This window comes from Colius striatus, chromosome 22 (assembly GCF_028858725.1).
Source record: "Colius striatus isolate bColStr4 chromosome 22, bColStr4.1.hap1, whole genome shotgun sequence".
NCBI lineage: Eukaryota > Metazoa > Chordata > Aves > Coliiformes > Coliidae > Colius > Colius striatus.
In genome coordinates, this window is record NC_084780.1 from 2,553,639 (window position 1) to 2,614,586 (window position 60,948).

General features: G+C 56.2%; 1 protein-coding gene and 1 pseudogene across 4 annotated transcripts; both read left to right on the top strand.

Moving 5' to 3' along the window:
* Positions 1-4,578: 4,578 nt before the first annotated feature.
* Positions 4,579-5,900, top strand: LOC104558232 (olfactory receptor 14A16-like; annotated as a pseudogene).
* Positions 5,901-32,150: 26,250 nt separating this feature from the next.
* Positions 32,151-60,029, top strand: FKBP5 (FKBP prolyl isomerase 5). 4 transcript variants are annotated; one of them, XM_062013568.1, is made up of 12 exons: positions 32,159-32,175; positions 32,617-32,736; positions 45,098-45,269; positions 46,124-46,268; positions 46,486-46,628; positions 48,099-48,213; positions 53,164-53,320; positions 53,978-54,068; positions 54,861-54,944; positions 56,197-56,382; positions 57,302-57,541; positions 59,620-60,029. In XM_062013568.1, the coding sequence occupies exons 2-12, from the start codon at positions 32,699-32,701 to the stop codon at positions 59,725-59,727; spliced, it is 1,479 nt and encodes a 492-aa protein (XP_061869552.1). In that variant the 5' UTR covers positions 32,159-32,175; positions 32,617-32,698; the 3' UTR covers positions 59,728-60,029. The 4 variants fall into 4 exon arrangements, with proteins under 4 accessions (XP_061869554.1, XP_061869552.1, XP_061869551.1 ...); XM_062013570.1 differs by lacking the exon at positions 32,617-32,736 and having other exon boundaries at positions 32,151-32,175; positions 45,141-45,269; XM_062013567.1 differs by lacking the exon at positions 32,159-32,175 and having other exon boundaries at positions 32,559-32,736.
* Positions 60,030-60,948: the final 919 nt, after the last annotated feature.

Consider the following 60,948-nt stretch of genomic DNA (forward strand, 5'->3'; position numbering starts at 1 on the left):
ACCGGGATCAGGGCTCTGAACCCGGGAAGAGGGGAGGGGTGGCAAGAAGGTGTTCTTAAAAAGGCTGGTTGGACTCTCCATTGATGTATTACTCTGGGTTGTTTCATTTTGGTTATGTTTTGGTTGATTTTGCATTAAATTATTTTCTGTTTTCTTCCCCAAAACCGAGTAGCCTGGTCTGTTTTGTCCTGAACCTTAAGCGGCAATTAAGCCCTCCCTGCCCTCGAGCAATCCTCAGCCTCTTCGGTACTCGAGGCTAATCGTGGCCTTTGTTCCCTGATGGGCCTAAACCACGACACCATGGAGGACAAGTGAGGTGCCTGAGGGCTGGAGAAAGGCCAATGTCACTGCAGGCTGCAACAAGGGCAGAAAGGATGAGCCAGGAAACTCCAGGCCAGTCAGTCTCACCTCCATCCCTGGAAAGGTGATGGAGCAACTCATTCTGAATGTTGTCACTGAACATATGAAGGAAAAGATGGTTGTCACGGGAGTCAGCATGGCTTCACCAAGGGGAAATCCTGCTTGCCCAACCTGATGCCTTCTGTGAGTGCATAACCAGCTGGCTAGATGAGGGGAAAGCAGTGGATGTCATCTACCTTGACTTCAGCAAGGTTTTTGACACTGTCTCCCACAACATCCTCATCAGAAAGCTCAGGCACTGTGGCTTGGATGGGTGGGGTGAGGTGGATGGAGAGCTGCTGAATGACAGAGCCCAGAGGGTGGGATCAATGGCACAGAGTTCAGTGTGAGGCTTGTGACCAGTGGAGTTCCACAGGGATGGGTTCTGAGGCCAGTCTGGTTCAATATCTTAATCAGTGACATGGATGAGGGCACAGAGGGATCCTCAGCAAGTTCCCTGCTGGCACTAAACTGGGAGCACTGGCTGATTTCCCAGAGGCTGTGCTGCCAGTCAGTGGGATATCAACTGGCTGGAGAATTGGGCACAGAGGAACCTGCTGAGGTTCAACAAGGACAAGGGCAGAGTCCTGCAGCTGGGGAGGAACAACCCCCTGCACCAGCACAGGCTGGGGGTGACCTGCTGGAGAGCAGCTCCAGGAGAGAGACCTGGCAGTGCTGGTGAGAATAAACTGCCCATGAGCAGCAACGTGGCCTCGTGGGCAAGGCCAATGGCAGCCTGGGGGCAGCAAGAGAGTGTGAGCAGCAGGGCCAGGGAGGTTCTGCTCCCCCTCTGCTCTGCCACAGCTGCTGAGGCCTCATCTGGAGTCCTGGGGCCAGTTCTGGGCTCCCCAGCTGCAGAGGGACAGGGAACTGCTGGAGAGAGGCCAGTGCAGGGCCAGCAAGATGCTGAGGGGATGGAGCATCTTCCTTGTGAGGAAAGGCTGTGGGACCTGGGGCTGTTCAGCCTGGAGAAGAGACTGAGGGGGGAGCTCAGCAATAGTTACAAACATCTAAGTGATGGGTGTCAGGAGGTTGGGGCAGCACTTGTTTGTGTTGTAGCCAGTGCCAGGACAAGGGGTGATGGGATGAAGCTGCAACACAAACAGTTCCATTGAAACATAAGGAAAAACTGTGTCAGTGTTGGAGTGAGGGAGCCCTGGCCCAAGCTGCCCAGGGAGGGTGTGGAGGCTCCTTCTTGGAGCTTTTCAGGACCCACCTGGACACGTTCCTGTGTGACCTGATCTAGGTGGGAGCTGCTTCTGCAGGGGGTTCGACTAGAGGATTTCTGAAGATCCCTTCCAACCCCCCCATGCTGTGATTCTATGTGTTCACATTCTCACTCCCTGCTGCTGGTGAGTTTAGGAACTGCCCAGCAACTTCTTCCCCTTCTCAATGACCTTAATCCTAGAGGCATTACCTCCATCACCAACCGGCCAGGCCTTGGTCAGCTATGGGTCCATCTTTGGAACTGACTGTCATTATCCCTGTCAGCTACAGGGACAGCTTCTGGCAACTCTTTTTTCACAGAAGCCAGCCCTGTAGCTCTCCCCAGCTACCAAAAACCTGGCCCAGGCAAAACCACGACAGGAGGAAGGCCGTCCATATGGTGCCACACCACAAGGGACTATTTTTCCTGCCTGTGCAGACCTTCTTAGGAGACATCCTGCACTAATATCAACTGGAGACTGATTGAACTCACAATGAAATGGCTCCAGTTGCCTACCTGGGTCTGGGAAAGTTTAAGTAAACTAAAGGTAGAGAAAGAGCTCATCAGAACTTTCTGTCCTTTAATGAGCCCCACAGTGTACATGGGGCTGAGTCCCTGAACCTCCAAGGATGAAGGAGGCTTGAAGAAAGTGCTCAAGAAGTCCAAGTCATAAGCAAAACTGCAAGAACCTGAAGCTTTAATGGGTCCCACTGAGAGCTGCTCCTGACAAAGCCTCCCCAGGGCCTCGTTAGAGCAAGGAGCTGGAGGCCATGACTGCTGGAGCCAAGGCCCTGTGCAGGTGGCTCTGATGCTGAGAATAGCTGGGGTGATTTTCTGAAGCAGAAAGGCCAAGGTCTGACCCCCAGGCCATGGGAGGGCAGGTCCTGTCCCTCCTGTGTGTCTCAGGGCCCTTCCTGGGTGCACAGGGATGTGAGGGTGACCAATGCTGAGTGTATAAAAGGGTGCAACAACTCCCAGCTCCACAAGCAGCAGTGGAGAAGAAACTAAGTTCACAAAATACAGATTCTCGTGTTTGGCTTCAGTGGCCAAAGCAAGAGCCATGGCCAAGCCGACAAAGACTTGGTTCCTTTGGATCTTTCAGCTTTGCTTGTCCTGTCTAATGAGAAGTAGAGAGAAGTGTCTGTCTCTGTGGGGAGAAATGTGGGTGCTGGAAAAAAAGAGTCTGAACAGCTAAAGGTGGGGACATCAGGGATGACTTCAGCCTCTTTCAAAGTTGGAGCCCCAGGGACACCTGGAGACAGCCCAGAGAGGACAGAGGGGGGAGAGTGAAGCACTGAACTGGGAGAGAGAGGTTAAAAGCATCTCCTGGCAGGGGAGGGTCTTTCTGCTGTCAAGAGAGTGCTGCATGGCTCAGGGCTGCTCCCAGCTCCAGATCACTCCCAGGACATTGCTGAGGGTATTTTTTTCAGAGGAAGCTCGAGGCAGGGACCAGTAGAAAGAGAAGGAGCTTTCCTAAATCTCTCATTTCACTTTCTTACTCCTGAGGATTTGCAAGGACAAATGGAAAAGGAGTTTGAACAAGCCACTGAGACTCCTGAACTGTAATATGGAGTGATTGTTATGTTTGCCAGGAACCTCCTGGAGAGCTTCAGCCACTCCTCTGCCTATGGACAGCAGCAGCATCCCCTGTGCTGGACACATCCAGGTTCTTCTGAGCTGCTCTTTGCCACTGCACACAGCAGTGTGTGCCCAGGCAGTGCCCCCACAACAGGCAGCTTTCTGTAGGGCCAAGGTGGGGATGGGCTCTGGGAGTGCTGACAGGGACAGACAGGGGACAGGGGAAAACTTGCCAGGAGGAATAGCTGCAGGCAGCAGAGAGACGATGAGGGAATGAGGAGAAAGCAAACCAAGAAGATTGGTGGCAGGGGGAATTTGGAAAGCTCCATCTGCTCTTGTCTCTCTCCTTGTCTTTGTTCTTTTTCTCCTGGTCTTGCTGTCAGGTTCCACCCCCCACCCCCAGCTCCCAGAGCCACACACTGAGCTTGTGTCTCCTCCTGTGCAGCTGTGTCCATGGGAACACGTGTCCCAGCTTTGGTCTGATCTGTGGGTCTGTTGGCAATGCAGCCTGTGGGGCTGGAGAAGAATTTGGGTCTCCCTCAATCAGATACTATTGCTAGAGACCTGGCCATCCCCTGGAGGTGTCTTTCCAAGCTGTGAGCTGCTCTCCAGGATGAAAATCCTGTCCCATGGCATCTTTCTCTTATCTCAGTGCTCTACAATGACACACAGAGATGTTCCAACAGAGACAGTGCTGTTGGGTTGGTGAAATGAACCGTGAGTGTCCTTGGCTGGAAGTGGGGTGCTGAGACCTTGAGGAAGGACGTGACATTGCCTGGTGTGAGGTGGATCCCTCTGGTCTCGGAAGGGACTTGTGTTTTTTAGGGTCATATGTGAGTATGATCACACTACATCTCAGAAAGGTGCAGAAACAGAGACCTGGGATCTAGACAGGACAGTCCAGCTCCCCTCAATCTGCACTACCTCTCAGAGCAGCAGAGATGCTGGGGGTTCTGACATCCAGGAACACTCCCTGTTGTGGTGAGGGGAAGAAGATGCAATAAATCCCAGAAGTTTCAAACTGCCTCCTGTTATCCCCTCCCCTTATCTCTGGGAGTGCAGATGCCAACAGGCCCTTCTGCATAACGAGCAGTTTCATCTGACAAAGTCAAACCCCAGGTCAGGCCATTGCCCTCACCATTCCCACAGCCCCACTGCTGCAGAGCAGGGCTGACTCGGTAACCAGCAGAGGCCCTGCTCCTCACTGCACACTGAGCAGGCAACCAGAGCTGCAGGCACAGAGCTGAAGGAAGCTCCTCTGGAAATGGAAAATCAGGGAGTGTGTTTAGCAGGGGGAGAGGTCTTGAGAAAGCTTTGTTTAGCTCGGAGAAGTCTGTCCTAGCTGGTCACTGTCTTTTCCTTCTATGAGAGTGCTCTGTGCTCAGAGGCAGCAGATGTCCAACAGCAGCTCCATCAGCCAGTTCCTGCTCCTGCCCTTTGCAGACAGGGGGGAGCTGCAGCTGCTGCCCTTTGGGCTCTGCCTGGGCATCTCCCTGGCTGCTCTCCTGGCCAACGGCCTCGGCATCAGCGCCGTAGCCTGTGACCACCCCCTGCACACCCCCATGGACTTCTTCCTCCTCAATCTCTCTGTCATGGACATGGGCTGCATCTCCGCCACTGTCCCTAAAGCCATGGCCAGTTCCCTCTGGGACACCTTTGTAGGATGTGCTTTCAGTTAGTCCTTTTGATGGCAGCAGAGTATTTTCTCCTCACCATCATGTGCTACGACCGCTACGTTGCCATCTGCAAGCCCCTGCACTACGGGTCCCTCCTGGGCAGCAGAGCCTGTGTGCACACGGCAGCAGCTGCCTGGGGCTCTGGCTTTCTCTACTCTCTCCTGCACACAGCCAATACATTTTCCCTGCCCCTGTGCCACGGCAATGCTGTGGGACAGTTCTTCTGTGAAATCCCACAGATCCTCAAGCTCTCCTGCTCAGACTCTTACCTCAGGGAGGTTGGGCTGATTGTGGTTGGTGCTTATTTATTTTTGGTGTGTTTTGTGTTCATTGTGGTGTCGTATGTGCAGATCTTCAGGGCTGTGCTGAGGATCCCCTCTGAGCAGGGATGGCACAAAGCCTTTTCCACGTGCCTCCCTCACCTGGCTGTGGTCTCCCTGTTTCTCAGCACTGCCATGTTTGATCACCTAAAGCCCCCCTCCATCTCCTCCCCATCCCTGGATCTGTATGTGGCCATCATGTACATTGTGGTTCCTCCAGCAGTGAACCCCCTCATCTACAGCCTGAGGAACAAGGAAATCATGGATTGCCTAAGGAAAATGATGACTGGAACTCTTCAGAATAAATGTTTACTTCTTCTGCAGATTGCTCACAAGGTGACTCTCCATAGGCCCAGCCTGGGGTTCTTCAGTTTGTCCTCATTTTCTTTGTTTGTGTATTTTTTTCCCTTTATCTACTTGGGGTGATATTTTCCACCAGTAAATGTCACCAATCACATTGTTACTACATCAGTATGTACCAGTCTCGTGTGACCCAGAGAGTGCCAGGAGACACCATCACTGTTCATTTAAGCAGAGCAAAGTACCCTGCACTGCCTTGTTTGTCCAAGATCCTTCCTCAGACCTTCTCTGGTCCTGCAGGTGCACCACATGTGTGCAGAGGTGGAGGGGAAAAGAGTCCCAGCACAGAGCTCTGGCCAGGGAAAACTGGGGCTTACTCTTTCCAAATCCGCTCTTCCCAACTCTGTGCTCTCATCCTGAGCCCTTCTGTTACTTTAAGGCCTGACTGCTCCTGCAACTTGGTCACAGTCCCGCTTTTAGGAGGCCTGTGAGCACAGCAGGGACAGGCAATAGTCATTTTCATGACAGAGGTGGCCTCAGCAACGTTTCTATAATGAAAGGAATCTCCTAACAGCACCTGAGGATCTTCTTTCAAAGTTGCTGTCAAGAATATGTCCAGGGAAGAGGCTCTGAAGAGGCTCATTGCTCTGCTTGTTTCTCCCTGGGCTCAGTGTGAGGAGAAGCAGGTCCCTGTGTGGTGTTTTAGGGACTGAGGGCTGGTTCAGGTGCTGCCTGTTGGTCACCAGCACCCACAGTCTCCCATTACCTTGTGTGGGGCTCTACAGTGAGAGGGCTGGTGGTTCTAAGTCTGTTATTGACATGAATTAGGAGTTTCTGGAATCTGGTGATGGCAGTAACAGCTACACAGCCTCGTGGAGTTCTCCCAAGGCAATCTCTCTTCCTTGAGCACCTGCTGTAACTCCAATGCTTGCAAGTGCTGAGAGACTTTAACAGCCCTGAGCAAATTCATATGGGACCTCCATCACCTCCCTCTGCTCACCTTACTCAAGCGTTGAGGGATGGATGGAGCACAGGCTGAGGAGACCCTGCCCTGCTCACTGAACCCCTCTGTTCCTGACTCCCCATCCCTGAGGGAGCAGCCACCCTCACTGCATCCTGGCATGGGACTTGTTGGCCTGGACTGAATGGCAGCTGGCAAGAGATGGAGGAATGAGGTTCCTGCAAGGAGACCCAAAGCAGCAGATGCCAAGGGCAGAGAGAAGCAGGCCTGGGCTGTGTAGCCCTGGAAGGAAAGGGCTTTGCTGTCACAAGTGACTGCAGCCATGAGAGCAGCCTGTGAGAGAGGTGAAGTCTGTCTCCCAGAAGGACAAATTGCAGCTGAGAATGGCTCTGGAGGAGGACAGCCTGAGATCAGACCACACTATAGACCTAATACTGGGGGCCAGGGGGCTGGAGAGCAACTTTCAGGGTCCAAGGGGACAAGCAGAGCATGAGCCAGGAATGCATCCCCACCAACAGCCCCCTGGGCTGCATCAGGAAAAGATTCACTGGCAGATGTGGCCAGGTGACCCCTCTCATCCTCTCAGACCTGCTGAGGTCACATGTGCAGTGCTACAGCACAGAACAGTCATTGACCTAGTAAAGCAAGTTCAGCCAAGGGCCACAAAGTTACTTTAATGGGCTGGAGAATCATCCACAGAGGAGGAGAGCTGAGAGAGCTGCTCAGTCTGGAGAAGAAAGTCTTGGAGGGATGTGATCAGTGTGTATAAATGCCCAATGGAGGGTATCAAGAGAGGAAGCCAAACTCAGCACTTCTGAGTGACAAAACCAGGGTGATGGACACAAATAAAAACTCATTAAATTCCACCTGAAATCCAGGAAACTCTTTTGGACTGTGGAGCAGGTTCCCCCCAGTGATTGTGGAGTCTTCCCCCATGGAGATGACTGAAACACACCCATGAGAAGCCCACAGCCTTGACAGCAAGTGTGTTCTGACCCCATGGAGAGAACCCACACTGGAGAAGGGAAAAAGCACGAGGAAGGAGTGGCTGAGGTGTTCTGGAGTGACTGAAACCCTCCTTCACCATCGTCTTCTTGCCTAGGGATGGGGTTGGTGAAGAACTGAGTGTGAAGGAGCAATTTGAGCGTGGCAAAAAGCTGCAGGGAGGCAGGATGCTCTCCACTATCTTCATTATCACTTCTAACAATCATAACCTTTATTTAATTGGTAACAAATTGAGTTGATCATTCCAACCTAAACAAGTCTTTGTTTGTGACAGTTTGACAGGTGATCTCCTTTTCTTTCTCTCAACATATGAGCATTTCTGGTCGATTTTCTCCCCTGTCCCACTGACTCAGGTGATGGGGGAGCAGCTGGGTGGCTCCAAGGTTCGCTCACCACAGGAGCACATCAGGAGCACTGCATCCTGGGGCTCCCAACACAAGAAAGAGCCTGACAGATGGGAGCAAGTCCTGCAGAGGCCAGAAAGACAACTGGGGCCTAGAAAACATTAGGGACAAGGAGAACTGGAGAGCTGGGCTTTGGAAAAATGCCTCAGCGCCCATAAGTGGAGCCAGGAGCCAGGTCAGCTGGTGGCATCTCAGGCAATGCAGATCTTCAGTATTGGTGAAGACAAGGCCATGAGAACCTCATGTTGCTGGAGCTGTCTGAGAAGGGGTTTGGCTGAGAGACCACTCATGGCAAGAGCTGGGGGACTTGGTGTGTAACAACTGTCAGTAGGAAACTGGTTTCCTTTTTTGTCAATAATAGCAGGAAAGTTGGGTTTTACTGGGCTCTGAAGGAGAATGGAGGTGACTGTGCAGCAAAGGTCCCTCCTCAGCTCTGGGCTTTGCTGCTGGTTGGCACGTCTCTGGAGGCTTGGTCAGTGTTTCAGGAGCTGCAGTTCAGGCACTTGGCTGCAGAGGGCTCAGGAACATGCAAAACACCCTCAAAAGCGCAGCTCTGGGCACAGGAGGTTTGTCAGAGAGGTGTCAGAAGTTCAAGTGGTGCTGTAAGAGACCATTTCTTTCGAATTTCCCATCTTTTTGTTCTTGCACATTAAGTGACATCAACAATCTGCAGTCAATATCCACCCTGAACACCTCTGGTATCTCCTGAATATGTAAGCCAAGACACTGCCAGGCACACCTTGGGCAGCCTTTCATCGGTACATCAGTCTGGTACGTCCCTCCAAGGAGGGCAGTGAGGGGACTGGGAGAGAAGATGCTCACAGGTTCCATCTGCTGCCTTTGTTCTTTCAGCTGGTGGCTTCCAAGACAGATGTTTGCCATAATGACTCCGTTTGGGTCTCACTGGTGCACACTGGCAGTTCTACACCAAGTTCCTGCTTGTGCACTGGGAAGGGCTCAGGAGCTGGGACATCAGCATGAGCTCCACTTCCAACGTTCCTTTCAGAGCTGAAGCACCTTTGCTGGTTCTGGGGACACCAGAAGTCCTTACACCAGCCAGGTGGCTCTTCCTTCCAAAACACCTACTCACCCCCCACTGACATCAGAGGTGGCCCTAGAAGCCGAGTTCCTGCTCCTGCTCTGACAACTGCTCAGGCTTTTGTGATCTCACCATGAATGTTGAATGTTCCTCCTCCAGCCCAAGTACCTGTGCTGGTGTTGTGTTACAGGTTCAAGGAATTTGGCAAGACATATTCTCCCTTGCACTCCAGCCTGTCCTCGGGTATCAGAGAGGCTGGAGGAGGCTGGGCTTGGATTCTGAGTGGTGCCCAATTCAGTGCCGTAAGTCCAGTCATGTTCAGTGCTGAACTGGAATGACTGCAGATGCACTAAGAGCACGGTGCACCTTCAGTCCAAGTATGTTCATGAACCAGCTGAAGGAGCTGGATCCTGTCCCATGAGAGCTCTCACAGCTGGATTAACAGTGCAGTTTATGGAAGGACAGAAGTGCAGCTCCTTTGGGATTGCTGGGGATAAATGCACTGCCTGCAAAAGCAAGAGTAAATGTGCAGAATACGAGTAAAACGCCAGAGATAAGCACATTGAAAAGTCAGACTGGGTCTCTGGAGATTTCTGAGTTTCCCAGGACAGCACTTGGTCCAGCTGAGAGTTTGAATCTCACCCAATGGCCATCCCTATGGCAGGGGAGAGAGGTTCAGCCCTGAGGCCCCTGGAATTCTTCTTCCCCTTCCCTCCCCTTTTAAGCCATGTTTATACATTTGTTTTACTTCTAGGTGGAGTCTGAGTGGCTCTGGTCATACAGACCCTTGCTGCAATTGGTGCAAAATCTCCTCACTTTGCTTTTAAAGGCAGAGACTCAAAGAAACTCTGAGCGTGTGTTCAGCGAGGGGTGGTGGCACCTTGCAGGCAGGAAGCCTTTGGGATGGAGCTGTATTTTGGTGGCTTTGGAGCTGTGTTTTGTGTTTTTCCTGCCTGTGCAGACCTTCTTAGGAGACATCCTGCACTAATATCAACTGGAGACTGATTGAACTCACAATGAAATGGCTCCAGTTGCCTACCTGGGTCTGGGAAAGTTTAAGTAAACTAAAGGTAGAGAAAGAGCTCATCAGAACTTTCTGTCCTTTAATGAGCCCCACAGTGTACATGGGGCTGAGTCCCTGAACCTCCAAGGATGAAGGAGGCTTGAAGAAAGTGCTCAAGAAGTCCAAGTCATGAGCAAAACTGCAAGAACCTGAAGCTTTAATGGGTCCCACTGAGATCTGCTCCTGACAAAGCCTCCCCAGGGCCTCGTTAGAGCAAGGAGCTGGAGGCCATGACTGTTGGAGCCAAGGCCCTGTGCAGGTGGCTCTGATGCTGAGAATAGCTGGGGTGATTTTCTGAAGCAGAAAGGCCAAGGTCTGACCCCCAGGCCATGGGAGGGCAGGTCCTGTCCCTCGTGGCATTGATGGCTGGAGCAGCTGCCATAGCCAGGGCAACAAAGGCTTCTTTGCCTCTGGGCTGTTCAGCTTCACCTGAACTCTTGGCCATCTCTCCTGCAGGCTGTCCTACACTGGCCAATGCCTGCACTTCTTTCCCTTCCAGCTGCAGACACCTATCTTCCTTCCCCATCTAGCTCTCACCCTGTCATTTCTGTTCCTTCACTGATGTCTCTCTGCCCTCGTGGGTTGCTCCTTCAAACACAAAGGCAAGGCTGATTCAGGGACCCTCTGAGTGACCTCTTCCACCACAATGCTGCTTCTTGTTTGGCATCTCTCATTCTTCACAGACAGCTTTCCCAGCTGCACTTTGTTGAGGTTTCCTTCTGTAGTGGGCTTGCTTGGCCAGGTTTTGGTGGCACAGTGGCCTCGGGGATGGCTTCTATGAGAAGCTGCTACAGGTTCCCCCTTTAGCTGACAGCACCATTGTCAGTTGGTTGGCAGATGGGTGCAGTGATGGCCAAGGGATTGGCAATTAGTAATGGTGATAACCCCTTAGTGATTATCATAGTTGAGAAGAGGAGGAAAGTTATGGCAGGACTGCAAAACTGCAGCAGAATTGGGGAGTGAGAATGTGAGAAGAGCAGCTTTGCAGACAGCAAGGTCAGTGCAGAAGGAGGGGAGGAGGTTCAGCAGGCACTGGGGCAGAGATTGCCCCACAGCTTGTGGTGCAGCCCATGGTGAGGCAGGACCTGCCCCTGCAGACATGGAGGCCACAGTGGAGCAGAGATCTACCTGCAGCCCAAGGAATACCCCACACCAGAGCCTGGATGAGGCTGTGACCCTGTGGGAAATCCCTGCTGGAGCAGGATCCTGCAGGACCTGTGGGCCAATGGAAAGAGAAGTGCCCATGCTGGGGCAAGTTTGCTGTCAGGACTTGTGACCCCATGGGGAACCCATTCTGAGACAGTCTGTTCCTGAAGGACTGCAGCGCGTGCAAGGGACCCACTCTGGAGGAGCTGGTGGAGAATTGTAGCCCATTGGAAGGACCTACTTTGGAGAAGTTTGAGGAGGACTGTGTCCCATGGGAGGGATGTCATATTGGAGGAGGAAAGGGTGAGGTGTCCCCTCTCTGAGAGACAGGAGCAGCAGAAACAATCATTGATGAACTGACCGTACCCCCATTCACCATCCTCCTGTGCCACAGGGACCCTGGGGTAGGGGAAGGAGGGGAATGTGATTTATTTCTTTATGCCCCACTCCACTTTGGTTGTCAATAAGTTAAACTAGTTTATTAAAGTAATTCTCCCAAGCTGAGTCTGTTTTGCCCATGATGGTAGTTGCTGAGTGCTCTCCCTGTCCAGCTGAGGAGAAGGAGTGACAGAGTGGCTTTGGTGGGCACCTGGCACCCAGGCAGGGTCAAACCACCACACCTTATGTTCTCACAAGCAAGAAAAGCTCCATCATCTCTGAAATGACTCCTCAAGGAGCTGGCATGATTCATGTGGAGAGCTCGGGTGCCCCTTTCCCAGGTGCCAAAGCTGTGGGCCAGGGCTCCCTGGCAGTCCTGACAGAGAAAGAGCTTTGCTTCTGCTCTGGTTCTTTGGTTTGGGTTTTTTTGGTGAATTGCTTTTTTGTGTGTGTGGAATCAAAGGGAATGAGGGAATGGAAAGCCATGGCTCCATGGAATTCATAGAATCACAGGCTCACAGCATGGTGGGGGTTGGAAGGGACCTTTTGAGCTCATCCAGCCCAATCCCCTGCAGAAGCAGCTCCCACCTACATCAGGTCACACAGGAACGTGTCCAGGTGGGTCTTGAAGAGCTCCAGGGAAGGAGCCTCCATCCATTTTCTTTCTTTTAACTGGAGCACTGAGCTTCCTCCTAATCTTGGTTGTCTTTTTTGGGGAGGTCTTGTTTCACAGGACAAAGCAAGCAGTGCCCTGTTGTGTGAACAGGGCAATCACACGAAATCTTTGTCACGAATTATGTCAAAATGCACAAATACATGATCAGCTATTTCCGTAAATAAACGTTGAGACCAGAAACTAATGAAGGCTGAGGGAGGCTGACATTCAGTATCTGTGTCAGTAACACATTATCCTTTGATCCCATTGCAGCCCCCTCAGAGAATGGCCTTGCACAGCGCTGTTTCACCTCAGACAGCAACTCAGCCTCACGCAGCCGCTCACTCGCTCCCCTCCCTCCCTCAGGATGGGACAAGATCGGAAAAGAAAACAAACCTCAACTCATGGGTTGAGGGAAGAACAATTTAATAGCTACAATGAAATAAAATGAGAATAAAATATCACAGAATCAGAGAATGTTAAAGCAGTTCCCACCTAGATCAGGGAGCACAGGGACAGGTCCAGGTGGGTTTGGAAACCTCCCAGGAAAGAGCCTCCACACCCTCCCTGGGCAGCCTGGGCCAGGGCTCCCTCACCTCACAGTAAAGTAGCTTTTCCTTATGTTTAAGGGGAACATTTGTGTTGCAGCGTTTGTTCATCACCCCTTGTCCTGTCACTGGACACTACAGAAAAAAGAGTGGGCCATGCCCTTAGCATACACCTTACAAATACTTGTATTAATGAGCTTCCCCCTCAGTCTCTTCTCCAGGCTGAACAGCCCCAGGTCCCACAGCCTTTCCTCACAAGGAAGATGCTCCATCCCCTCAGCATCTTGCTGGCCCTGCACTGGCCTCTCTCCAGCAGTTCCCTGTCCCTCTGCAGCTGGGGAGCCCAGAACTGGCCCCAGGACTCCAGATGAGGCCTCAGCAGATGTGGCAAAGCAGAGGGGGAGCAGAACCTCCCTGGCCCTGCTGCCCACACTCTCTTGCTGCCCCCAGGCTGCCATTGGCCTTGCCCACGAGGCCACGTTGCTGCTCATGGGCAGTTTATTCTCACCAGCACTGCCAGGTCTCTCTCCTGGAGCTGCTCTCCAGCAGGTCACCCCCAGCCTGTGCTGGTGCAGGGGGTTGTTCCTCCCCAGCTGCAGGACTCTGCCCTTGTCCTTGTTGAACCTCAGCAGGTTCCTCTGTGCCCAACTCTCCAGCCAGTTGATATCCCACTGACTGGCAGCACAGCCTGTGGGGAATCAGCCAGTGCTCCCAGTTTAGTGCCAGCAGGGAACTCACTGAGGGTACATCCAGGTGGTTGATGAAGATGTTGAACCAGACTGGCCCCAGAGCTGACCCCTGTGTAGCTCCACTGGCCACAGGCCTCACACTTGTCTCGGCTCCACTGATCACCACAATCGTCCTCGGCAATCTTCCGTTCCATTCCCACAGACACTCACAGAGGTCAGAAGCTCAGATCCCCAGAAGTCATGGCTATTTCACAGGGTTCCAAGGCAAGCTCTCAGCCAGCTAAGGCTTGCCTTCCTAGGTTCTGTAGTTTGGGACAAATCTTCAGACATTTGTACTCTGCTGGGTGAGCCAAGGCTGAAAAACCAGAAGGCTCAGCCTTCTCAGAGTCATGGAACATGTTGGACACTCACAGAGGTCAGAAAGCTCAGATCCCCAGAAGTCCTGGCCTTTGCAGAGGATCCTAAGGCAACCTTTCAGCCAGAAAAGGTTTGCTTGCCTCCTCTCTTTAGTTTGGGAGAAATCTTCAAATGTTTGCACTTTGCTGGGTGAGCCAAGGCTGAAAAATCAGAGGGCTCAGCCAACAGAGAGATGGAGCACGTTGGACACTCCTGGAGGCGAGAAAGCTCAGATCCCTAGAAGTCCTGGCCCTTTCATAAGGTCCTAAGGCAAGCTCTCATTCAGCAACAGCATGTCTTTTTAGCATCTTATATAAGTACCCTCTCTTGGCAATGCTCAATCTTGTTGCCTTCTCCCAGGGAAGATATGCTTAGCTCTGACTCACCAGCCCAGATGACAGTCTCAACCTTTTCAGTCTGCTTCTGAGTGTGCAGCTTGGCCCCTCCAACACTGCTTGCAGGACCTGGAGAAAAGGCACAAGACATACTGAGATGCAGCCAAAAACCACAATCTGCCCACCCCCACACCCATCTTGCCATCCTTTACCTTGACTGCTCACCCTCTGGGCTTGTCGTTGTGTCCTGATGGGTTGAGGCTCAGGCACCACCTGTGACACAAACAAGGGAAGCTTGTAACAACTTCCTCAACAACACACGGCCTGAAGTGTGTGCTACTTCAGCCCTCTACTCACAGCTCGCCTGGCCAAATGCCCTCTGGTGCTGACATCTCACTTTGCTCATCTCTTCTCATGTTCAGATTACTCAAGAGATAGTCATGGGAATACAGACAGCAGCCACTCCTTCCCTCCAGCCTCACAAAATGACCCATCTTCACCTCCTCAGTCACTTCTTGCACATCTGGTACCTCTGCATCTGAAAAGCAAACATTGAGCAAGTCACCTAGTGGCTAATCAACAGAGACTCCAGAGCTTCAGTTTCTCCTTTGGAATGCCACCTTTAGTTCAAATACAGACAAGATTAAGCCTCACACTTAGCATCCTTGCCACCTTGGAGATTCTATCTGCTTCACCACCATGGTAGAGCCACTCCCATGTAACTCATCTCCATGAAACACGCTGTAAATGACTGTCCACAGAGCCTCCTGCTCAATCTGAGATGACTAAAATGATTGGCTAAATGATCTAGGCATAGCAAGAGATTCACCACAGACTCATATTGCTGTTCCACCTGCCCCAGACCCTACTCCACCAGGCAGAGTAGCTCCAAGTCAAACACATACAGAGACTGACACCACAAGAACACAACCAATGATGTGATGCAAAGGCAAGAAGAAATCTCTGGGGGAGACTGCCATCCAGATCAGAGATGCCAGCCTGCAAGAAGAGCTACAGAGCAATGGCAGTGAGACAAGAAGTCTGTATGGGGGCCCTGGACAAGAGGTAAACATAACAACCCGTTACAATAAGCTACTGTCCATATCAAGACAGTGTATGTGTGAGAAGCCCAGCTTCAAGACTTAAGAACATAAGGATGCAGGGAAGATGACCCAGTCCATGAAAAAGGATGGCTGGAGAGCAGAGCTGCTGTCACACACCTGGAATGATGCCACAGAGAAGAACCAACTCAGAATGTAAAAAAAACCCAGAGTTTCAGCTTCTCAGGCAAGAAAAGCAGCACTGGACTGGCACCATGCTGAGGAGTGCTGGCATCTGGACGTGCTGTGTGCCATGGCCCTTGAGCACAAAAACAATTGCAGGACTTGGGGAAGGTCAGAGACAAAGAAGACAGACTACACCACACCACAGAGAAGCTGGAGCTGCCTTGCCCAGCAGCCCTTGCCACTGGTTTGAGGCACAACATCGGACTTGGACTGAGTAATCTGGAAAGGCCATGAATCATTCCATACCCTGAAAGACCTTGTGTCCTGGTGACTTTCCTGAGGAATGCTAAAACTCCAGAGACAGGTGCATACAAGATGCTCACCCAAACCCCTTTGAGTTTATCTTACCTTCAGTCCCATTAAAGGGACTTGCAACTGACACAACACACAGCAAAACTGGTGAAACACACAAGGTTCAGTAAAGTCAGAAATTCCAGAGAAAAAAAAACCCCACAGTTCACCTGGAATAAAAGGAAAAGGCTGCACACTGTTAGAGCATCTCATCATCTCTAAACACAGCACAGAAAATTGCTGGCCTGAAAAGAACACAAGTACAAAAGAATAGAAGTACACAAGTTCACGTTGTGCTATAGGTAGGGCTTAACCTTGAGCAGCCCAGAATCTCTGACCTCAGACACACACCAAAGCTTCTCTCAAGGTCAAGATGCATCTGCCCCAACAGTTCAGACAGCTCCGTGCTGCTCTTAGCTGAAAGCTCAGGGGAGCTCTGACTCCAGAGGAGCCCAGGGTAGAATGAGCTCTGTGAGCAGAGGCTGTGGCTCATCCACCCCAGATCCTCAGCAAGTTCCCTGCTGGCACTAAACTGATTCCCCAGAGGCTGTGCTGCCAGTCAGTGGGATATCAACTAGCTGGAGAGTTGGGCACAGAGGAACCTGCTGAGGTTCAACAAGGGCAAGGGCAGAGTCCTGCAGCTGGGGAGGAACAACCCCCTGCACCAGCACAGGCTGGGGGTGACCTGCTGGAGAGCAGCTCCAGGAGAGAGACCTGGCAGTGCTGGTGAGAATAAACTGCCCATGAGCAGCAACGTGGCCTCGTGGGCAAGGCCAATGGCAGCCTGGGGGCAGCAGGGAGGTTCTGCTCCCCCTCTGCTCTGCCATAGCTGCTGAGGCCTCATCTGGAGTCCTGGGGCCAGCTCTGGGCTCCCCAGCTGCAGAGGGACAGGGAACTGCTGGAGAGAGGCCAGTGCAGGGCCAGCAAGATGCTGAGGGGATGGAGCATCTTCCTTGTGAGGAAAGGCTGTGGGACCTGGGGCTGTTCAGCCTGGAGAAGAGACTGAGGGGGGAGCTCAGTAATAGTTACAAACATCTAAGTGATGGGTGTCAAGGTGATGGGGCAGCAGTTTTTTCTGTAGTGTCCAGGGATAATGGACAAAAGCTGGAACACAAGAAGTTCCACTTAAGGAAAACTTCTTTACTGTGAGCTGAGGGAGCCCTGGCCCAGGCTGCCCAGGGAGAGTGTGGAGGCTCCTTCCTTGGAGCTCTTCAAGACCCCCCTGGACACGTTCCTGTGTGACCTGATCTAGGTGGGAGCTGCTTTAGCGGGGGGTTGGGCTGGATGAGCTCTAAAGGTCCCTTCCAGCCACCCCCGTGCCGTGACTGTGATTCCATGATCCAGGAATGCCCAAGAGCAGGCCGAGCCGCTGCCCTCCGCTCGGGCACGGGGGGGAGCTCGCGGCTTAGCGTTTCTCGTGTGTTCTTGTTAAACTTGCAGCTTGCTTTGCACATTTTTCCGCACTTGCGGAGGACAGAGCGTGAGTCGGGAGGACTGAGAGGCACTGCCCGGCGGCCGCGGGGCTTGCGGCGACTCAGGGCCCGGACGGGCCGCTCCGGAGGCCGCTGCCGGGGCCGCCTCACCGCGGAGCCCCTCAGGCTGGGGACGAGCCCGCCCGAGCTCCGGCGGCGCCGCTTCGCCCTGCGGCCGCGGCTCGGGCCTTGCTCACGGGGCCGGGGCCGGGGCCGCCTCACCGCGCCGGGGCCCGGAGCGAACCGCTGCGTCCCGCCAGGTAACGGCACGGTGTTGCCCGTTCCCCCCGAGCGGAGCAGCCGCCGCCGGGCAGGACGGCGGAGGCGAGGGGCCGGGAGCAGGAGGGGACGCCGATGGGGGCCGCGGCCGGGCCGCGGTAGCCGCCGTGCGCTGGGGGGTGCTCGGCGCTGCGCCCGCTCCTTGCGCCGGTCGTGCGGCCGTCAGTGACAGACATTAGCGGTGCTTCGGGTGGCTTTTGACTGCTTTTAACGCGCCGTTTCTCTCTGCACCGGTCAAACCTACACAGCCCCGGTTTCCCTTGAGTTCTGCCCGGGAGTTGCTAACACCAGGGTGTGGGTTTTTCCCCCAAAGCAGCGGTTTGACGGCGGGCGGTCGCGGTGCTGTCTGAGCTTGCTCATTTTACGTTAAATGCCAGTCTTTTCATGCCCCTGGTTCTGGTCGAGAACCCTCCCTGCCCATGGGTTTTCACAGCCCACATTTCACGGGGCCGGCAGTTCTTGGCCCAGATGGGTTTGTCTTCGCTCCGAACTGCTCAGCTCGCCTCATGGCTCGGGCCCTGCGCCGGGGCTGCTGCCTCAGGACTTTGCTCCGTGCTCGTTTCAGTACCAAACAGCTTCCAGATCCCCCTTAATTCCTCCTCAACTGCAGGAGTGTGTTGTTTGCTCCCCGTGGGCCATGGTGAACACGGGCTGTGCGGCCGTGGCAGTGTTCAGCCAGCCCGTAACCACTCTGCTGCAGGGGGTTCTGATGGAGCTTCTCCGCTGGCCCTGAGGTTTGGACTAAGCCCCTTTGCTTTCTAAACTCCTTCCATAGAGGAGTGTGGCTGGATCTAGCCTTGGCCCCTGACTGTGAAGAAGACTTGGGGCTCTGTTCTGGCACAGCTTGAGCTGGATCCCTCACAGTCCCCGTGCTGTTAAACCCCCCAGCCCCTGGTGGTAGCTACTCCCAGTTCCCCTCCCAGTGACGGCTCCAGTTCCTTCACTCTGGTGCCTCCTCCTTCTTTTTCACTGTCTTCTTGGTTTCTGTTGTCACTTCTAATGTAGAATTAAAATCCATCATCTCTTCACCTGGATGCTTTCAGTGCTGCCAGTCTTTTGTTAACTTCAGCCAGGACCCTCTTCTAGTTCATTGTGTTACTGTGGCTACTCCCAGTGCTTTGTCACCCTGAAGTCCTTTGAACTGGATCCAGCCACCCCCAACTGGTGCCCCCTTCCCCAGCCCCTTCCTGTGACAGCTACTGGCCTGGAGGTCCTGGGGTGTCCCTGCTCTCATGGATGGGGCTGTGACCCTCAGCAGGTCAGGGTGGGCAGGGACAGAGAGTGGAACAGAGAGTGATGGAGTGTGACACAGACCCCCCACACTCCCTGAAGTGTAACCCCACCTCCTGAAGTTTGTGGTCTCGCCACTCATACAGTTGTTCACCTTCTGCAAGCCTCAGCTCCTCCTGATTCTGCACAATTCTCATATTTTGCAGTCAAGTCACTGTGATTCCCAGCAAGTGAGACGGAGGAGAGGACTAAAAGAGTGCTCTGAGGAAGAGGGATGATCTGAGGAGACGTTGTGACAAACCAAAAGAAGTACAAATTACTCTCCAGAGGTAAAAAAACCTACTGAGGAGACCCCCTGAAGCCTTGGGATGAGCTGAGAGCCAGAAACAAACCAGAAAGAAAGTGTAAAAATCAACAGGTGACTTGACAAGCAAGAAATAAACATCAGGGATGTGCATCTGGATAAAAGCAAACATTTAAAGTGTTCTAAGAGCAAAAAGAGTACAAGGCTGAGGAGGAAAAAAAACCAATATGGACAGAAAATCAGGCACAGGAGAAGATCTTATAATCAAGGTGTTAAAACAGGCACCAAAAAATGGGCAGAACAAAGTGAATAAACAGAAACACTGAAAATGTGCAGAGAGAGAAGCCAGCAGACAAGAGGGGATTTAAAAACTAGGAGCCAGATAAAAGCAGATTTGGGGGGGGGGGAGACAACAAGATGAAAGAAATCATTGAAAAATGAATCAAAACGATGGGACAGCAAATGAAATAGAGAAATGGGAACAAAACTCTCAGAGCTACTGAGCCCAGCACAGACTGCAAGGAAATAAAACAGCAAAGACACTGATCTGGGTGCCAGCAGATTGAGCAAAGAAATGAAAAGCAACCTGACAGGGCAACATGAAATAAGGAAAAAATAGGCCAGAGAAAAAGTGGAGGCTGGAAAGGGGCTGAGTGGCCAAAAAGGAGTGGGAGTCCCTGCTGCCTTCCCCAGGGCTTCTGCTGGGCTTTGCCAAAGCCTCCTAAGGGCCCTGCTGCCCCCCAGAAACGCCTCCAGAGCCTCCCAAGGACCCTGCTGCCCCCCAGAAATACCTCCAGAGCCTCCCAAGGACCCTCCTGCCCCCCAGAAACCCCCCCAGAGCCTCCCAAGGGCCCTGCTGCCCCCCAGAAACCCCTCCAGAGGTTCCCAAGGGCCCTGCTGCCCCCCAGAAACCCCCCCAGAGCCTCCCAAGGGCCCGGCTGCCCCCCAGAAACACCTCCAGAGCCTCCCAAGGGCCCTGCTGCCCCCCAGAAACGCCTCCAGAGCCTCCCAAGGGCCCTGCTGCCCCCCAGAAACGCCTCCAGAGCCTCCCAAGGACCCTCCTGCCCCCCAGAAACGCCTCCAGAGCCTCCCAAGGGCCCTGCTGTCCCCCAGAAACGCCTCCAGAGCCTCCCAAGGGCCCTGCTGCCCCCCAGAAACGCCTCCAGAGCCTCCCAAGGACCCTCCTGCCCCCCAGAAACGCCTCCAGAGCCTCCCAAGGGCCCTGCTGCCCCCCAGAAACCCCTCCAGAGCCTCCCAAGGGCCCTGCTGCCCCCCAGAAACCCCCCCAGAGCCTCCCAAGGGCCCTGCTGCCCCCCAGAAACGCCTCCAGAGCCTCCCAAGGGCCCTGCTGCCCCCCAGAAACGCCTCCAGAGCCTCCCAAGGGCCCTGCTGCCCCCCAGAAACCCCCCCAGAGCCTCCCAAGGGCCCTGCTGCCCCCCAGAAACCCCCCCAGAGCCTCCCAAGGGCCCTGCTGTCCCCCAGAAACACCTCCAGAGCCTCCCAAGGGCCCTGCTGCCCCCTATAAACCCCCCCAGAGCCTCCCAAGTGCCCGGCTGCCCCCCAGAAACACCTCCAGAGCCTCCCAAGGGCCCTGCTGCCCCCCAGAAACGCCTCCAGAGCCTCCCAAGGGCCCTGCTGCCCCCCAGAAACCCCCCCAGAGCCTCCCAAGGGCCCTGCTGCCCCCCAGAAACACCTCCAGAGCCTCCCAAGGGCCCTGCTGTCCCCCAGAAACGCCTCCAGAGCCTCCCAAGGGCCCTGCTGTCCCCCAGAAACCCCTCCAGAGCCTCCCAAGGGCCCTGCTGCCCCCTATAAACCCCCCCAGAGCCTCCCAAGGGCCCTGCTGCCCCCCAGAAACCCCCCCAGAGCCTCCCAAGGGCCCTGCTGCCCCCTATAAACCCCCCCAGAGCCTCCCAAGGGCCCTGCTGCCCCCCAGAAACCCCCCCAGAGCCTCCCAAGGGCCCGGCTGCCCCCCAGAAACACCTCCAGAGCCTCCCAAGGGCCCTGCTGCCCCCCAGAAACGCCTCCAGAGCCTCCCAAGGGCCCTGCTGCCCCCCAGAAACCCCCCCAGAGCCTCCCAAGGGCCCTGCTGCCCCCCAGAAACCCCCCCAGAGCCTCCCAAGGGCCCTGCTGCCCCCCAGAAACCCCCCCAGAGCCTCCCAAGGGCCCTGCTGCCCCCTATAAACCCCCCCAGAGCCTCCCAAGGGCCCTGCTGCCCCCCAGAAACCCCCCCAGAGCCTCCCAAGGGCCCTGCTGCCCCCTATAAACCCCCCCAGAGCCTCCCAAGGGCCCTGCTGCCCCCCAGAAACCCCCCCAGAGCCTCCCAAGGGCCCGGCTGCCCCCCAGAAACACCTCCAGAGCCTCCCAAGGGCCCTGCTGCCCCCCAGAAACGCCTCCAGAGCCTCCCAAGGGCCCCGCTGTCCCCCAGAAACGCCTCCAGAGCCTCCCAAGGGCCCTGCTGCCCCCCAGAAACGCCTCCAGAGCCTCCCAAGGACCCTCCTGCCCCCCAGAAACGCCTCCAGAGCCTCCCAAGGGCCCTGCTGCCCCCCAGAAACCCCTCCAGAGCCTCCCAAGGGCCCTGCTGCCCCCCAGAAACCCCCCCAGAGCCTCCCAAGGGCCCTGCTGCCCCCCAGAAACGCCTCCAGAGCCTCCCAAGGACCCTCCTGCCCCCCAGAAACGCCTCCAGAGCCTCCCAAGGGCCCTGCTGCCCCCTATAAACCCCCCCAGAGCCTCCCAAGGGCCCTGCTGCCCCCCAGAAACCCCCCCAGAGCCTCCCAAGGGCCCTGCTGTCCCCCAGAAACACCTCCAGAGCCTCCCAAGGGCCCTGCTGCCCCCTATAAACCCCCCCAGAGCCTCCCAAGTGCCCGGCTGCCCCCCAGAAACACCTCCAGAGCCTCCCAAGGGCCCTGCTGCCCCCCAGAAACGCCTCCAGAGCCTCCCAAGGGCCCTGCTGCCCCCCAGAAACCCCCCCAGAGCCTCCCAAGGGCCCTGCTGCCCCCCAGAAACGCCTCCAGAGCCTCCCAAGGGCCCTGCTGCCCCCCAGAAACCCCTCCAGAGCCTCCCAAGGGCCCTGCTGCCCCCCAGAAACCCCCCCAGAGCCTCCCAAGGGCCCTGCTGCCCTCCAGAAACCCCCCCAGAGCCTCCCAAGTGCCCTGCTGCCCCCCAGAAACCCCCCAGAGCCTCCCAAGGGCCCTGCTGCCCCCCAGAAACCCCCCCAGAGCCTCCCAAGTGCCCTGCTGCCCCCCAGAAACCCCCCCAGAGCCTCCCAAGTGCCCTGCTGCCCCCCAGAAACCCCCCAGAGCCTCCCAAGGGCCCTGCTGCCCCCCAGAAACCCCCAGAGCCTCCCAAGGGCCCTGCTGCCTGTCTGGGCTTCTCTGGTGCTGTCTGCACCCCCTGCATTCCTGTGCCTGGAGACAGGATGGGAATGGGGTGGCCCCAGGGCTGCTCCCCACTGCCCCCAGCAGCTCTGCACTGGGCATCTGACAGTGAAACTTGTTTTACAGGACAAGGTGACCAGCCCCTGAGGATCTGCAGCTGCAGAAGCAGCGAGGACAAGGCTGGGACTGTGGCACAGTCACTGGGGTCCCTGTTAGCAGGGGAAATGGGCTGCAGTGTTGGGACAGGGCAGGAGATGCCCCAGGGACCTGCTGCCCCTGCAAACCTGGCTTGGCAGAGCTGCAGGAGGAGGAAAAGCTGACCCAGATCTTAGTTTTGAACTTGTGGTGGGTGGTGAAAGCCTTGAGGGTCTTGGCCTCATCGTGGTGGTCCTGGCAGGAGGCCACCACATCCTCATGGGTGCAGGATGAGGCCTGGAGGAAGGCTGAGATGGGGATGGGGACAGCAGCCCCTCTGCTGTGGCATACAGGCACTCTGGGCACAGTGAGGGGACACGGGGTCTGTCCTTCACTTTGCCACCTGTGTGGGGTCCTCATCTCCATGCACCATCCCATCCCACCCTGGCATCACCCAGGACACATACTGGGGTGCTGGCAGCCCAGCCTGCCGAGGGCCCAGCCCCCAGGGGCTCTGCATCCTTGGCACAAGCCCAGCTCTGGCCATGCCCAGGACAGCCACAGCCAGGGACCCCCCAGCCTAGCAGAGGCAGCTCAGCTTGGGGGGCCCTAAAACGCCCTTGAGCCCTGCACTGGGGGTCACCCCCCTCACTGAGGCAGGGGAAGGTCTGGACCAAGTCTTGGTGAAGATGGTGGGGATTTGGGGGTGTCCCCAATTTTGGGGTGTCACCAGGAGGCCAGTGAGGGCACTGGAGAGCTGGAAGGGGGTGACTGTGGTGAGGGACACACACAGAGGACCAGCCCCCCCCCCCCATGGCAGCCGTGTATTTACTGGTGAAGCAGCGGCTTTATTTTGGCAGATCCGGGCTGGTAAATATTGGCTTAAACCAAAACCCAGACGCCTGACTCACGGTATCTTCACAAACACAGGAAGGGGCCCCCTGCGAGTGTGGGGTGCTGCCAGCCCCAGGGAGGGGGGGCCCTGCACCAGGGTGGGGGGCACCCAGGGCTGGGAGGAGGAGTGTGAGCTGGGCATCCTCGTCAGGCTGATTCCCTCCCTGCGGGCTCCGGGGGGCCGGGGGTGGGAATGCATCCCCCTGGATCTCACCGGGGACCTCACCCCAGCCTGGGCAGCGGGGGTCCCTTCCTCCCGCCCTGCTCGGCGCTGGCTCCCCCTCGGTTGAAAAGCGGCGAGGAAGAGGAGGGTGAGGCTGGCAGGGCACGGGGGGGATGCGCCCGAGCCCCGCCTGACCCCGCCGCCGCGCCCCGCTCCGCAGCCCCCCGCTCGCCCGTGGGGTGCCCCCGGTGTCCCCCCGCACAGGGCGCTCCGCACACGCCCCCCCGCGCCGGCCCGCGCTGCTTTTACCGGGAGGGTACAGGATGTTCTCGGAGCTCCCTCTCCCCAACCTCCCTCTGTCTTCCCCCGCCCCCTCCCCCCTTTCCGACAGCCCTCAGCCTTCACCTCTCCGTGCTGCGTTAACCCTTGCTTTGCAGGCGCTGCCGTTCCTAACGCCCTTCTGTCCTTCTGCACATGCACACAAGCTCCTTCTGTCCCCCCGCGGGGTGTCCCTGCACCCCACATTCACCCCTCCCGCAGCACCACGAGCCGGGGCTGCGCTGGGGGTCCCCAGGGGGGTGCCCACCCACTGCCCATCCTCACAGACATCCTCAGCACAGGCACCGACCTGCCAAAACCCCTGATAAAAACGGGGTGCAGGTGTTTGCTGCTTCACTCCATGGGCAGTGGGGCGGCCAGCCCCGGGGGGGAGAGGGTAAATGCTTCTTGGGGTGTGGGGGGCTGAACTGGGAGGGCTCCAGGCAGGCAGCGGCCTCACAGCACCAAGCTTGGGGCAGTGATGGGGGGCACAGGCTGGTGTCATGCAGGGGCCTGATCCTGCAGCAGGGGCTCGGGTTGGAGGGTGCTGGGGATGCCCCCGTGTTGTGGGAGGCTCCTGCTGCCAGAACACACCTGCAAGGCTGCCTGGAGGCTCTGGGGCTGCCTGCTTGCCTTTAGGGCTGGCCTTGCTCTTTCTCCCGTCCCTGAATGACTTTTTTCCCCGGGGTTTCAGCTGAGGCAGGAGCAGGGTGATGGCTGGGGCAGCAGAGTGTGTGGTGGCTGGGGCAGCAGAGTGTGTGATGGCTGGGGCAGCAGGGTGAGTGGTGGCTGGGGCAGCAGAGTGTGTGATGGCTGGGGCAGCAGGGTGTGTGATGGCTGGGGCAGCAGGGTGTGTGGTGGCTGAAGCAGCAGGCTGAGTGATGGCTGGAGCAGCAGAGTGTGTGATGGCTGGGGCTGCAGAGTGTGTGATGGCTGGGGCAGCAGGGTGTGTGATGGCTGGGGCAGCAGGGTGTGTGATGGCTGGGGCAGCAGGGTGAGTGGTGGCTGGGGCTGCAGGGTGAGTGGTGGCTGGGGCTGCAGGGTGTGTGATGGCTGGGGCTGCAGGGTGTGTGATGGCTGGGGCAGCAGGGTGAGTGGTGGCTGGGGCAGCAGAGTGTGTGATGGCTGGGGCTGCAGAGTGTGTGATGGCTGGGGCAGCAGAGTGTGTGATGGCTGGGGCTGCAGAGTGTGTGATGGCTGGGGCAGCAGGGTGTGTGGTGGCTGAAGCAGCAGGCTGAGTGATGGCTGGAGCAGCAGAGTGTGTGATGGCTGGGGCTGCAGAGTGTGTGATGGCTGGGGCAGCAGGGTGTGTGATGGCTGGGGCAGCAGGGTGTGTGATGGCTGGGGCAGCAGGGTGAGTGGTGGCTGGGGCTGCAGGGTGAGTGGTGGCTGGGGCTGCAGGGTGTGTGATGGCTGGGGCTGCAGAGTGTGTGATGGCTGGGGCAGCAGAGTGTGTGATGGCTGGGGCAGCAGAGTGTGTGATGGCTGGGGCTGCAGAGTGTGTGATGGCTGGGGCAGCAGGGTGTGTGGTGGCTGAAGCAGCAGGCTGAGTGATGGCTGGAGCAGCAGAGTGTGTGATGGCTGGGGCTGCAGAGTGTGTGATGGCTGGGGCAGCAGGGTGTGTGATGGCTGGGGCAGCAGGGTGTGTGATGGCTGGGGCAGCAGGGTGAGTGGTGGCTGGGGCTGCAGGGTGAGTGGTGGCTGGGGCTGCAGGGTGTGTGATGGCTGGGGCTGCAGGGTGTGTGATGGCTGGGGCAGCAGGGTGAGTGGTGGCTGGGGCAGCAGAGTGTGTGATGGCTGGGGCAGCAGAGTGTGTGATGGCTGGGGCAGCAGGGTGAGTGGTGGCTGGGGCTGCAGAGTGTGTGATGGCTGGGGCAGCAGGGTGTGTGATGGCTGGGGCTGCAGGGTGTGTGATGGCTGGGGCTGCAGAGTGTGTGATGGCTGGGGCAGCAGGGTGTGTGATGGCTGGGGCAGCAGGGTGTGTGATGGCTGGGGCAGCAGGGTGAGTGGTGGCTGGGGCAGCAGGGTGTGTGATGGCTGGGGCAGCAGGGTGAGTGGTGGCTGGGGCAGCAGGGTGTGTGATGGCTGGGGCAGCAGGGTGTGTGATGGCTGGGGCAGCAGAGTGTGTGATGGCTGGGGCAGCAGAGTGTGTGATGGCTGGGGCAGCAGGGTGTGTGATGGCTGGGGCTGCAGGGTGTGTGATGGCTGGGGCAGCAGGGTGAGTGGTGGCTGGGGCAGCAGAGTGTGTGATGGCTGGGGCTGCAGAGTGTGTGATGGCTGGGGCAGCAGGGTGTGTGATGGCTGGGGCAGCAGAGTGTGTGATGGCTGGGGCAGCAGGGTGTGTGATGGCTGGGGCAGCAGGGTGAGTGGTGGCTGGGGCAGCAGAGTGTGTGATGGCTGGGGCTGCAGAGTGTGTGATGGCTGGGGCAGCAGGGTGTGTGATGGCTGGGGCTGCAGAGTGTGTGATGGCTGGGGCAGCAGGGTGTGTGATGGCTGGGGCAGCAGGGTGAGTGGTGGCTGGGGCAGCAGAGTGTGTGATGGCTGGGGCAGCAGGGTGTGTGATGGCTGGGGCAGCAGGGTGTGTGATGGCTGGGGCAGCAGGGTGTGTGATGGCTGGGGCAGCAGAGTGTGTGATGGCTGGGGCAGCAGGGTGTGTGATGGCTGGGGCAGCAGGGTGTGTGATGGCTGGGGCAGCAGGGTGAGTGGTGGCTGGGGCAGCAGGGTGTGTGATGGCTGGAGCAGCAGGGTGTGTGATGGCTGGGGCAGCAGAGTGTGTGATGGCTGGGGCAGCAGGGTGAGTGGTGGCTGGGGCAGCAGGGTGTGTGATGGCTGGGGCAGCAGGGTGTGTGATGGCTGGGGCAGCAGGGTGTGTGGTGGCCCCTCTCAGGGTTGCTCATGTTTGGGGGTGGCTTTCAGCTGGAGGTGGCCAGTGCCTTTGCAGAGCATGAGCTGTGGGGATGAAGCACATCCCTGTGAGGTGCAGGATACCCCAGTCCCTGGGGAGATGCCCCAGGCTGCCCCACTGTGCCCTACAGCCGTGGGACAGCTCTGTCCTGCACTCAGCAGCAAAGACCCCACAGCAGGTCCAAGCTGTGGGGCACAGTGGGGTGCAGCCCCCTCCCCTCCACACACCCATCTGCAGCCCCAGGGATGTGGGGGCCTTATCCTGTGACTCCCTGATGGCTTTTCTTCAATGTGGGCCAGGTTTGCACAGGCCTGGGGAGATGGTTTCGGGCTGGAGCTGGCAGGAAGCCATTCTTCAAGCTCTCTCTGGAGGAGCAGCAGCCTTTCTAGCAACAGCTCAGAAAAACATATTCATGAAAAGCTCTGGTTTGCCTCTTCTTGCCAAAACCAATTGCTGAAGATTTTTCCTGGCCTCCCCAGCTTTGCCTGCACATGTGACAGGAGAAACAATGTCAGACACTCTCCTGGTTTTCCCATCTGATGTTCCCCCCCCCTCCCCCCGGGGTTGGAAGAGGGGACAGACCCGGCAGGAGGGCAGGGACTGGCTCCAGGCAAACCACAGCCCCAGGGGTCCCAAAACTTGGTGCAGGGGTCTCTGTCCATCCTCAGGGTGAGCCCTGGGGTGGGGTTTGGAGCATGGCCAGGTGTGGGGGGCTCTTGAGATGCTCCCCCAGCCCAGAACTGGGGCCCAGGATTGCCCAGCAGTAGAGCAGGTTGTGAGTGGGACATGAGGACACAGAGGTGGTCCTGGGGGATATCCAGGCACCTCCAGGAACCCTCCCTGATAATTTCCAGTAGGAAAATCCTCAGGCTGAATTACTTGAGCTGCTGGAGGAATTAATTAGCACCATATGGGGAGGTGGGGAAGGTGAGGAGGGGGCTGTCAGCCCAGGGAGAGCTAGAGGCTGGGTGCCTTGTGCTGGCTGGATTTGGGCAGGGGATGGTTCCCCCTGCCTGGGATCCCCCTCTGGTAGTCTCTGAACTGCTGGTGAGCCGGGCAGGGGAGCAGGGCAGCCCTGGGGCGGGACACAGGGTACTGGGGAGGATGCTGGGGGATGGGGTGTTGGGTGTGATCCTGGAAGGGTGACAGTGGGATTGCCAGGGGTGATGCTGGGGAGATGCCAGGGGGATGGGGGGCATTGGAGGTGATACTGGTGGTCACTCCATTTCCCTCCAGCCATCGGGGACCGGGCAGAGGGCAGCGTGTGTCACGGGTATGGGCACAGCAGGGAGGGGGTTTCCTGCCGGCCCGCCCGGCGCAGGGGCAGCTCCCCCGCCCCCCCGCGCTGGGCTGCGGCTGCCGGGGCCCCGGCTGCTGAGTCAGGCTGTTCCCGAGCCCGGTACATCGCGTCCCCAGCCCGGCGCCTGGCAGCGAGCCCGCCCGGTGCTGCCGCGGGCAGGGGCAAGGCAGGGGCAGGGGCAGGGGAAGGGGAAGGGACAGGGGCAAGGACAAGAGCAGGGCAGGGGCAACGCCTGGCCCCGACGGGCTCCCCGGGCAGGCTCACAGAGCTGCGGCAGTGGCCAGGCAAAGCCGTGTGAGCTAGAGGCTGGGGTTTGGGGCAATGCAGCAGTTGCAGGGGGATGCAGCAGTTGCAGGGAGATGCAGCAGTTGTAGGGGGGGTACAGCGGTTGCAGGGGGATGCAGCGGTTGCAGGGGGGATGAAGTGGCTGGAGGGGGGATGCAGCAGTTGCAGGGGGGATGCAGTGGTTGCAGGGGGGTGCAGTGGCTGCAGGGGGGATGCAGTGGCTGCAGGGGGGATGCAGCAGCTGCAGGGGGATGCAGTGGTTGCAGGGGGTTGCAGGGGGTTGCAGTGGTTGCAGGGGGGATGCAGCAGCTGCAGGGGGGATGCAGCAGCCTTGAGCTCATGCATGTCCTTGATGTCTGTCCCTCACTCTGGGGCTCCCCAGTCACCCAACAAGCATCAGGGCATGCAGGGAGGATATGCCCGAGGTGGTTTTGGGGTGTAAATCCCTCTGGTAGGGACATTCCCATGGCACAGCCTCAATGTTGAGCATCCTTGGGGGTGCAGCCTCCTCTGCCACCCCTGCACCCAACACAGAAGTGCCAGCTTGCGTCTTGGACATCCCCCACCCCTCCACCCTGTCAGAGGCTGGTACAGTTCGTTACGTCCAGACCGGAATGTACTTTGTGTTAGAAGTGGCTGCTGGCCAGGACAGCAAAGCTGGACTTTATTTATCCTCCCTGCTCTGGCCTCGCTGCATCCTGCCCTCGCTGCTCTGCAGCCGGTCCTCTGGCCGTGCTGGGGGAGTGAGCCCTGCACCCTGCCCACGCCCCCTCTGTGCATCTCTAGCCCCGGGGAGAGGGATTTTCACTCTTTCTCCCTAGGGGGAAATAAGGTGGGAATATATTTGTGTTCTTTCAGCTGGTAAAAGATGTGTCTAATGTCTGTGAGGAAGCATCATGGGGGTGATGTGGAACTGGGGACAGATCCAGCCCCAGCAAAGCCTCCAGCTGGAGGTGCCTCTGCCTGCTTGCATGAGGGTTTTTTGCAAGGGGGGTGGTCAGTGTTTGGATCACAACCTGGGGGTTTATGGGTTGGAAGTACGTGGGAAAAGGACCAGCCATGGCCATGCTGGGGGACATGGCAGGATCAGGCCCCAAGGGCCCTGCCAGGGGTCTCCCTGAGTGCTGTGAGACTGAGCAAAGGGTCACAGCCCCTGCCTGGATCTGGCCACTCGCTGCCAGCCAGGCTCCAGCTGACACCCAGTATCCCTGCAGCAGCCCCTTCACTAGGAAGGTTCGGGGGGGAACTTCATGCAGAAAGGAGTTTGCTGGCTGCTTTGCATCCCCTGTGTTGAGCATCCCCACAGCAAGTGGGGGCTCTTGCCCAGCTGTCCCAGCCACGTCCCCCCGTGTCCCCGTGTCCCATCTGTCCCTGCTGACAGCACGGCTGCACCTACAGCCGGCAGCAAGGACACGGTGTCCTGGACTCTGCAGCCTGTTGTGCAACACCCAGCTGCACCTCCAGTAAACACCAAACCCCACCACCAAATCATTGGGCTCCCACCACTCTGCACCCCCAGCCTGGGGACAAATGGAGCCCCTGGAGGGGTGCACATAACAGGGGGTGTGCAGGGGAGTGAGGCCACAGCGTCACTGGGCTACAAGAAGCTGCTTTACTCCCCAGAAAGGGCAGTGAGTGGGGATCTGGGTGCTGGGGAAAAGGATGGATTCAGGCCCCATGGGAGGGGGAGCATTCTGCCCAGGCCCATGGATTTGTGCCATCACACACAGACAGAAACTGGGCAAAACCCCATTTCCTCCTCTCCTCAGGACACGTGAGAGAGTCACTGACACGGCTTTTAGAGTGAGGCCGAGGTGCAGGGGCTGCCTCTCCTCCCCACACACCCGAGGCAGATTAACACCAGGTATTTTTAGCAGAAGACAAGGATGAATAAAAATATCTCATTTTTTTTCCTTGTTTTTTTCCTTTTTCAGGAGCTGCTGCCCTGACACCACACAAGGGGTGTGGGGGTGGCACGAGGAAGGACAGCACCAGTGAAAGGGGGGCTCCTGGCTTTGCTCCCTGGTTCCAGTGAGGGACAAAGCTTTCCCCCAGAGCCCTCGGAGCCAGGGGACAGCTGTGTGGTGGGCACAGGGCTGGGGCAGGGTGTGAACAGCCGGCTGGATGGTGAGGAGGGACAAGCAGTGCCCCAGCAGCCACCCTGAAGCCAGCTGGGATTATTTATGGAGCAGGTTTCCAGTCAGGGGATGGAGTCTTCTCCCCTGGCTGTAGGGAGAGGGTTCAGGCATCCCACCACCTTAGAAAGCAGAGCGAGCTGGGGGGTCCAGCCCTGCCATCACAGTGATTTGCATGGTGTCTTTTGAAGAGCCCACTCCTGTGCTTTGTTCCCACGTCTTTCACCTTTAATTGCACTTTTTACACAAACAAATTTGCCATTTTTGTGGTGCCACACAGAGGTCCAGCCCCAGAGCTGCTGCCATCAGGCCCAGAGCATTTTACAGGGCCCATGTGTTACCTCAGGGACCTGCACCAAATTGGGCTGTGAGGTTTCCTGAGTGTTTCTTTGCTAAATGGAAATGTAAAGCTCTTGGGGCCTAGGTGGGAGATGTTTAAAACCAAAAGGCAAGATTCACCTGGGTTATTTTAGAGAGGGGAAAACGAAATGTCATGAAAATAAATCCCTCTTTTTTTCCTTTTCTGGAGCTGGCTTTAATTTGAGCTCTGGATTTGCAATTAATGCCAGCAGTGTTTAAACCACAGATGGGAAAATCAAAGAGCAAACCTGGGAGCAAGGACCCATCAACGCAGCGCTGCCTTGAGCCTGGCCATGAGGGCTTTAGTGGATCACCACGTGGCGCAGGCTGGGAGCTGTGGGCAGCAGCTCCAGCACAAGCCTGGGGAAAACAAACACCCAGAGATGCCTCATTTTAATCTGCCATGATCCACACCCCACTTTTTGTGCCCCTCTTGGCTCAGGCACTGCAATTAGCTGAACGTTCACGAGCAGCAACAGGATGTCTAATAGTGAATGCACGTTGTTTCTGATCTTGGGGGGTATTTTGAGGCAGCTCTTAACAAAATTCGTTCCCTGTTGAGGTGAGGGAGCGCTGGCAGGGGCTGCCCAGGGCGGCTGTGGAGGCTCCTTCTCTGGAGACATGCCCTGCTCTAGGTGGTCCTGCTCTGGTAGGGGGGTTGCACTGGGTGGGCTTTGGAGGTCCCTTCCAGTCCTCGAGGCTGTGATTCCGTGCTGAATGGGAACATTTCCCAGTCTCCAGCAGCCACGGTGTTCTCCACACCTGCACCTCTCAGTTCCCAGCTCGGCGAGATTCCCGTTTGCTTTCCAGTCCAGCACGTCCCTTAACAACCCCCCACGGGGTCACACGGGGTCAGGGCACCCCCGGAGGGCTGCAGGGAACGGGGCACCTCCGAGGCACCGCGTGCGGCTGGTTGCGGCTGGGTGCCCTTGGGGACAGGCGCTGGACGGAGGCGTCCTCCCGCTGCCCAGCGTCACCGCTCAGGGCTGGGGGCGCAGCGCAAGGAGCCGGGCTGTCCTCGGAGCACGGCGCGGGGCTGACGGTGCCCCGGGCGCTGCACGGTGCCCCGGGCGTTGCACGGTACCGGGTCACACGCCCAGCCGCCGCTCCCCGGGGCCGGATCCCCCCGCGCCGGACACTGCGCGCCGGCCGCTCCTCAGCCGCGGGGCGGGCGGGACGCTTCATTTGCATACCGCCGCGCCGCCGGCCAATGAGAGGCCCCGTCGGCCAGACGGGCAGGCGGCCGGGCCAATGGGGCTCGGGCTCGGGGGCGGGGCGAGGCGCGCGGGGAGGCTCGGGCGGCGCGCGCGCGGGGCCAGTCGGAGGCGGGCGGCGGCGGGGCCAGGTGGGTGCCGCGGGGCGCCGGCGTGAGGGGCCCTCGGCGCGGGGCCGGGCCGGGCGCGGCGGTGCCAGGGCGGAGTGGCACCGGGTGTGGTGGGGAGGCGTGCGTGGGGCCGAGGGGCCCTCCCTGAGGCTGTGTGGGGGGGATCGCGGTGTTGCGTGGAGCTGGAGAGGCGTGAGGGGATGGTGCCCCCCCAGCAGGTGCTGTGGGGTGAAGGTGGGATGGGGGTCCCCGCCCCCCAAGGCCTTCCCAGCCCAGCTCCCAGCGCAGGGGACGCCCGGGGCGGTTGTCGCGGAGGTGCCCGAGCGCTTGTGGGGCCACGGGACAGCGCTGGGGCCGAGGCGAGGGGTCGCGGCGGGTGGGACTCGGCGTCCTGCGGCTTGTTCCAGCGGGACGGTGCTCCAGGGACGGGGCTTTTCTTGTTCCCACTTTCTCTCCCCGAAGGACGCTCCTGTGCTCGGCTGTAGAACGTTTCCTCTGATGCCACCGAGCAGAAACACGCTCTGGGGTGTGTGTGTGTCAGTGCATGGTTTCATTGGCAGGAGGTGTAAGTGATTGCACAAGGTAAACAGCAATATTTTTTCAAGCTTCCCCCCCCGCTGTTTTTCCCTTCTCTCTGAGCACAAAAACTCTTTGAAAGCTCCTTTTTTTATTATTAAATAAAAAGCACATTCCCGTGTGCTTGCTGTGATCAGGAAAGAATATTTCATGTGATGGGCTTGTGGGGTCACGTCTGTCACCGGGGTGCCCCTGGCTGGCAGCTTCCAGCTTGCAGCTGTGTTTCCATCCTCATTGTGTCGAGCAAATGGGACTCTTGAGGGGAAGAAAGAAAGCCAGGGATCCATAGTTCAGTGTTTTAAAGGTGTGTAAGGTTAAACGATGTCTCTCCATAATGAGCTGTTAAGTCGTCGAGGTGGATTCGGGACATGGACGTTTCCAGCCTGGAAACTGGCATTTGCAAGCTAAAAAAACTCAAAAGCACAGATTGCTCATTCCTGTAAAGTGTGGGGAAGCTGCTTCCCTCCTGCGTCCCTCCGGCCTCCTGCTCTGCCATGGGGAGGGCTGGGGAAGAGAAAACCATTCAATCCATCTGTCAGAGCCTGTATCTGGCCTTTATGGGCAGTTTTCCCAGAGGTGTGGTGGGGCTGGATGCTGTGACTCAGATGCTCAGGTTTTTATTTCCTAGAGACAAGACAAAAGTGCTGTGGGAGGGGATGGTAATGCCACTGAAGCACAGGGAAGGATGGCTGGTAAAGGGTTAATGGGAGTGGGGCTGAGCAGGAATAACTCTGCAGTGAAAGTTTTGCTAGTCCTGGGCCTTTGCAGTATGGTGAGTGCTGACAGCAAGGGGGGTGACCCAGCAGGAGGAAGGTGAGGGTGTGAAGGAGCTGGCTGCTCACAGGAGGTAGAGGTGCTGGGATGCTGGTGCAGGACAGAGTGGCTGAGCACACCTGGGGGTTTGGGCTGATGAAGCAGGTGGGGCTTGTGCTGGAGGAGATATGCAGTGTTGTGAGAATAAAAGCAGGTTTCTGGGGAGCTGGAGGAGTGAGTTATGGCTTCTGCAGGCCCTTGCTGGGAGGGACAATGACACGTGGCCTCTCTTGTGGCTTTGGGCTGTGCGGCCGGAGCGGGAGCGATGCTGGAGGGGGTTTGGGGAGGGAGGCTGGCACGGTGCAGGCTGCTTGTGATGCCCACCCAGCGTGGAGCAGAGCTGCTGCCACAGGGCAGCTTGTGCAGCAAGTTTTTTCTTCCTTTTTTTCTATAAGAAAGCTTCCCAGGGCTCTGTTTGCCCAGCTTGTGCTTCAGTGACGCTGAAGTCCTTTCCCAGCGCTCTCAGAGCATCTGCCTGCTGAGAGGAGACAGAGAGTAAGGACAATTCCTGAGTAAAAACCAAACTTGCATCCTTCAGGACCATCACTGTTGTGTAATTAGTGTGATTTAATTGTCAGCTTGCAGAAGGAGAAAGTTTGCAGTAAGGCTTAAGATGCTCAGCACCAGGACTCTGTCTGGCTATGGATCCCCAGGCTGGCTGCAGGGGAGGGCTGCAGGGGAGGGGGAAATAATCTGTGAGATATTTGGAGACTAAGATGTTCTCAGCTATTTACACTTTTAAGCTGTTGGATATTTCGTGTTTGCTCCCATCTATTGACATAAAGCCATCACAGCCCCTGGAGGAAGCTGTGCAGCTCGTGGTGCCGAGCAGAGGGAAGTAACACGTTACTGACCGAGTCCTGTTGTTTTCATTTGAATGCTGAATGTTTGTGGGCATAAAGAAAGGCCACAAGTGCTCTAATGGACGAGCTGTTCACAGAACTTGCTTGTCCTGGAGCTGACGAGGTTTTTCCATTATAGGTAGCTGGGACTGGGATAAGGATGTTTGATTTTGCAAGTGAGTGTGTTGGGAAACGAGGAAAATGCTAAAACCAGCGTCAGAGGTGAAGGGAGGGTATGATGAGAAACTGCAATGAAATCACCTGCTGCCTGAGATGGCCCCTGTTTGTAAATAGTGGTGGAAGAATGTAGCATCCACCTGTCTCTCAAACACCTCAGCCTCATTAGAAGTGTTCTCATCCCAAGTATTTTTCATTTTCCATTGAATCACTTTATTCAATGAAAGGAGCTGTGGGAGGCACCAGCTGACAAACAGCATCACCTCTGGGATGTGGAGCACCTAGAGTAGGGCACACAGGGACTCACCCAGCTGATGTCTCCAGAGAAGGAGCCTCCACAGCCCCTCTGGGCAGCCCCTGCCAGTGCTCCCTCACCTCAGCAGGGAACAAATTCCTCCTGCTGTGTCTCTGGAACCTCTTCTGTTGCAGCTTGTGCCCGTTGCCCCTTGTCCTGTCATTGGCCATCCCTGAGCACAGCCTGGCTCCAGCCTCCTCACACCCACCCTTGATGCATTTGTAACATGACTGAGCTCACCCCTCAGGCTCCTCTTCTCCAAGCTGCAGAGCCCCAGCTCCCTCAGCCTTTCAGCACAAGGCAGATGCTCCACTCCCTCCAGCATCTCTGTGCCCTGTGCTGAGCTCTCTGCAGCAGCTCCCTGTCCTTCTGGAGCTGAGGGGCCCAGAACTGGACACACTATTCCAGATGTGATCTCACAAGGGCAGAGCAGAGGGGCAGCAGAACCTCTCTGACCTGCTGCCCACAGCCCTTCTGACCCAGCCCAGGGGCTGGACTAGATGATCTTTTGAGGTCCCTTCCAACCCTTAAGACTCTGTGATTGTGTGACCCCTGTCCCAGGCAGGAGCCCTGGCAAGATGTGGGCTCCCTCTGCACCCCCAGGCCATGCACACGTGGCTGTGTATCTGTCTGTGCACTGCTGTTACCTACATGTTTCAGCTCCTCTGGGCTGGTGGGGCTGAGGGTCAGTGCAGCATCATTCCAGAACTGCAGCATCCTCACAAGCCTCCCAACCCCTCCCCTACCACACTGAGACCGAGCCCCCTGCACCCCACAGCACCTCCCAGCACTGGCAGCAGTGATCCCCATCCCCTGCCATCCCTTTGGCTTCTCAGGGCGTTTCCTTGTCCTCTGCAAGGGACATGGGAGCTCCATTTGGTGTGGGAACAGGCTGGTGTTTCCCAGCATGCCAGGAACTGCCTGGTATAATGTGGCATTTGTAGAGCATCGATGCACATGTGGCTTCAAACCTGCTGGTGGTTCCTTGGCAATGCCAGGTGCTGAGCTGGGAACCTCCCCCTGGAGCCTGGTTTGTTGGAGAAACCCCTCAATCTGTTGCAAGCAATGAGATGCTTTTAGAAGTTAAAAAAACCCCTCCAAGTGTAATTGTCAGATGATATTTTCTGGAGAAGAGGCTGAATTCAAGGGGAATTGGCCAACATTTGGTGTTTATTTTCCCTCTCCCAGTCTGCTGGGTGGGAGGACGCTGTGAGCCACCCGTGGAGCGTTACCAGCCTGTGCTGCACAGGGAGAGGAGCTTCACATTTCAGAGCCAGAGGTGGAATGTTTCTTTCCAGTGTCCTGAAAAAGGAAAAAGCCTGTCTGGGTCTGTTCTCCCTGGTTGTTGTGAGCGGCAGAGAAGACACCTCTGAAAGGAGCCTGCTCGTTTGCCATGGCAAAGAAAGCCCAGTGAGAGGGTGCCAGGGAGTGGGTAGTGGGATGTCAAGTGCTTTCTCTCTTTTCAGAGATGGTTTATATAACCTGCTTGGCTATATTCTCTTCTTTTCCCCCCTTTGGTTACGTAATCCAGGCTTATGAATGCGTTGGGAAATTGCATTCCCCACTGTTCCATGAGGGTCAGAACATCATGGCCTCAGCTTGTTAGGATGTTGTGCTCAGCCCCTTTGGCTGGCTGTTTCCCAAGCAGCTCAGGCAGGTGTACAACAGCCATTTACAGTTATTGTTAATGGCTTTGAAATGTTGTTCTTTTTTTCCTGTGTCAGCCCCTCCCAGGGCAGGATGGGTGCAAGCTGGTGCCTCTCCCTGCTGATGGAGAGCACAGGCTTTGCTGCTGGCTCTGGCATTCCTGATTTCCCAGTGTTTTCAGGATGTGCTGCTTGTGGCAGAGGCTTGGCATGATTTTAGTGGCAGGAGCAGCTGAAATCCTCGCTGGGGCTGGTGCAGACTTTTGGGTCAGAGCTGCAGAGCACCAGTGTGTAAAACCCACAACCACATCCCCTCCCTGGAACCTTGGAAGAGCAACAGCCTGTGAACATTTGTGGGGTTTGTTTTCCCCAGTATATATATGTGAGTATTGGAATAAAGGAAGAGGGGAAAAACAGGCTGGAGGGGTGGGCAGAGAGAAATCTAATGAGGTGCAGAGTGTTGCATCTTGGGAGAGAACAACCCCATGGACCAGCACAGGCTGGGGAATGAACTGTGAGAGAGGAGCACAGGGGAAAGGGAGCTGGGGCTGCTGGTGGGCAGCAGGATGAGCCTGAGCCAGCAACGTGCCCTCGTGGCCAAGAGGCCAATGGCAGCCTGGGCTGGGGCAGAAGGGCTGTGGGCAGCAGGTCAGAGAGGTTCTGCTGCCCCTCTGCTCTGCCCTGTGAGACCACAGCTGGGATGTTGTGTCCAGCTCTGGGCACCTCAGCTCCAGAAGGACAGGGAGCTGCTGCAGAGAGCTCAGCACAGGGCACAGAGATGCTGGAGGGAGTGGAGCATCTGCCTTGTGCTGAAAGGCTGAGGGAGCTGGGGCTCTGCAGCTTGGAGAAGAGGAGCCTGAGGGGTGAGCTCAGTCATGTTACAAACCCATCAAGGGTGGGTGTGAGGAGGCTGGAGCCAGGCTGTGCTCAGGGATGGCCAGTGACAGGACAAGGGGCAACGGGCACAAGCTGCAACAGAAGAGGTTCCAGAGACACAGCAGGAGGAATTTGTTCCCTGTTGAGGTGAGGGAGCACTGGCAGGGGCTGCCCAGAGGGGCTGTGGAGGCTCCTTCTCTGGAGACATCCCAACCCCAGCTGGATGAGTCCCTGTGTGCCCTGCTCTGGGTGCTGCTGTGGCAGGGGGGTTGCACTGGATGAGCTTTGGAGCTCCCTTCCAGCCCTGTGACTCTGTGATACATTGGGGTTTTGTTTTCCTTTCCCCAGTGAAGTGCAGGATGTTGCACCTCTGGGTACCTGCACTGGAGGGGATGGACCATGGGCTGCTGCTGAGATGCTCACAAGAGGGTTGTGTCCACAGGAGTTTTATCCCTGTAATTTCTCCTTTTCAAACAGCCTGCAGAAACCAGCAAGCAAGCATTTCCTCACTGGTGCCTTCCTAAAAGAACCAGATTGCTTTTAATGGGTTTGTGTTGTCAACTTGCTGTGAGGGGGAACCCTTTCTACAAGTGTTGAGCCTGTTGCTGATGGGGGTGTACTTGCCTGACTCCCAGGGGATGCAGACAGGCTGAACCTCTCTTGCTTTCTGGTGAGATGTTCTGGCAGGGAGCAGTGAGCTCTCCTGCTCATTTGTTTCTTCTTACTGCAGCTGAAAACCTCAGGGCAGCCTCTTATTTAACTTGTTCAACAAAAAAAGGTAGTTATAACTTGGATCTCAACTAAAACCACTTCAGAAGGTTAAAAGTATTAGCTGGGCAAAATGATTAAGCAAGTGTGATGGGAACAGTGTTGGATTTCAGTTACCTGCATGTAGCAGTGGCCTTTTCTCCCTTTGTTATTCTCTTAATTGCTTAGAAGCCTCCATTTGTTGCTGTAGCATCGATACCCTCTGGTCCTCAGGTCAGGGTAGAGGTGCCCACGTCCCTCTCCAGAGTGTCCTGTGCCAGGAGAGGATGCAAGACCACGGCCATGGTGGCACAGGGATGCTCAGGAGGATGCTCAGGGTGTACTGAGGTCTCTGTGGACAGGAGTGAATTGTGGAGCAGTGAGTGGCTGTGAGTAAAGGAAACCAGGGAGTCTGTTGTGGTCCCCAGTGAGTCAGGATTCACCTTGGGCATCATGGGGGTTTATCAGGGTGCTGGGTAATTGAAGCAGCTCTGTTTGTGGTTTGTGTTTTTTGTTTGAGTCAAAGTTGCCCTGTCTGAGCTGCTGGGGTGTGAGCACAAAGAGCACCCTAGGAAGTAAATCAGTCCATGTGAATTGGGTTCAGCAAGTGATAACTGAAGTTCTATGGCTTCACCATTGTATTTTAAAGGAGGGGAGAATGTCAAGGGGCCAGGATTAAAAAAAAAAACCCAACAAAACACCTGAAGCTGTGATGGATGGGTGTGAGAAATGGCTCTGAGTGGCTGGGGCATCCCTGTGTGTTGGCCTTATGTGGAGCTGCCTTGTTGGGCTCAAGAGGGTCGAGTTCCTGTGTGCCCTGCTCTAGGTGGTGCTGCTCTGGCAGGGGGGTTGGACTGGATGATCTTTCAGGGTACCTTCCAACCCTTCCTTCAATTTCTGTGATTCTGTGATGTTATTTTAGCAATCCCAGTTTCAATGTATGACCAGCTCAAGCACCGTCTCCCTGGCTCTGTGCTCCACAAGCTGGCACTGCAGGCACCTTAAAACACCCTTGTCTGTGGAAAAACACTGCTCTGGTCTGCCCTCTCCTGCTGCACAGGGCCAGTTTGCTCAGTAAGGAGGTGTTCTGTTAGAAAAGCATAGTTTCCTGGATCAAGGGAGAAGTGAAGGTCTGGGGAGAGCCGGGTGCTGTTCATGGGGTCAGGTGAAGTACAGAGGTGCATCCCCATGCTGCTGCCCACCTCCAGGGGCCAGGATTTGGGATCCCACATCTACCCCCCCCCCATGCATTCAGATTTGCTGGTTTTTAGCCTGTCCTTTGCATTTTTGATCAAATCCCTGCTGTGTGGCAGCCCAGAGCTCACAGAGCCCTTGTGGGGCCATGGGAGTGACAGCGCTTTGTGCTGAGCCTTAGAAAACAAACCCCAGGGCAGGCAGCTCTTTATTTTTCCATCCTGTTAATTGTCACCCTGACTTTCAGGAATGGTCCATAAAAAAGTTGCACAGAACTTTTTCTGGGGAAGGTCCTTTTCCTGGGGTTTTTCTCCAGGCTGATGGTAAGATGTTGTATGGAAACAGCGAGTCGAAGCGGCTTCCTGTGGCTGCCACGGGAGGTTTTGTCCATGGTCTCACGGCTCCTTTCTGACCATGGTGCAGCATGATCTGTGGCTGAAAACCACCCTCTCAGTTCTCCTTTCCTATGAAATCCTGGTTTAGAACAAAGCATATGTGGAGGGGGTTTATTTGGTTTGGTTTAGGGGTTTTTTTCCCTTCATCTCACCAGCTCTTTGTGTGAAGCCCCCACCGTGGGCACCTCCTTCCACTCCCTTTGCACTTTCAAACCTTCTCCAACAGTTGCATGGTGGCAAGATAAGACCCCTCAAACCCCCTCCCCAGCTTTTCTCTTCCCCCCTCCCTGCCTCCCTTTCCCCTCCAGTGAGCCTCTGCAACGTGAAGTTTCCATCTGGAGCTGGCAGATTCCCGGTATGCCGGTTTCTAGGAATCGTGGCTGAGGATGGTGTGCTGGGTGAAACCTGAGCATGTGTGATACCTGTCTGTCCTCAGCCTGGGGTCACACATCTGCATCCCATTCTCTGCTCTGCCTTCTCTCCCGTGTCTCCAGGCTGGAAGAGAAGCAATAGCCACTTGGAGAGGGGGTTGTAAAAAGAAATGGCTTGTTTTATGTGGTGTAGATGTCTCTGCAGCGTGTGCTGGGGTTGGCTGGAGTCCTGCATCCTCCTGGAGCTGAGCTGCTGTTGTTTGAAAGGTGTGTGCAAAGGGGAAAGGCCTTGGAGAGATGCCTGTTGCATTGCTGCCTGTGCCCATGCTGTGCCCTGGCATCGCTGGCACACAGCCTGACAAACCTGCAACACTGAGGATGATGAAAGTGGGGAAGGCACCAGCCCCTGCCCAGCTTAACAGGGGGAAGAACAAGGTGCAGAATGTCATTCACTGGGGCAGAGCTGGATTGCTGTCTGTTTGTCTGGCAGTGCTAAGATCAGGGATGAGTGCGGCAGCACTGCTTGGCTGTGTCAGGGTGCACAGGAGGATGCCCTGCCTGGGCAGCCTGTGCCTGCTGACAGGGCCTTAATTGCTCATGGGCATCCATCAGAGCCCGGGGGCATCGTTTGCTCATGAGCATCTGTTGCAGTGATGCTGCTCTCTGGCTGTAGGAGGGGGAAGGTAATGTTTACAGCCCCTTGTGCCATTGTGTGGGATGGTGTCTGAGGAAACAGCAGGTTTGCAAGGGGGAAGGATGGAGCTGGTGTTGTTTTTGAGCACTTCAAGGAGTTTCTGTTCATTCAGTGGGGCTGAGGAGGGTGCTGGGCCCATGGGTCGGGGTGTGCTGGGCTGAGCGAAGCACCCGGCTGCGTGTAGGAGCCCCCTGAACTCCTGAGCCCCTTTGTTTGCTCAGCCAGAGGGTCTTCATCATATTTCCTATTAATCAACACTGAAATAGTTACACTTGGAGGAGAGATTGTGTCCAGATGTTGAAAGCTCAGGATTTTAAAGCTTGTTTATTATAGCTCCTCAATTACAGATTCAGCAGCTCTGCTGAGTTTCAGATCATCCAGTGGAACAGGGACTGATTAAAAGCAAACAAGTGAAAACCCCAGACACTTTCCTTCAGCAGTGAGGAATAGCTTTGCCCTTTGGCAGGGCCTGGGGAGGGTGGAGGTGGCAGCTCTGTGTCTTGCAGCCCCATGCCCAGATGCCTGGATGTTGGCTGGAGGTCCAGCCCAGACCCCGGTGTTGGGCTCCAAGCTCGAGCAGGGACAGTTCTTACTGTCTTACAGGCTCCTGCAAAGGACTTTGCTTCAGAATGGGAAGAAGCAAGCTGTGCAAAACTGCCCCAAACTGGGCAGAACTGCCCCAAACATGCAAAACCACCCTGTCATTCACTCCATGTGCATCCTGGGCCATGCCCTGGGTGCCTCTGATCACCTCCCCATTGTTTTTATTCTCCAGTGGAAATCCCTTCCCCTTAGGAGTTTGCTGCATCTTGTGGTGGAAGGGGACCACCCCCCAGCCCCAGCCCCTGGGTTTTGAAGGGTTTAACCCTTCCTCACCCTCTCCTGCTCCCACCCACCTGTATTGACATCCCAGGGCAACAGGGAGGATGCTTTAGTCTGGCTCCATTTACAGACACAATGAGAGTGCAGGGTGTCAGAAACACCTACAGGCTTTGGCAGGAGGGGATTAATTAAGTCCCCTCCTTGTATCCAGAACATGCTTGGTCCCACAGTGAGAAGACTGAGGCTCTGCCACCTCCAGCAAGCTTGCAGGGCTGCCAGTGACAGTCCCCAGCTCTCTGCTATTTACATCTCAGGGAGCAGCACACGACTGTTTCCAATTAATTGGTGTTTTGGACCTCAGCCAGCTTCCTTCTGTCCCTCCAAGCTGGAGATAAGCAGGGGTGCCACCAGCCTTTTTCTCTTAACCTAGTTGGAGCCATTTTTCTGTTGCTGGATGGAGGAGCCTGGAGCTCTTCCCCAACGTGGGCCACGTCTGAATAGCCGGTCTGTGGGCTGCATCCCTCCCACTGCTCGTGACGCACGGCGTGTCCCCTCCTGCTCGCCTTGGCCGGCTGCCCTGGATGACTCCACTAATTGCTTACGTAGAAAAATAATGAGAAGGATGCATATGATGTATTTTTAGATGTCTCTTGGTGGGATTTAGCAACAGGCAAAGCTGGAGCCAGCACCTCCCTGTCCGTCTGCTGTGTCCCAGTGGCGGCTGCTCGCTGCAGGTTCTGCCCCAGGAAGCAACGCTTCTTTTGGAAGCTGCTTCTGGATTTTGGGGCTCCTCCTGGTCCTTAATAAATGGGTTATGAATGCTGCATCCCTGGAGCTGCACAGGATCAGTGCCACGAAGCCACGAGCTGGTGCATGATGCCAGTGATGTGCCCGTGCCATGATGGGCACCCAGCTCCTCGCCAAGAGCATGGGCACAGTGGTGGCAGGGCAGGGTGGACTGTGGTGGCTTGGAGACCATCTCAGTGCCTGAATCAGAGTCAGAACAGTTTGGGTTGGCAGAGACCTTTAAAGGTCATCTAGTCCAACCCCTTGCAAGAGGCAGGGATGTCTTCAACAAGATCAGATTGCTCAAAGCCCTGGCCTGCCTGACCTTGAATGGTTCCAGGGATGGGGCATCCACCACCTCTCAGGGCATAGAATCACGGGGGGGGGTTTGAAGGGACCTTTAGAGCTCATCCAGTCCAACTCTCCTGCTCCAGCAGGTTCCCCTGGCTCAGGGGGCACAGGAACGTGTCCAGGTGGGGTTGGAAACCTCCTGAGCAGGAGCCTCCACAGTCTCCCTGGGCAGCCTGGGCCAGGGCTCCCTCACTCCGACACTGAAACAGTTTTTCTTATGTTTCAATGGAACTTTTTATGTTCCAGCTTCATCCCATCACTCCCTGTCCTGCAGCAGTGTTCCACCACCCTCACAGCATCTGAAGGGCTGGAAGGGGCCTCCAAAGCTCATCCAGTGCAACCCCCCTGCCAGAGCAGCACCACCTAGAGCAGGGCATCATAAAAGCTGTCATCATAAAAGCTGCCTTCCAAAGTACCTGGTGGCAGATTTTCTGTTGTCTCTCACCTGTGAGGTGACAGGTCCCACCAGCACACTTGCCTTGTTGCAGTGGTTTTGTTCAGTGTTGTGCTCTGAAGCCCAAGCAGAACAGGGAAAGGGAGCAGATGCACATCTCATGGAATATCACCACAGACACTGTGAGAATTGTGCTCTGCAGCAAGTACTTCCCTTCTTTTTCTGTTTGCCTCTCCCATTGCAGGGCTCTTTGTGTCTCAGTGGTTTCCTGTGCTGGGGGGGCCAGGCTCCAGCTCTTCCCTTTCCACGCAGGGGTGAGGAGCTCAGTTCTTCTCTCAGCACAACTTTATCTGCCCTTGGAGCTGAAAACATCCTTTCTTTGCTCTTTGATGAATCCCCTGAATAAATGATCTCTCCTGCTGGTTAACATCAGCTTCCACACCAACAACTGTGGGAAAGTCTTGCAATTAGAGTGACTTTTCATAGGTCTGGTTTATGTCTTAATCCCCCCACCCCCCAATCTATTGCTTTCTAGTTCTCTGTCACATGTTTCCCTGATTCCATGTCGTGAGCAGCGTGGCTACCAAAATAGCCTCTGGTCTGAAGGAAACCATCAGGAAATGTAGTTCTTTAAACCACAGGCAAGTCTCATTCCACAAAGCACTGCTGGAAAAAGCCTGTGTTTGATGGAAAATGGGGCTCTTCTGGCACCTGGGCTGCTCGTCGCGACGTTGGGAGCGTGGTGCTCGAAGGAAACCCCCCAGTTTCTGAGGGTCTTGCTTCTCTCTATGCACACAGAGAGCTGGGATTGCTCTGGTGCTGGGTTTGCTTCAGTTTTTGGAGAAGATGCTGAGATGGGATCTCATTAATAGTTACAAATATCTCAGTGGTGGGTGTCAGGAGGTTGGGGCAGCACTGGTTTGTGTTGTAGCCAGTGACAGGACAAGGGTTGATGGGATGAAGCTGCAACACAAACAGTTCCATTGAAACACAAGGAAAAATTCAGTGTTGGAGTGAGGGAGCCCTGGCCCAGGCTGCCCAGGGAGGGTGTGGAGGCTCCTTCTCAGGAGGTTTCCAAACCCACCTGGACACGTTCCTGTGTGACCTGAGCAAGGGGAACCTGCTGTAGCAGGGGCTGGAGCAGCTCTGCAGGGCCCTTCCCACCCCACCATGCTGGGATCTGTGATTCTGTGCTTGCTGTCCATTCAAGATCTTGCCATGCAGGGTGATGCTTTGCTTGCCTGACACTTGGAGCCTGCTCTGTCTTTTTGGAGTGTTCTTGGTAGAGAAGAGAAAGCAAGGTTCCATGGGGTTGAGGTGCTTCTTTCCAAGCAATAATGTCTCTGACAGAGGGATAATTCTTTGTGGGAAATGATCTTGAACTGTATAAAGTAACTCAAAAGGCAAATGCCTGGTGCAAGTATTTCTAGCACCCACCTGTACAGGAGCCAGAAGGGATGGGTGAAAATTGGTGGCCATCAGCCCTTTACTTCTCAGCTGCAATCTCTTTTGTCTCTCCTGGCTTTGCCAGTGCCCTCGATGTCTGCCAGAGGAGGTGTTGCAGTGCTGGGTCCCACTGGTTTGGGTGCAGCACCCTGAGACGAGTGTCTGTGTTTTGGCTGCTGTCAGGGCTTGCTGGGCTGGCCTGTGCCTTACCTACTGGTGTGTTTTGGGGAAGAATTGTTGCTGGGACTGCAGTGTTGAGCCAGGGAGGCTGAGGGTGGAGGTTGGGGACCTCTGAGCATCCCTGCTGCTGCAGCTGCGGGGCTGTGTCTGGCTGCAGGTGCTGACCACGGCCAGCATCACACGGCGGGTTTCCTGTGCCCCGTGGCTCAGCAGAGCCTGGGTGGCCCCTGGGAAGGGATTTTCCTCTCTGCACACTTGAGATGTTCTCAAAGCTTCCTGCTCCAGCCCCGCAGCACAGTGAGCTGCTGCTTTCCTTTAACCCTTTCCTCCGCCCCCAGCTGCCGGGGTCCTGCTGACGCTGCGCCTGCCGTGTCTCCCCAGGCCCAGGGCGTATGCAGGGACACCATGACCACTGATGAGGCCACCAAGAGCGAAGGGGACGTGCAGGTGGTGGCTCTGGCTGAGCGTGGGGAGGACATCTCACCGGCTCGAGACCGAGGTGTCCTGAAGGTGAGGGGGCTGCGGGGAGGGTCCTGCCTGCCTGGCTGCGTGTTGGGGTCACGTGGATGGGCTGCACCCCAAGCCATGGGGTCACATACTGCTTCCAGGGCAGCAGGGCTCTGAAAGGCAGAGGGGATGGGCTTCACTTGGAGTAAAGAAGGATGAAGTGGCGCTTGAGACTGATGGATTCAGGCTGCTCGATGAATTTCACTGCCATTGTGTTCCTAATCAGATGATTAGCTGTAAATCCGCAAAGCATTGTTGTGTGTGACTCACAGACGTTAGAAAGACGTCCCTGAGGTCACCCAGTCTGCTCACAACCCCTGCTTCGTATTTAGGGCCGTTTCTGGAGAGTTGCACTCCCCAGTGTTAGCGCTCCTCCAGTTGAATAGGACCTTTCCTCTAAGAATAGCATCCTCCCCTGCTCCTCCTCAGCTCAAGAACTGCTTGTTCCAGGCCGTAGCATGCAAAAGAGAGACGTGTTGACAAGAAGCAAGTCGTGAGCTGACACACCCCTGCGAGAGCACAGAGGCAGCGACTCGCCTTCGCTTCGGGTCTGGAACCACAGCGTTCCCTCACCCCTGTGCAAAGGACAGGCAGGTCTCTGCTCCCAGCCCTGGCCTGTCCCCTCACCCCAGCTCTGCTTTGGGGGTTATTTTTAGGGGTTGATGAGAAGACAAATGCAATGGCTCCCCCTCAAGCCTTCCTTTGGTTTAGAGCAGCCCTGAAGCGCGTGTGCCTGCGTGGTGCTGTGTTCTCATACCTACACACACGTGTGTGGGCACAGAAACGCATCTGTGTGTGTGTCTGCATCCCTCTCCTGTCCTGTGGCCTCTTCCTCACGGCTGGCTTCTCTCCCTCAGATCATTAAACGCCCTGGCAGTGAGGATGAGGGTCCCATGATCGGGGACAAGGTTTACGTCCACTACAAAGGCAAATTGGCCAATGGCAAGAAGTTCGACTCCAGCCGTGATCGGAACGAGCCCTTTGTCTTCAGCCTGGGCAAGGGTGAGCTGCTCCAGGGGGCTGCTCGAGGCTGGGATGACCCCAGGGAGTTTGGGATGGTCCTGGAGGGGATGGGATGCTGCTGCAGACAGGTGGATGGTGTCAGCCCTGCCTTGACTCATGAGGTGGGGTTTTTGGGGTGCCATCCTTGCAGCACCCCAGCTGGGTGTTTTTCTGGGCTGTTGATTGCTCTCTCACCTCACATCTGCCTCTCTCCTAGGTCAGGTAATCAAGGCATGGGACATTGGGGTGGCTACCATGAAGAAGGGAGAGATCTGCTACCTGCTCTGCAAACCTGATTACGCCTATGGCTCTGCTGGCAGTGCCCCCAAAATCCCCTCCAATGCCACCCTCTTTTTCGAGGCAAGTAACACTGGTGAGCTGGTGTGTGCCTGAGCTGGTGTGTGCCTGAGCTTGCTCAGTCCCTGCCTGAGCTGGTGTGTGCCTGAGCTCCCTCAGTCCCTGCCTGAGCTGGTGTGTGCCTGAGCTTGCTCAGTCCCTGCCTGAGCTGGTGTGTGCCTGAGCTCCCTCAGTCCCTGCCTAAGCTGGTGTGTGCCCGAGCTCCCTCAGTCCCTGCCTGAGCTGGTGTGTGCCTGAGCTCCCTCTAGTCCCTGCCTGAGCTGGTGTGTGCCCGAGCTCCCTCAGTCCCTGCCTGAGCTGGTGTGTGCCTGAGCTCCCTCTAGTCCCTGCCTGAGCTGGTGTGTGCCTGAGCTCCCTCTAGTCCCTGCCTGAGCTGGTGTGTGCCTGAGCTCCCTCAGTCTCTCAGTCCCTCACTCTCAGTCCCTTAGTCCCTCACTCTCTCACTCTCAGTCTCTCACTCATTCTCAGTCCCTCACTCACTCTCAGTCCCTCACTCAGTCCCTCACTCAGTCCCTCACTCACTCTCAGACCCTCACTCAGTCCCTCACTCACTCTCAGTCGCTCACTCAGTCCCTCACTCAGTCCCTCACTCACTCTCAGTCCCTCACTCAGTCCCTCACTCACTCTCAGTCCCTCACTCACTCTCAGTCCCTCACTCAGTTCCTCACTCAGTCCCTCACTCAGTCCCTCACTCACTCTCACTCCTCTCTCTGCTCTGCCAGCCAGCTCAGAAATGAAAAAAAAAAAACCCACCCATAAAAACAAGCCAACGAGAAGAACAGCTTGGATTCCTGAAACGTGTCCCTGTGCTCCAGGAACTTGTGCCAGGGTTTTCTCAGAACTGTGTGGAGGAGCTGGGAGTGCAGCTCTGGCTGGGGAGAGCCCAGTGCTGGGGGTGGAGCTGGAGCGGGCAAATTCCCGGCTGGAAATGCACATGGGACAGAGGAAGCATCTGGGAAATGCCTCCAAGTGCTCAGATCCAATCAGTGCCACAGGGCAGCTGGAAAGCTGGGCTTTTGGCAGGGTGTGCTTGCTGGGCTGGGCTCCTCAGGACAAGATGGTGCAGCAGGATTTAGGATCTGTCCTAAATGAAAGCTTCGTTCTTCCAAGCCCAGGGGGGACTGAGCTGTGGGTTGGAGTGGAGGGGAAGCTCCTGCCAGCACCTGCTCAGCTTGCCCAGCACCACCCAGCACCAGCCATATTGTACCCTTACAGGCTGAAACTCACTTGCACTGTCACTTCATGCTGTGCCCCAGGTACTGGATGTGTCCCAGCTCCTGACACATTGGGTGTTGTGTGCTGTGGCTTGGAGGTGGCTTTTATGAGCAACTGCTGCGTGGCAGCTGGCTGCAGAGTGAGCTGGCTTGGCTCTGCAGCCAGAGGATGAGCTGCTGCTTTGGGGCTCTTCTCTTGCTTCTTATTTTCCTTCTCCTTCCTCCCCTCCCACCTTTTCCTTCTTGTTTTATTCTTCAGGTCGAGCTGCTTGACTTCAAAGGGGAGGATTTGTTTGAGGATGGGGGGATAATCCGGAGGATCAAGAAGAAGGGAGAAGGTTACTCCAACCCTAATGAAGGTGCTACAGTGGAAAGTGAGTGCTGGTCCCTCTGAGGTGGGGGCTGGGAAGGTGACCCTGCTCTGGCACAGCCCCACCTGCTTCTCCCTGCAAGGAGCTGCTGCCAGTGTAGGTGGCTGCGTGTCAGTGTGGGAAGCAGTTCCACCCACCCAGATGGGATGGAGAGGGGATGGGAGAGCAGTGGTTGGCTGCCTGCCCAGGGGCACTCCTGAGCAGTGGCACTGCCAGAGCTGCTGGCCAGGAGGCTGCTTGGGGAGCCTCGTGCCACGGGAGCTGCACGCTGAAGCCACGCTCTGAGGTGTGTGTGACAATCCACAACAGCAGCATGGAGCTGCTGGGGCTGTGCCTGGGGGAGGATGGAGGAAGCAAACCCTGCTGGGGTTCTGGAGCTCTGCCATTCCACCCCCCCTCCCTTTAGCACCCGTGGCAGTGTCTGGGATGTGCTGGGTGAAAACCCCAGCTCTGCTGTGCCTCGAAAGCATGAGGTGCTCCCTCCATGGCATCCCTTGCAGAGCGTTCCAGGCAGTGATGCAGGCACTCAGCAACTCCTTTGGCCTCCCTGTTCCAGCTCGTGATTGTACATTTGGTGGGTTTTATTCCATCTCTTACAGAATGGAGCCTTTTCCTTCTCCTGCAGCCAGAGGGCTTATGGTGATGGAGGGGAGGAAATTACTCCAAGGGGTTTGCTGAGCTGATGTGGTCTCAGCTGACATGGGAGGATGAGGAGTTGGGTCCCATCAGGCTCTCCCTATCCTGATCATGTTTTTGGAGCAGATGTTTTGTGGGGCTGAACAAGGGAAGCCAAGTTCTTTAGTGGTTATTTTGCCTTCCCCAGAACCACTGGTCCACAGCCACGGAGCTCACTCTGAACAGGAGGCATTTACTTTCTTTCCTGTCTTTCAGAGCTCCCATACACAAAGATGAACTCTTTAGTGAGGGAGAAATTGGATCTGAGCTGTAACAGCTCATAGAGCTCCCTGCCTTAAAGGGCTTTCTTTTAAGGAAAAATTGAGTTTCTGACTCAGGTTTGCCTGTCTGCCTCTGCTGCCCTGAGCATCCGAGCTGGGCACAGCTGCTGGCCAGGCTACCTCAAAGATGAAACTAAAAGGCTAAATATCATTGAAGCCATCACTGATGCAACATTCCCCTTTGTCCTGGTGAGGTCTGAGCTATTCCCAGGCAGCACCATGCCCAGTGTGCAGCACAGGGACAGCCCTGCTCCCTCCATGGCTCTTCCTTTTGCAGCTCGAGGTTTTCTGGGGCGTGCTGCTGCTTCAGTGGCTCAGGAGGGCACTGAGGCAGGGGGAAGGAGGTGGCAGCAGCCAGGAATCCTCTCTTTGAAAGGACTGATGAAGCCATAAGGCTTCTCACACACTTGGTGCCCCACAGCCTGTTGCCCCTGATCTACCTGTTTCAAATGCACATGTCCCATCAGAGCAAATGCTGTGAGCAGGAGCCTGTGTGAGGTCAGAGCTGTGGAGATTCCTGCCTTACCAGCCCATGCCATGGAGCCAGTGCTGCCCACCCAGAGCAGGGGCTGGGCACACTGCAGTGGTGCTGCCCACTGCCACGGCAACCCCTCCACTCCCTGCTCCTGTGGCCCTTAATTCATTTGCACCTCTCCATCCAGGGGCCAGAGACCCTTCAGCACGTGTCTGTGAGAGAGGACAAGGAGGAGCAGCCCCAGGCAGCCTTGCAGGGAGTATTTTGGATGCAAATAGGCTTTTTAAGAAATGCAGCAGTCTTTCTGGTGGACACTGTGCCAAGGCCATGGCCCAGGCTGCACTGATGCTTTATCTCAGCTGTGTCTGGGAGGTACATTGCCACTGGGGTTAGGCTGCAAGACACTGTGCTTCCAGGAGCACCCATCTCAGAGCTGGAGTTTTGAAAGTGGGGTTTTTTTAATAGGTTTTAATTTGTCCAGACCCTAATTCACAAACCTGCTCCCTGCACCCCAGGCTGTAGTTGAAATCTGGCATTCTGGCTTTCCTTTACAACCTTTCCCCCCCCTACACACACCCCCCTCCTCCTTCGCCTTTTTTAATCTGAGTACAAATTGCTGTCAGCACATCAAGTTCATGTGCCAGCCACACTCAGTACACTCTGTTCTGAGCTCTTCAAAAACAAAATAAATGGCTGCAGGCACTGAGAGAACAATAAGTCAGGGCTGCAACCAGAGGGATGTTCCTTCAGCAGCCTTTTTCCTCCCCCCCCCCTCATGTAATCCAAGAGCAACAGCAGACAGATGACCTGCTCCTGGAAACCCAAGCACAGGTTTTCCCTCTCTTTGCCTGGTGTATTTTCATAGAATCACAGAATCACAGCATGGGGGGTGGCTGGAAGGGACCTGCAGAGCTCATCCAGCCCAACCCCCTGCTAAAGCAGCTCCCACTTAGATCAGGTCACACAGGAACGTGTCCAGGTGGGTCTTGAAGCCCTCCAAGGAAGGAGCCTCCACACCCTCCCTGGGCAGCCTGGGCCAGGGCTCCCTCACCCTCACAGTAAAGAAGTTTTCCTTAAGTGGAACTTCTTGTGTTCCAGCTTTTGCCCATTATCCCTGGACACTACAGAAAAAAATGCTGCCCCATCACCTTGACACCCATCACTTAGATGTTTGATTAGATATTAATGAGCTCCCCCCTCAGTCTCTTCTCCAGGCTGAACAGCCCCAGGGCCTTTCCTCACAAGGAAGATGCTCCATCCCCTCAGCATCTTGCTGTCCCTGCACTGGCCTCTCTCCAGCAGTTCCCTGTCCCTCTGCAGCTGGGGAGCCCAGAGCTGGCCCCAGGACTCCAGCTGAGGCCTCAGCAGCTATGGCAGAGCAGAGGGGGAGCAGAACCTCCCTGGCCCTGTGCCCACACTCTCTTGCTGCCCCCAGGCTGCCATTGGCCTTGCCCACGAGGCCACGTTGCTGCTCATGGGCAGTTTATTCTCAGCCAGCACTGCCAGGTCTCTCTCCTGGAGCTGCTCTCCAGCAGGTCACCCCCAGCCTGTGCTGGTGCAGGGGGTTGTTCCTCCCCAGCTGCAGGACTCTGCCCTTGCCCTTGTTGAACCTCAGCAGGTTCCTCTGTGCCCAACCAGTTGAAATCCTGCTGAATGGCAGCTCAGCCCCTGGTGTGTGCAATTAAAAGAGAGTGAACCTATCCTTGAAGAGAAGGATCACAGCATCCTCCCATGAGAGGTCTTAGAGCAGGGTCTTCCTGTGGCTGCTGCCCTGCTGGGGACAGGGGACCTGGGAGAGCTGCAGTGCTGCTTTTCAGGGTTAGGGATTATTAGCAACATGCAGGGAGGTGGGGAGGTGGTGTGAGGTTGCAGGGTTACCTGTATTTTAGGCTGAATTTCCCACTGTTCTGTGCCTAAAAGAACAGACAGCTTGCTTTGAGGTGTGCAAAGGCAAAGGTCGGCCCTGGAGGAGGTGGATTTGCCTCTTGTCCACATCCTGAGCCAGGTGAGCTCGTGCCAGCCTGAGCCTCGTGGTCACTGCACTCCAGTGATGGGTGCAGGATGCATCCCAGGGTGCTGGCAGGCATGTGAGCATCCTCCACCCTGCTGCACTGGAGCCTCAACGTGGCTTTGGTGGCAGGAGGGAGGTGACAAGGCAGAGTTTGTCTCCCACGGTGGGAAGAGCAGCCTCAGTCTGTGTTAGTGCTGTTTAATGGCCAGATGCTGGGCCTGCCCTGGGGCTGAGGGACTGCCCACAGTCTTGCTTAGTCCATGTGTCTCATCCTGGGCACTTCCCATAGGTCCCAGAGCAGAGAAGTGTCTGTGGGGCAGAGATGAGCAGGTTTCCTTTAGGCCAGGCTGCAGTGATCTCGTGCAGAGCCTCGGCCCTCCAGGCTGTGTCTGGCACAGCAGCCGCTTGCCCTCCCCTCCTGCCACTCAGGGTGAGGTGCTGGGTGCCCTGCAGAGGCTCAGGTCACATCCTGCAGCTCTGTGCTGTGCTGGAGGGGCTCTGAGAGCAGCTCCCTGCCCTAAGGGCTGTTTTCTTCCCAAGCATCTCTCTCCTCTTCCCCCTTGAGCAGCGCTTGCCTGAGTGATACCTCCTGTGTGCTCTGCAGCAAAGGCAAAGGTAAAGCTCGTGTCCTTCCAGGCTGCCAAGTGCTGGAGCACAGTTGTGATGCCAACCATGAATGTTTCCTCTTAAAAGCCTTTTGTTTGTTTGTTTTGGCTTTTTTTCCCTCTAACAGCATGAGGAGTTCCTTACAAAATTGCTTTGACTTTACCCTTGCCTGCACACATCCACCTTGCACCCTGCAGCCAGCATGCAGAGCACAGCAAACTCTCCCCAAAGCCCAGAATGTCTCCAGGATCAAATAAATAAAGAGGAATCTTGCTGTGGAAATCCAGGCAGGAGTTCCCAGGTGGTGAATGTGCCAGGAATGTCCCAGGTGGTGAATGTGGCAGGTACCCAGTGTCCAGCCCGGCCAGCTCCGGCCGGCCTCCGGGGCTGGAACAGCACAGTTGGTAGTTGAAGGTTAAGAGGTGAGGGGGAACAAGTTTATCTTGTACTTTGAGTTCTTAGAGGCAGCAGAACAGAGCCTTGTTTTGGAGGTGAAAGGCAAGGCAGTATAGTGCTGTATGGAAGGTCTGTAATCGCTGTGATAACTGTGTGGCAACGTGCCAGGAGCAAGATCCAGTTCCAGTAAGGCTCGACTCGTGCAGTTGAGTACGAGGGGAACATATTAGTCACGATGTTTATCTGTTGTCTGGTCCTTGGTTAGATGAGATATGCCTGTCTTGCTTTGCAGCAGTGTTTCCAAGCCCTCCCCATCCCTCTCTGCTCACCAGGGGCTCCTTGGCTGCCCCCAGCCCCATGTCTCCCCTCCTTCCAGGGCATTTCTGCTGCATTTCTGACACGGGCTGTATAGAAGATCCTTTATAAGAAGCTCTCTCTGGAGCCCACCTTGCCTCAGTTTGGGCAGCTCTGGGTGCAATCCTGCCCCATCCCCTCTCTCCTCCCTGCAGTTCACCTGGAGGGATTCTGTGGTGGCACCAGGTTCGACTGCAAGGACGTGAAGTTCGTCGTGGGCGAAGGGGAGGATCACGACATCCCCATCGGCATCGACAAAGCCCTGGAGAAGATGCAGAGGGGGGAGCAGTGCATCCTCTACCTTGGGCCACGGTAAGCAGCATCCCCATGGGGATCACAGAACCACACAATGGTAGGGCTTGAAAGGGACCTTTAGAGATCATCTACTCCAACCCTCCATGAAGCCAACTAGATGCCATCTCAGCTTCGAGCATCTGAGGTCATCTTAGCACTTGTGGAAGAGGGTGATCCCATACCTAAGACTCTCTAGCAGTGCCTCGGGTTGGCAGTGCCAACAGGGATGGCAAGAGAGACCAGTGACATGCAGGCAGGAGTCCCGAGGGGCTTTACAAAAATCAGGTGAAAGGGCTTTATCCAAGTCCTTGGGCTGAAAGTGTCCCAGAATCACAGAATGATTGGAAGGGACCTCAAGAGCTCACCCAGTCCAGCCCCCCTTGTCCTCCTGATTGCTGCCAGGGCTGGGGCTCTACACTGGAGAGAAGCCTGTTAGGAAAAGGTGGGTTTGATGCAGCTGGAGAGGATGATTCCCAGTACATGGTGCTGTTCCCAGTACAGTGTTGTCAGGTCATGGAGAACAGTCACTACCCTGGCCCCAAAGTGTGAGAAAGCTGCAGGCACAGAGCTGGGTGTCAAAGCACAATTATCAGCCTGGGTCTGTGCCTGTGGACAAATGCTACAGTGCAGGTCCATCACCCCCTGTTCTCTGACAGCCCCTTTCTGCCCCTCCAGGTACGGCTTTGGCGAGGCGGGGAAGCCGAAATACGGCATCCAGGCAAACGCAGAGCTGGTGTATGAGGTTACCCTGAAAAGCTTTGAGAAGGTGAGGGTGGGAGCCTGCAGGTCCCTCCCTGGGTGCCAGCAGCAGCAGCCCCTGTGCAGCAGCCACCCTTTGTCCCTGGCAGGGCTGCAGCCCAGCCCCTGCTGCAGTGTGGACGTCATCAGGGATCTCTGTGTTCTTTAGTTGTTCTTCTCTGTTGGTTTGGTTTATTTCTCTGGCTGGGCTCCAAGGCTGGGTCTCTGATTTGTTCCTAGCCTTCTTCCTTTTGTACTTTCTGGGGTATTTTTTTTTCCCTGGGCTGCACAGATAAAAGTTGGTGTGTGCAGCCAGCTGGCCCTGAGGAGCTGGGCCAGAGGCTCCATGCAGAGGCTGGGCACAGGATGCAGGAGATGCCTGTGGGATGGGGCAGGTGCTGCTGTGCCATATCCCTGGCTGGGGCCCCAGCCTATCACCCTGGCTGGAGCAGGAGTGAGACCCACCACATCCCTCCTCTGCTGGGGAATCTCTCTCCCCACTCTCCTCTTCCCTCTTTGAGGGGTTTATTTTTGAGGTTGAGGTGGACAAACCACCCAGCTCAGAGTGAAGCTCCCACCCTGGCAGGGGTCTGTCTCTTGTGAAGGGCTCTGGGTCTGCACCCCAACACATGCTCTGGGTGTCTCCTCTTCTCCAGCCTCTCAAATTACAAAAGCTGCTGGACCCACCCTGTGCAGTGCTGCCCTGAAGAGCCCCTCTCATTACTGAGCAATCCCACAAAGCTGTGTGGTCCTGCGGGGTGTGGTGGGCTGCTCTGCGCTGCTCTGCTCTGCTGGCATTGCTCCCAGCCTTTATTTGCAGGCCAAGGAGTCATGGGAGATGGACACCAAAGAGAAGCTGGAGCAGGCTGCAGTCGTCAAGGAGAAGGGCACAATGTACTTCAAGGTTTGTAAATGTGGGGCTGGTGGAGGCAGAGCAAGGGAGCTGGAAGTGAATTTGGGGTGACCCTTGGATTTGCAGTCGCCAGTGCCAGGGAAGCTGTTTCCCCAGCCCCCAGCAGCACTGAGCAATGTGAGTCCTGCCCATGCTCTGCCTTTTTCTCACTTGCTGAGATACCTCCTCCTTGGCCAGCATTGCCTTTGCACACGTGTGCCCTGGCACATCAGACTTTTCCCAAGGGTGGATGTGACGAGGGTTAATGCCAAGGGGCTTTGCAGCTCCACTTCCTGGGCTGGGACATCCTGATACTCCCCTGCTCTGCACAGAGGAGGGATGTGAGTGTAGAGTCTGGGAAAGAGCAACCCCATGGACCAGCACAGACTGGGGAATGAACTGTGAAAGAGGAGCACAGGGGAAAGGGAGCTGGGGGTGCTGTGGGCAGCAGGATGAGCCTGAGCCAGCAACATGCCCTCATGGCCAAGAGGCCAATGGCAGCATGGGCTGGGGCAGAAGGGCTGTGGGCAGCAGGTCAGAGAGGTTCTGCTGCCCCTCTGCTCTACCCTTGTGAGACCACAGCTGGGATGTTGTGTCCAGCTCTGGGCCCCTCAGTTCCAGGACAGGGAGCTGCTGCAGAGAGCTCAGCACAGGGCACAGAGATGCTGGAGGGAGTGGAGCATCTGCCTTGTGCTGAAAGGCTGAGGGAGCTGGGGCTCTGCAGCTTGGAGAAGAGGAGCCTGAGGGGTGAGCTCAGTCATGTTACAAACCCATCAAGGGTGGGTGTGAGGAGGCTGGAGCCAGGCTGTGCTCAGGGATGGCCAATGACAGGACAAGGGGCAACGGGCACAAGCTGCAACAGAAGAGGTTCCAGAGACACAGCAGGAGGAATTTGTTCCCTGTTGAGGTGAGGGAGCACTGGCAGGGGCTGCCCAGAGGGGCTGTGGAGGCTCCTTCTCTGCAGACATCCCAACCCCAGCTGGATGAGTCCCTGTGTGCCCTGCTCTGAGTGGTGCTGCCCTGGCAGGGAGGTTGCACTGGATGAGCTTTGGCGATCCCTTCCAGCCCTTGAGACTCTGTGATTCTGTGAATGTCAGCTCTGGCAGAGCTCTTCTCAGGCCCCAGTGTGTCTGCAGGTGTTCATCTCCCATCAGTCAGTCTGAACTCCTGCTGAACTTGTAGGCTGTTTGCAGGATGTTTTGGGAGCAGCCCAAGTGCTGCCAGCACAGGCTCCTCCATCCTCGTCTTCTTTGCTCCATCCCAGGAAGGCAAATACCTGCAGGCAGTGATTCAGTATGGGAAGATCGTGTCCTGGCTGGAAATGGAGTATGGTTTATCTGAGAAAGAGTCAAAAGCCTCAGACTCCTTCCTCCTGGCTGCCTTCCTCAACCTGGCCATGTGCTACCTGAAGCTGCGGGAGTATGCCAAAGCTGTGGAGTGCTGTGACAAGGTAGGAGATGCAGGAGCCCAGGGGCTGGAGCTTCCTCCCCTCTCACATGTTTTCACTGGGAGTTTGGGGTTGCTTTAATTTCTTTCTGTATAAGAAGCAGTTTCCTAGCAGCACTGGGATGGTGGGATCCCTTCTGCACTCGAGGTTCCTGTGAATGCTGCCTGCTCAGGACACTGCAGGAACTACATTGCTTTTTGGAGTTCCAAATCCACCTGGGCACTTGCCTACAACAGCTTTTCTTCCAAAGCCAGGTCTGTGTGGATGGATGCTACATGGACTGAGAGCCTTTGGGTCTGGCCAGGCTGGATCTGAGCATTAGGTGCTGATGGGGATGCCACAGAGACATCTGTGTGGGTCCCAAGTCCACTGAGAGATGGGTTTGGGCTTTGCCAGTCCCTAAAATAGTCCCTAAAATAGAGACTGGCAAAAACCCCTTGTCTTTGTCAGGAAACTGTTCCTTTATAAAAGGCTCAGATTTAATTCTCTTGTGTGTAGGAAAGCCAGTAAAGCTGGTTGCCTTCATCTGAAAGGTAAATCATCTCTGAGATGCATGTCTGGCTTTTACCAAAGGAAAATGGTGTGGTAGCTAAAGCAGGGAGACAAAAGCATGTTAAGTACATCCACTCCCCTCCCTCTGAGCCCCTCTGGGCTCAGGTTTAGCATTTACACCTCATTTCTTGTTTGTAGATTTGCCTCCCACGGCTCTGCCACTCGCAGGGGGATTTTAAGCAAGGAGCAATAGCTAAGCCATGTTAATGGCCTGACAGCTGCTGATGGAGATGAGTCAGTTCTTGTTGAGCAAGATGCAAGTGCTCTGGAGACTTGAAGCCACCTTTGTCCTAATTTTGACAGATGGAATGAGGAGGAATCTCTTAGGGGAGGAATCTCCCGTTGCTGAAGGGAACTTGTGTGTTTGCAGGCACTGGGATTGGACCAGGACAATGAGAAGGGTTTGTACCGGAGGGGAGAAGCCAGGCTGCTGATGAATGAGTTTGAACTGGCAAAATGTGACTTTCTAAAAGTGCTGGAAGTGAATCCCCAGAACAAAGCAGCAAAGTCCCAGATCTCTGTCTGCCAGAAGAAAACGAAGGAGCACAACGAGCGGGACCGGAGGATCTACGCCAACATGTTCACCAAGTTCGCAGAGAGGGATGCAAAGGTGTGTGTGGGGGTGTGTGGGGGTGTGTCAGGGGGAGAAATGGGTTAAAATCCATGAAATGGGCATCAGATTTGGGGATCTCATTCACACAACAAGTATTTAAAAGGTGTCAAGAGGATAGGAGGGAACTTGCTTCTGTGGTGCCCAGTGCCAGGACAAGGGCTGATGGGCACCAGCTGGGACACAAACAGTGCCACTGGCACAGGAGGAGCAAGTCCTTTGGTGCTGAGGGGAGGGAGCCCTGGCCCAGGCTGCCCAGGGAGGGTGTGGAGGCTCCTTCTCAGGAGGTTTCCAACCCCACCTGGACACGTTCCTGTGCCCCTGAGCCAGGGGTAGCTGCTGTAGCAGGGGCTGGATGACCTCTGCAGGGCCCTTCCAGCCCCCACCACTCTGTGTACTTTTGGGGTCGTGCTGCCCATGCCATGGCACAGCTGGGGGCTGAAGCAGGGAGCTGTGTGTGGGCTCATCCCCTCAGCCCCACGTGGCACAGCAGCACTGTGGAACCTGTCTTTAACTCTCCTCTGGCCCAGGCTGCCCAGGGAGGGTGTGGAGGCTCCTTCTCAGGAGGTTTCCAACCCCACCTGGACACGTTCCTGTGCCCCCCGCAGAGCTGCTTGAGCAGGGGCTGGAGCAGCTCTGCAGGGCCCTTCCCACCCCTCCATGCTGGGACTCTGTGAAATGGTAGCTCAGGTTGAGGATGGAGGGATAGAACCTGCTGTAGTGGGAAGAAGTGGTTTATTTCTTGATCTCCCTTGTGCAGAGGCTTTGATCAGATGCTTGGTCATTGAGCTCCCAGGAGCTGGCTGTTCACAGCTAGTGACTGTCACCAGTAAAGTGAAATGTCATCCTGTCTGTGGCAAGGCCAAGGGTATTTTGAGACATGGTAGTATGGATTTCCTGAAGCTGGTGAGGCAGGAACCTGCTCCTGTGCTTGTGTGGAGGGATTGCTGTCTGCTAACAGGCTGCCATCCAAAATTCCTCTGAACAAAACCCAGTGTGCTGTAACAAGAGAGGTCAGGGCTTTGCAAGCCATCTGCACGGGTCATTTGTAGTGTAATCTCTTCTGAACCAGTGCCTGGAGGTTGAGACTGTGGAAGGAGTGTGTGGTGCAGACCCTGGGGCGCAGGCAGCTCAGGGCTGTGATGGGGAGAGCTGCTGCTGCTGGAGCAGGCAGGAGGCTTCACAGGAGGCTTCACCATGCCCTGCTCCTCCTGTCCTGCACCCACCAGCTGGGATGGGCTGCACTAACGGCTCCATCCTGGAGCTCCTTGTCCCTCTGTGCCCCTGTGGCCCTCTGTCCAGGCTCACTCTGTCACTGCTCTGTCCCCTCAAGGTGCTCCTGTCATTCCCAGCAGAGTTTGTGCCTTCAGTGAGCCACCGAGGCTCGATGTCTGCCAGACACTGAGCCAAGGGGATGGGAGCCTCCAGTGTGAGCTGCAGTGCTTGATGATCAAGGGCAGTCAAAGGGGAGAATTCTGCCTGCCCTGCCAGGCTTGGCAGCCTCTACTCCTCCCTGGCATCTGTATCACCTGCCTGCCACTTCCTTCTGCTTCCAGCTGCTTTATCTACCTGCTGAGGCCTCATCTGGAGTCCTGGGGCCAGCTCTGGGCTCCCCAGCTGCAGAGGGACAGGGAACTGCTGGAGAGAGGCCAGTGCAGGGACAGCAAGATGCTGAGGGGATGGAGCATCTTCCTTGTGAGGAAAGGCTGTGGGACCTGGGGCTGTTCAGCCTGGAGAAGAGACTGAGGGGGGAGCTCGTTAATAGTTGCAAGTATTTAGAAGGTTTATGTCAAGAGGATGGGGCAGCACTTTTTTCTGCTGTGACAAAGGGTCATAAGCTGGAACTCAAACAGTTCCATTTAAACATAAGGAAAAACTCTTTCAGTGCTGAGGGGAGGGAGCCCTGGCCCAGGCTGCCCAGGGAGGGTGTGGAGGCTCCTGCTCAGGAGGTTTCCAACCCCACCTGGACACGTTCCTGTGCCCCTGAGCCAGGGGAACCTGCTGGAGCAGGGGCTGGGGCTGGAGCAGCTCTGCAGGAGTCTTCCCATGCCCCACCATTCTGATTTGCTGTCTTGCAGGAAGCAGCCAGCAAAAGTGGGGTCAAAAAAGCAGCAGAAGCATCATCTTGTGAAAAGGGGCTGAAAACTCCTGGTGCTGAAGAAGAAGAGGCTGAAGGACACGTATGACAGAGGAGGAGGGAGGGGAGGGGAGAGCCTCCTGCCCTCAGCTCACTCACAGAAGGTTGCTGCCAGACCTTGGGACTCGCCAGTGTTTTCTTGTAAAGCTTGTTACAGTGTGTGATCGTGGAAGCAAAAAAGCACCTCACAAAGAGATAAAGCCGAAGCCCATCACCCTGCCCTGGGGGTGCTCAGGGGCTGAGCAGGAGCAGCAGGACCCTGTGGGACTGTGGCACGTGGAACAAAGAGCTTTTGATGGAGAGAAAGAGAGAAAAAAAACCCACCCAAACAAAATAAAGGTTGAAACTCTTGGCTCCTGGGGAGTTTGGTAGACAGCTCGTCCCAGTGGCCCTGCCTTCGGGTCAGCTGCTGCTGTGCTGTGTCTGGCACCACGGGGCCTCTGCCAGCCCTGAGCACAGAGGGCACTGCTGCCAGCCCAGGCACAGGCTGAGCCAGGCTCCCCAGGCACAGGGCTGAGCCAGGCTCCCCAGGGCACCTGGCAGGTCCCTCAGCCCCATGTGCCTCCTGGCTTGGGCAGAGGGAATTGTTTGTCTCTCTGGGCAAAGGGCTTGCAGCGTGTGGCCAGGGGTGAGGGTGAGGACCTGCCTCATCTCTGCCACAGCCCCTTGGTGCAGGGGCAGATTTTGCCTTTAAAACCCTGTTTTGGGGGGATGGATTTTGTCTTTTCAAGAAGCTGGTTTGTTTCTATTTCCTTGGAGAGCAGAAGCCTCGTGTCCAGCTCTGCTGCCTGCAGCCCATCCCTCAGCTCCCAGCCTTAAAACCGGGCTTCTGCTGCTTGTTTGGGTGTCTTTCAGCTGGGGGGAGGGGAAGAGGAAGAGCAGATGGACGTGTTGTGGTTCAGAAAGCCAAGGGACTGGGTCTGAGCTGGTACCGTGGGTTTACAGCCAGCAGCTCTCCTCCCTGCTGTGGGGACGGGGGTTGCACAGGGCACGTCCCACAGCGATGCTGTTGCCCCTCTGGCCTGAAGGGACACTGTGAGAACAGCTCTCTGGTTGTTACTCTTTGTGTCTGTTCTTTGTAACACCCCTTTTAGAGCCTGAAAATAAACGACCCAAAGAAAGACAAACAAACCAACCAAAGCAAAGCAAAACCTGGTTGTTGTCTGGCTCCTGTGGCTGTGAGCAGGGTGCCTGTGCATGGCCCAGGGGGAGAGGCCCCAGCTCCAGCATCTCCTTCAAGGTCTCCTTAAGGTCATCCAGGGTCTCCTGA

Excerpts from the sequence above, each read along its gene's own strand:
- FKBP5 (XM_062013568.1), top strand. The coding sequence starts at position 32,699 with ATGGTTTCATTGGCAGGAGGTGTAAGTGATTGCACAAG. Across the intron at positions 48,214-53,163 it reads TGAAGGTGCTACAGTGGAAA|TTCACCTGGAGGGATTCTGT; the intron begins GTGAGTGCTGGT and ends TCCTCCCTGCAG. Across the intron at positions 57,542-59,619 it reads TCGCAGAGAGGGATGCAAAG|GAAGCAGCCAGCAAAAGTGG; the intron begins GTGTGTGTGGGG and ends GCTGTCTTGCAG.